This window comes from Dermochelys coriacea, chromosome 1 (genome assembly GCF_009764565.3).
Source record: "Dermochelys coriacea isolate rDerCor1 chromosome 1, rDerCor1.pri.v4, whole genome shotgun sequence".
Taxonomy (NCBI): domain Eukaryota; kingdom Metazoa; phylum Chordata; order Testudines; family Dermochelyidae; genus Dermochelys; species Dermochelys coriacea.
This window is the reverse complement of record NC_050068.2, coordinates 21,285,264-21,345,172: the sequence shown is the minus strand read 5'-3', so window position 1 is coordinate 21,345,172 and position 59,909 is coordinate 21,285,264. Positions and strand designations below refer to the sequence as shown.

General features: G+C 41.4%; 2 protein-coding genes across 6 annotated transcripts; both read right to left on the bottom strand.

The window, feature by feature from the left end:
* Positions 1-1,318: 1,318 nt before the first annotated feature.
* HIKESHI (heat shock protein nuclear import factor hikeshi) lies at positions 1,319-27,980 on the bottom strand. Of its 4 annotated transcripts, none has more exons than XR_006277570.1 (5): positions 27,821-27,980; positions 26,201-26,438; positions 15,863-16,014; positions 4,735-5,533; positions 1,319-3,724 (listed from the first exon to the last, which is right to left on the bottom strand). XR_006277570.1 is itself a non-coding variant. In XM_038378634.2 (5 exons), the coding sequence occupies exons 1-5, from the start codon at positions 27,848-27,850 to the stop codon at positions 1,477-1,479; spliced, it is 594 nt and encodes a 197-aa protein (XP_038234562.1). In that variant the 5' UTR covers positions 27,851-27,980; the 3' UTR covers positions 1,319-1,476. The 4 variants fall into 4 exon arrangements, 3 of the variants coding, with proteins under 3 accessions (XP_038234562.1, XP_038234580.1, XP_043360065.1); XM_038378634.2 differs by having other exon boundaries at positions 1,319-1,531; positions 5,415-5,533; XM_038378652.2 differs by having other exon boundaries at positions 1,319-1,531; positions 5,415-5,533; positions 27,829-27,970.
* Positions 27,981-33,018: 5,038 nt separating this feature from the next.
* Positions 33,019-59,473, bottom strand: EED (embryonic ectoderm development). Of its 2 annotated transcripts, XM_038386555.2 has the most exons (13): positions 59,214-59,473; positions 52,494-52,646; positions 45,592-45,684; positions 44,559-44,624; positions 43,676-43,801; positions 43,474-43,555; positions 41,453-41,544; positions 37,401-37,534; positions 36,107-36,212; positions 34,804-34,962; positions 34,271-34,344; positions 33,888-34,031; positions 33,019-33,350 (listed from the first exon to the last, which is right to left on the bottom strand). In XM_038386555.2, the coding sequence occupies exons 1-13, from the start codon at positions 59,331-59,333 to the stop codon at positions 33,224-33,226; spliced, it is 1,476 nt and encodes a 491-aa protein (XP_038242483.1). In that variant the 5' UTR covers positions 59,334-59,473; the 3' UTR covers positions 33,019-33,223. The 2 variants fall into 2 exon arrangements, with proteins under 2 accessions (XP_038242483.1, XP_038242485.1); XM_038386557.2 differs by lacking the exon at positions 33,888-34,031 and having other exon boundaries at positions 59,214-59,367.
* Positions 59,474-59,909: the final 436 nt, after the last annotated feature.

The following is a 59,909-nucleotide window of genomic DNA, read 5'->3' as shown; positions in this document are numbered from 1 at the left end:
ATCAAACTGGATCACTTGAGACTGAATTCAATCCATAGTTTAAAATGAAAGCAAACTGGTTAACAAAATAAGAATTTAGGGGTGAGGAGCTAGATAATTTGAGAGCAATGTATAATGCAGCTATAACACTCCCATATTTCTGTGTATATGTATGTATAAAGAAGAGCTGTTTAGTAAAAGGGAGAGATTCCTCTTTTCAAACACTTTTAGGATCAGAGAATATTGTTCGTAGTGTACGGAATGGTACTGAGACATTAAGCATGAAACAGATGTTAAAATTCCCTCAAACAAAAGGCTATGAAAAGGCACGGATTTAGTTCAAATCCCTGAGGCTGGGAATACACAAGGGAAGGAAAAATTTACCAAAAACAATAGGAGGTGCCTTTGTTTTTCTTTGGAATAGAATCACAGCGAAGTACAAAGGAGACTAGAATGTCAAACAGATGTTAACTGGTTGTCAGGGCAGTTTCATGTAGAGCAAGGCCAACACAAGACTGTTACAGACTGCATCTGATAAGCTTATTTAACCAAGCCTAAGAGAGAACCAAGACCCTTTAAACTACTGTTGTAAGATAGTGCTGCGACCCCACTATCTATTAAATACTAGTGAAAAAGAAACTTTGAATACTAAGAAGTATTAGACTTTTTCCCTCCTCCATAGCAGATCATGCATCATAAACAAAAAGTAAACCCGTCAGGCTAAGAAAGAACCCACCAAGAGCCTCCACTATAAATAGCCTCTGCTGCCCAAAGCTTCCTCCCTCTTTCACTCCACTAACATGTCCTTTGCTTGGCATTACAGAATATTAATTTGGGCCCCTGAATTGGCCTGTGATGGCCATTTTAAAAGACAGATTAAAGTAGAGTGAAGAAAATGAGGCCCAAAGGCTTGCCCCTCCCATCCACTCACAAGTGGAAGGAAGCGCATACCCCTTGGGATCGAGCCCTGCAAGGACGAGGGAAAATGAAGTTATGCCAGTTTACACCAGCTGGGGATCCAGCCCTTAGACTGTTATGCTGAGTGAAATATAAGAAGTGATTACTTGTTACATCTAGTTCCAAGATATTAGTAATGTAAAAATGTGATTTAGCCTGATAGCATTTCGTAAGAAGACGACGAATAGGGTTCAATTTGGTTTCTTTACCATTAAACAAAAAGCTGTAAATACGTCATAAAAATTTGTACAAATATGGTGTACAGCCATTTTAAAATGGGACATAATTACAAATGGATACAATTGCACTTATAAAGATGTAGATACAACATTGACTTCTTGATGTTTAATATTTTTTAGCTAGAAAAAACAAAGATGAGCAGTTGTTTTCAGGTTTTTAATTTTAAATAAGTTCCAATGGTACTATAAAATCCATGTAGTCTGCTTAGATTTTGATTACTCCACCAACTTTCTTTAGTGATTTACTGTATCTTTAAGACATGACTATAGTCAGAGTGCACTTCAAAGACCTGATTAAAGTTTATGTTTTCCAAAAGAAAGGATTCTGAGCCAGTCGTCTCTGGAAGTTCTCATACCTAGAAGAGACAAACGTTTGTACCAATTAAAATGGCTTCCCAATGATGCAACTCAAGAATTATAGCTTCAATTTTCCAAACCATTACTGAAGAACTAGCCCAGATCACAGATTAAGTCATCTGTACAGAGGCAAGATTTAAGTATTACCCCCACACACAGCATGGAAAACTGTTTAAATATATCTTTCCTCTGCATGGTCTTCTCAAACCCTGTTTTCCCAGTCATGATTCAGGCACTTTGATACTGAGATGTATATTCCATTAGGTCATTATCTTTATGGTGTAGCTGATTAAAATTTAACAAAACCAAAACATTTCATGGATTACACACTAAAAAACATTATTCAGGTTGCAAAGTCAAGCATTCAAAAGTCAGAAAATGCCAGTTTAAGGTTGCCCATATACTCTTAATTCTGTCCCCTTTGATTCCATCTTGTGAAATAAATGAGGCTCTTGATCTTGTGGAAAATATCGTATCTGATTATGTAATCGAAGACTAATGTACGTGTGTCATGTTTCCTTATAATTCATAGGAAGAGCACCAGATAAGTAGTTTGCCATTTTTTCTATGTATGCTGAAATGACAGTAGTTTAAACCCCAACATTTATGTTTTAAGAATATAAGTACGTGTCACAAAAATCCAGTGCTGAATTTAAAGAAATAAAAATAATGGGTTTTTAGATGCTAACATTCCCTACAGTGTGCTAATGCTTAGTGAAATTAACTATTCACAGACCATCCTACTTCCTCTATTGCTGCCATCTTGGACAAAGAGCATAAGTGAAGAAAACAATGAATTTTTATAATCAAAGTTAATAATCTAAGAGGTTCCAAAAACAGGACAGAATATATGAGACTTATGAGACCTTTTCAATAAATATACTACAGGCTTTGATCCTGCAGAAGCCAAAAACAAGCTTCAAAATCCTCACTTCTACACAAGCTGTCCACATTTCACAGATCACATGGATGAAATAGTCAATGGCCACAGGAAAGAAATACTGTCATCTCTGGAAAGACCTGATACAACTTCAAATGAGAGCAGAGTGTGAAGCTCTTCAAACTCTTGCTCCAGCTGGGTCAAATTACTGGTACCCTATATGGCTGTAATCAGATTACTAGATCAATTAAAAATTTTGTCAGCTAAGGAGATTGCTTAATCCTATCTTGTTTTAGCCCACTTCAATTTTTCTATTTCTAATTTTTTTTTTTTTTTTTTTTTTTAATGTATTGGTATAGCCTGTGCAGACCTCCAGAGTGCCTGTCTGGGCCTCACCGTTCACCCTGATACTAAGCGATGGGTGCGTCCCTGCCTCCGTGGATTTTCAACAGATTCAATGAGGCATTTATGTAGTGAACATAACTTATTTAACCAAAGGCCAAAAGGACACTTAAGCAAGTCTTCATGCCAGAATCCCAGCAGGGTCACAGAGTGTAGCTCCCCAGTGAAACGGACCTCCTGCCGCTCTCTGGAAAGGTCCTTTTGCTGGAACTGGGCATCCCTAGCGGTTTTGCCACTCAACTGTCACAGGGAAGCTGGCCCTTTTCAAAATTGTATCAGGACTTGACCAGACACTATCCTGACTATTTGTTCAACTCCTTTCCCCTACCCTTTGTTTTTCTTTCAGGGATCTTGCCTTCTTTTACATTTGTACAGTGTCTAGAACATTCTCAGTGCTATCAGAATCAAAGGATAAGAATGAATCAGCTATGTTCAGGGTAAATCTTACGATTTCAAAATTCCAAGTCCAAAGGAGAACCACTAACTACAGTAGAACGTCAGAATTACAAAAACTTCGGGAATGGAGATTGTTCATAACTCTAAAATGTTCGTAACTCTGAACAAAACATTATGGTTGTTTTTTCAAAAGTTTACAACTGAACATTGACTTAATACAGCTTTGAAACTTTACTGTGTGGAAGAAAAATGCTGCTTTTAACCATCTTAATTTAAATGAAAGAGTTTCCTTACCTTGTCAAATCATCATCTTTTTTTAAAAAACTTTCCTTTTTTTTTTTTTTTAGTGGTTTATGTTTAAACAGTACTCTACTGCATTTGCTTTTCTTTTTCTTTTTGGGGGGGGCGGAGGGGAGGGAGAAGGGGTTCCTGCGGCTGCCTGATTGCATACTTCCAGTTCCAAATTAGGTGTCTGGTTGACCAGTCAGTTCATCAAACTCTGGTGTTTGTAACTCTGAGGTGCTAAACAACAGAACGCCACTAGCCAACACCTTCAGCCCCCAACTAAAACCTCTCCAACGCATCATCAAGGATCTAAAACCTATCCTGAAGGACGAGCCATCACTCTCTCAGATCTTGGGAGACAGACCAGTCCTTGCTTACAGACAGCCCCCCAATCTGAAGCAAATACTCACCAGCAACCACACACCACACAACAGAACCACTAACCCAGGAACCTATCCTTGCAACAAAGCCCGTTGCCAACTCTGTCCACATATCTATTCAGGGGATACCATCATAGGGCCTAATCACATCAGCCACACTATCAGAGGCTCGTTCACCTGCGCATCTACCAATGTGATATATGCCATCATGTGCCAGCAATGCCCCTCTGCCATGTACATTGGCCAAACTGGACAGTCTCTACGTAAAAGAATGAATGGACACAAATCAGACGTCAAGAATTATAACATTCAAAAACCAGTTGGAGAACACTTCAATCTCTCTGGTCACTCGATCACAGATCTTAGAGTGGCTATACTTCAACAAAAAAACTTCAGAAACAGACTCCAACGAGAGACTGCTGAATTGGAATTAATTTGCAAACTGGATACAATTAACTTAGGCTTGAATAGAGACTGGGAATGGATGAGTCATTACACAAAGTAAAACTATTTCCCCATGGTATTTCTCCCTCCCATCTGATATTCTTGTTAACTGCTGGAATTAGCCTACCTTGCTTGTCACCATGAAAGGTTTTCCTCCTTTCCCCCCCCCTGCTGCTGGTGATGGCTTATTTTAAGTGATCACTCTCCTTACAGTGTGTATGATAAACCCATTGTTTCATGTTCTCTGTGTGTGTGTATATAAATCTCTCCTCTGTTTTTTCCACCAAATGCATCCGATGAAGTGAGCTGTAGCTCACGAAAGCTTATGCTCTAATAAATTTGTTAGTCTCTAAGGTGCCACCGGTACTCCTTTTCTTTTTGCGAATACAGACTAACACGGCTGCTACTCTGAAACCTGAGGTGCTACTGTATATTAAAAGTCCGTCCCCCCACATTTCCCAATCTACACTGGCTAGGAACTGTTACCCAAACCAGTCTGAGGCATAATTTTTAACTAATTAGGCTGAACTCATTTAACATACTTTGCCCTGCCCACACTAGATGGTCAAACCATGTTCAGAGAGTATGAATCATTTTTAAGTAGTGTTTTAAAACTTGGTCTAGGTCAACATCCTTTGAATACATGTTCCCTGGGCTAAGAGGTGATGACTTTGTGGGGAAAGGACTAGGAGTGTTCATACAATGTTGTTAACTAAGTGCTCCTGAGAACTTAACAGACATGGATTGTAGACCAAGAGACGGCAGTGTGTTCTGCTTTCCCATGGTCAGTACCATTACAAGGAGCAAAGGCAGCTTCCGGAATCAGCCACATACTGCAAGTAGGGGTTAAACTGCCTAGTACCAAACGAGTGAGATAGGTACAGCATTTTAATGATCCAAGTTTAGTATTTAAAAAGAGGCTATGTAGAACAGAATACAAGAAGCTATTATAGTGTAGCAAAGTCAACAGGAGAACTTTTAGTTAAGTATTTTCAAAGTAAGATTTCTGTATGGCATGAAAGTTAATTCAGTGCTATGAAACCCACAATTTTGGTGCCTAGAAATAAGCTTATTGCTCGAGATGATTTCCTTTACCATTTCAGAACCACATTTGCAGGGATGAAAGCTTCAGAGGGATTCGGTGTCATCTGGGCCTGCGTGACAGCAAACGATGAGGCAAAGTTATAGAAGCTATCCAGCATCTTCTGAGTGAACTGAAATACCAAAAAGCACACATTGTAAATCAAATCCATATTTAGAAATTTGATCATGCTTTTCATATCTAAAGCACTGTTCAAATGATTAGCTAATCCTCAAGCCTCATGTTGGGTGGATTAAATCTTTCTTTTATAGATGGGGGAAAGGAAGGCAGAGAGGTTAAGTAAAAAGAAAGTCTGTGTTAGAGAGGATTAGATCTCAAGTTCCTAGCTTCCAGTCCTGCCCTCAGACACCACCTCTCTAAAGAGATTCTATCAGAAACTTGAAAATATTTTGATTTTTATTCAGTTATTGTTTCTTTTCAAAAGATTAGTTTCCTGGAGCAAGTTCTGAAGGAAAGCCTTAAACGACTTCAAGATAAACAAAAATAAAATTTGTAAAGTCTTATGGGACTAATGGATGATGTAGTGTTAAGACTTGGGCCTTGTCCTACAAACTAGACTAGCAAGTTAGTGGCAGCCTACCAATAGCACCTGCTGTTGATGATTTTGCCTACAAGCACTTCATTTTTTGTATTTGCTCACCTCGTGATAATTCCATGTAAGAAGAGGTTACTTACCTGTAACCGGAGGTTCTTCAAGATGCGTGGTCCTTATATGTATTTCATCATGGGTTATGTATGTTCACCATGCGCCTGGAATTGGAGAATTTGAAAGTAGCATCTGTTGGTCTGAGCATGCACCCTGGCTCACCTTATGCTTCTGACCAAGGCAAAAAAGGGTGAGGTGGTCCAACTGCCACATCACTTCCTTCTCCACCACAAAATCAGATAAGATCCAAAGTAGAGGGGAAAGAGAAGGGGTAATGGAAAACATATAGGGACCACAAATCTCAAAGAATCTCCAGTTACATGTAAGTAACCTCCTCTTCGTTGAGAGATGGTCCCTATGGTATTCCACTGTGGGTGACTGACAAGCAATACCTAAGTAAGAGGAGCTGCAAGGATGAGGATGGTAGGGTCGAATGGAGAACTGCCATACCAAATGAGGCATCAGTGGCCAAATCTTGGACCAGAATGCAACATCTTGCAAACATGTGGATGGAGCTCCATGTGGCCGCTTTACAGATCTCTAAGAGGGGTATGTCCTGAAGAGATGCTACAGTCGTGGCTTGATCTCTCATGGAGCGGGGAGGTTTGAGAGCTGATATCTGTTTGCATTCTACTCTATCCATTTGGAAAAACTCTGGATGAAGATGGCATAACCTCTGACTCTCTCCACTACAGCGACAAACAGCCTCAAAGACTTTCTGAATGGTTTTGTTCTCTGCAGGTAAAAGGCCGTGAAACATCTAAGGAGTGGAGCCTATGCTCTTTTTTAATGTGTGTGTGTGGTTTCAGGAATGGATTGGTGAAGGTGAAATTCCAAAACCACTTTGGGGATAAATTTGGGATGTAGGTATAAAGAAACTTTATCTTTGTGAAATACAGTGTATGGAGAGTCTGCCGTCATTGCGCCAAGTTCACTAACCCTTCCTGCCAATGGGTACAAGAAAGACTACCATCATGGAGAGGAGGGACATTAAGCAAGTCACTAAGGATTCAAAGGGGCGGGGGGCCTGTTTCAGAACTTAAAGAACAAGATTCAAGTCCCACAGGGTATTATCTTTTGAGAAGGTGGGAAAGTTCTTATTGGGACTTTCCAGAATCGAATGGTTAGCAGGTGTGCAAAAATAGAGTAGCCCTCCACAGGGGGATGGAATGCACAGATAGCTGCCAAGGGGACTCACAGGAAACTGAGGAATAGGTTTGATAACGTCAAAGATAGGATATAGTCTAGGACGAGCGGGATACCCGTAGCTTCTGGTAGAATGCTTTTCTGCTGTGTCCAGGATGAGAAGCATTTCCATTTAGATTGGTAACGTTTCCTAGGTGAGTCCTTTCTGCTATTAGAATGGATGTCTTGCACGGCTTAGAAGCACACCCATTCTAGGGCCGACAAATATCTAAAATACCACGCCCTGAGTGAAGTGGTAGTGGATTGGGATGCCCGATCCTGCCATTGCACTGGGTTAGGAGCTAAGGGAAGATTGGGAAGGTAATTAGAGGATGAGATGACAGGCATAGGAGTCTTTGGGGAATCAAAACTGTCTGGGCCAGAAAGGTGCTATCAAGATGACTGTCACTCTATCCTGTCTGATCTTGGATAACACTCGTGACAGAAGCAGTAGTGGAGGGAAGGCATAGTTGAACTGTTATGACTAGGGAAAAAGGAGAGGGTCGCCCTGGGAGCAGTAAGCTAGGACTCCCCTGGAGCAATATGTGGCACACTTGTTGTTGGCCTGGAAAGTGAACAGATCCCTGGTTGGGGTTCCCCATCATGTGAAAATGTCATGAAGCTCTCACTTGTGGTCAATCGTGAAGCGTCTGCAAGCATATTCTGCGTCCCCAGAAGGTAGGCTGCAAATAGGGTGATCTGATTGCTGATGCACCAGTTCCAGAGATTGACTGGTTCTGCACTCAGAGAGGCAGATCTCACTCCCCCTTGTATGTTGATGTAGAAAACCATCATAGTGTTTTGGTGAGAGTTGATGAAAGGAAGAAGGAACTCGCATGCCTTCAATAGCACTTGTAATTTCAGGACATTGATGTGCATTCTGGACTCTTGAAATGTCTATGTTCCCTGTGCCAGGTGGTTGCCCACGTGGGCTCCCCAACTTAGTAGGGACGCATCTGTAATAATGGCCTTGTCCAGGAAGGAGGGGAGAAAAGGGACCCCTAAGCATACCAAGGAGGAACACGGTACCTTCGTGGGAACTTTCAGTGTGAGGTTCATAGAATGGCAGCTTGGGGAGTAAACTGACTGTAGCCATGCCTGAAGGCAACAAAGGTTTTGTCTTACGAATCGAGTGACATATGTGGGGGGGGATGCCAAAGCCACCACTTCATCCAGCGATGGTGATGGCAGTCTGTCTGGTTCAGATGGAACTGCCAGAACCAGAGTGTAATACCCTGCCTCCTCTATTGGATCTGGGGAAAAATTTGAGGTTCTCTCGTAGGGGAGGCAAGTGATGACACACTAGTGGATCGTATAGATCCCAAAGGGGGCTACAATATGGCCAGTAGGTGAGGTAGACAGATGGTGGCATTGGGTACCAGTGACACTGAGTCAGGTGAGGTGGTGGTTGGTCCTAGGGTCATGTGGGCCTTGTGGGGAACGGCAGTACAGGAAAAGTGGTTCCTCCAATGGTTCCAAGTTTCCCGAGAAAGAAAGAGTTGACTCTGGTTCTGATGGTGGTACCATCGGTGCTGATTGAGAGGTATACGTTTTGTATAAGTGGGAATGATAAAATCCATCCCACCGACAGGTCTCTCAGAGGTGATATAAGCTCCCTAAAAATGGGGAATCCCAATGGAAGGGGGGATTCTGGATCCGGGACAGCAAAAACATCCTATGGTGCAACCATGGATCCAGATCTCCTCAGTGTAAGATGGATTCCTATTGTCTGGGCCATTGGTGGTGGCGACGATGATGGTATCCGGACATAAGACATCCTCATGAGCCAGGCTGGTGGGTTTGCTTCTAGGCAGATCTGATATCTTTGGAATGGATTTAGATGAAGATTTAGTCCCATGCTTCCTAATCTCCCAACTAGGCCACGCTGTGGGGTCAGATCCTCCAGCACCGAAGTCACACTTTGCAGCAGGAGGTGCATTCCTTGCAGATTCAGGCCCGGCTACTGGGTGGGTTGGGGGTAGGATGTCCTCAGCCTGGGTCAGATTGAGGCCTCATGGTCAATTCCATGAAGTACTTACAGAGGCAAAGTGCCTGTCCTTCTCAGGTATGGCTGGTGAAAGACTGACAAATACTGTACTGAGCCGCAGTGTGGGCCTCTCCGAGACAGTAGAGGCAGCATTGATGGTCATCGCTGTCTGAGAAGGATCGTGGGCAGAAGGTGCAGAGTTTGAAGCCTGGAGTACTGGGCATAAGTCTAGCACTCAAGTGGGATACAGGAAAGGGCTGAGGACTCTAAAGATTCTGACTCTGACCATGCAGTGGTGAGTAGGGACTAAGGAGGTGATCAGTCTGCTTTGCCCTTTATCACCTCAGTCAGAAGCACGAGGCAAGCCAGGGTGCATGCGCGGACCAAAGGACACTACCTTCAAATTCTCCAACTACAGGCACACAGGGTGTATGTGTAATCCACAGTGGAATACAATAGGGACTATCTCTTGAAGAACAATTCAAGTTCAATGCAAGATAATTCAACTTAATTTTAGTTTGATATAAATGAAGATTAAATATAAAATGGAATAACCACCTCTTAAAAACTATGTTTCCAATCACTTTTTTCCTTTTCTTTTTTTTTTTTAAAATACAGGCCAGTAGCAACTGTTCCTTTTGCAAACTTGTCCTTAACTAGTACAGGCAGCCCTCGACTTTGCGACGTTCGACTTACAACGTTTCTGAATTGACACTCTGATTCGACTTATGACAATTGGTTTTGACTTTACGATGCTCGATCCCGCAATGGAATGTATTGCAGTTCTGAGTTACGACATTTAGACTTACGACGCAATTTTCAGGAACCAATTGTGTCGTAAGTCCAAGGACTGCCTGTAATGCATCCTAGTCTCTAGTGTTGGAGCAACCTTATTCCTGAGAAACAGTATGAGCCTTTGCCAGCTGATGAGTCTAGCTGTGCCAGCAGAGCCACCTAGTGGAGATATAGTGGGAGATGACAGGAGTTCTGACAGCATAGGTAAAACACCTCCAACATTAACTAAGCCAACAGAAGTACTCTGCCGTCAACATAGTTGGATCTGAATGGAAATCGGGGGGAGGAGATAAAGCATTGCTTGTTGGCTAGAGGGTGTGATTTTTTTTCCCCCGCCATACTTCTAGCCGACATGCACTCTCAGCAAATTTGCGGATGATACTAAACTGGGAGGAGTGGTAGATACGCTGGAGGGGAGGGATAGGATACAGAAGGACCTAGACAAATTGGAGGATTGGGCCAAAAGAAATCTAATGAGGTTCAATAAGGATAAATGCAGGGTCCTGCACTTAGGATGGAAGAATCCAATGCACCGCTACAGACTAGGGACCGAATGGCTCGGCAGCAGTTCTGCGGAAAAGGACCTAGGGGTGACAGTGGACGAGAAGCTGGATATGAGTCAGCAGTGTGCCCTTGTTGCCAAGAAGGCCAATGGCATTTTGGGTTGTATAAGTAGGGGCATAGCGAGCAGATCGAGGGACGTGATCGTTCCCCTCTATTCGATACTGGTGAGGCCTCATCTGGAGTACTGTGTCCAGTTTTGGGCCCCACACTACAGGAAGGATGTGGATAAATTGGAAAGAGTACAACGAAGGGCAACAAAAATGATTAGGGGTCTAGAGCACATGACTTATGAGGAGAGGCTGAGGGAGCTGGGATTGTTTAGTCTGCAGAAGAGAAGAATGAGGGGGGATTTGATAGCTGCTTTCAACTACCTGAAAGGGGGTTTCAAAGAGGATGGCTCTAGACTGTTCTCAATGGTAGCAGATGACAGAACGAGGAGTAATGGTCTCAAGTTGCAATGGGGGAGGTTTAGATTGGATATTAGGAAAAACTTTTTCACTAAGAGGGTGGTGAAACACTGGAATGCGTTACCTAGGGAGGTGGTAGAATCTCCTTCCTTAGAGGTTTTTAAGGTCAGTCTTGACAAAGCCCTGGCTGGGATGATTTAACTGGGACTTGGTCCTGCTTTGAGCAGGGGGTTGGACTAGATGACCTTCTGGGGTCCCTTCCAACCCTGATATTCTATGATTCTATGTTGGCAAAACTTCATAGCGCAGACTAAGTCTGAAGCACACTTTTAATAACAATATATTAATTACAGGTTTCAGAGTAGCAGCCGTGTTAGTCTGTATTCGCAAAAAGAATTTTTTTTCTTTTTGCGAATATATTAATTGAACTTGGAATATACTTGTAAAAAGTAACTTGCAAATATCAAATGCCTCTCCCTTAACTGTAACTACCAACAAAAGACATTAGCTGCTTTGTCAATTATCCCACAAGGTACATTATCTTAGTGGTGTAACAAACAGTAATGGAAGATTTGAGGCTTCAGAGAAATATTGTTCAGAAACCATCCCGTTTTTCTCCTCTCCCACCCCATGCATGCTTAGTATATTTACATAAAAACTGCATTTATTTAGGTGTGCTAGTTATGCCTGTTGAGTACTCCTCACTTGAAAGGCACTCTGAAGTCCATCACACCGACACAGTTAGTTGTGATGACATACTGCATTATAGCTCTATTTGGAGGAAGCAGCAGCAGACATGCCAAACCCACCAAAAAAAAAAAAAAAAAAAGAAATTGGGCTTGTTTTGGCTTAATTGGCTTTTGAGTTGCTCGTTGGCTAGTTTATGGCTTGTAGGTTTTTTTTTTTTTTAAAATCAGCTCCCGGGAAGTGGGGGGGAGGGGAAGGGATGGAGGGTGAGATAGTCAGGGGTGCACAGCGGGCCCACCACAGTCCCAGACTGCACGCCGGGGGGATCTAGTCACATATTGCGTTGGGGTTCTTGGGGACTGGCTTGTTTTGAAGTGGGATTAAGCTTGATTTTTATCTTATTGTGAAAGTCGGGGTGCTTATTTACATGAAAGTTGGCAACTGTGAGCAGCAGTGAACAGTGTGATTAACTCTGCTGATAAGTTAGGTTTCTCAAAGTGCTCCATTACAGCTCTTTAGGAGTAATTGATCCTATCACACTACAACCATTAATCATCAGCAGTGAAGTTGATCATAAATGCCTGAAAAGTTTCTGCAGAACTGAAGCAACAATTTATTGTCCGGATCAGGAAGCCAAAGCAGGGTCTGTCCCAAGCAGCTGCGACTGGCATAATTTCCCATGGTTCTGCACACTCCTCCCCTTTCTCTGTTCAACTGCCCAGGTGAACATCAAAATCCCATTTACCTCTCCCTCTGTCTGAGATGAGCCTGGGGAAGTGGGACATTGCTTAAGTCTAGGCACAAAATATGGCAGTCCTCAGTGTGCAGGGCAGTTTCCCTCGAGAAGAGAGGGGCTTTCAAAGGTACCTTTTCAATGAATGGACAGGAGACTGGAAGGAGAAAATGAGCCAGGGGTACTGCTCAGAGGTGCTGGAGCAGGAAGAAAGGGTGATCGTGGCAAAGGGAATATGTATCCAGTTGAGCATGGAGTGTATCAGGGTCCCTGCACCAGCAGAAAAGCTGTGCATCAACATATCACAACAGCAAGAAGCAGGAGGATCCAGCTAGCTAAGGCAGCAGCACAAGCCTGCTGATGGAGATATCACAATATCTGCTTCAAGCCCAGTCCAACTGCTTTGGCCATATCCATTGTTCCCCAAGCAAGAGCCCTGAGCTTCAATGTGCAGCATAGTCTTGGATCAAGAGTAAGTTTCTTCAGAGTATGTTGGTGAAAGATTTGGAGCTGCTCTGTAATAATTTATAAATAATCTTTGTTATTGGAATATTTATTATATGACTACATTGGTTTAGACCAACAAGAGTGTCTGGAAAAACAGGCAGGAAAGAAAATGGGTCAAGATAAGCCATTCCTCAGCAAACACTTGAGCTGATAAAGGACAATGTCAGAATCACTGGCTCATTATCCTGCAGTACCTACAGGATTGGTTTTAAACAGGAGAGTCAAACCTTGGGAACACAGAAGAACAAACAAACAAAAAAAAACCACACACCCCACACGTATAGCAGGGTTTAAAAAGGGACTCTTTTCTCACAAGAGAAGCAGTAGGTGTTCAGGAAAACCAGACTGAGACTTGATTTACACTGAAACCTACTATCGGCATAGCTACTTTAGTCAGGAGTGTGAAAAAAATACTCCCCTGAACGTAGTTATGCCAGCAAAACTCCCATGCAAATGTGGTGATGTCAACGGAAGAGTGACTCTGTCAACACAGCGTATTGTTTGCGGAGGTGGTGTGCCTATAATGACGCAAAAATTCCTTCTGTTGGTGTAGGCTATACCAGGGGGCTATGGCAGCATAGTCTTTCTAGTGAGAAACAGCCTGGGACCCACTGGGGGTGCCTGAAGATCTAAGATCTACCTAAGTTATGTCAGGGGACAGTAAGGGAAGGTCTACACTTAAAATGCTGCATCAGTGCAATTTCAAGAATGTAGCTGCGCCATTGTAGTGCTTAAGTGAAGACACTCCTATGCTGAGATGGGAGAGCTTCTCCCATTGGCATAGTTAATCCATCTCCTTGAAAGATGGTAGCTATGTCGATGGCAGAACCTCTCCCATCAACACAGCACTGTCTACACAGGGGGATTAGGTCGGTATAACTATGTCACTCAGTGGTGTGGTTTTTCACACCCCTGAACCATGTAGTTTTACCGATATAGGTCCTGTAGTGTAGACCTGCCCTAAGACTCTAGACACACATTCATGTAGACTGTTAAAATCTTTTTTCCCCCTCTAGTGCTTTGTGCCTATTACTAAACAAAATAAAACAAAAAAAAAATGTCTGATCACTGTACACAACTGGTCACAGACTCCCAAGGGAAGAACCGCAGGTGCCCAAACTCAGTCAGTTCTGTAGGGTAAGCATAGTTGACACACAGTACTGTAACTCAGTGCCTGGTGTAAAAGTGGGGAAATTGCAAAGTTTTGCCCTGAAATTGGTAAAGGCACGAGGCCTAAAGCAAGTGAAATTGGAGACACCAGGAAGGGGACAGAGGTGCAGCTAACCCTGTTACTCTGTGACAGAAGACTTACCTTCCTATTTGACCTAGTATTCCACCCCAATTGTTTCCCATCCCCCAAGTCTAAAGTTCCCACAACAGTTAGGAGCCCAGAGTCCTACTTTAGCTATCTTCTTCATGCACCAAAGCCTCAGTTTCAGCTCCTGTGATGGAAAGGCTTAAAATATTCTTTTAAAGAAATTTTACTTGAATTATAAATCATGTACATAGAACTACTTGACTGAAGAGGGAAATATATCAGCATTTTACACAAGTGTAAGTATGCAGACTATGGCAATGGCCAAAAAAAAAAAAAAACAAACAAACAAAAAAAAATCCACCACACAATTTCTGTATTTTCCTAAGGGAAAAAATCTCATCTGAAGTATTCTGCTGAATGAATAGACTACCGGATCATGGTTAGCTTGATACCATACAATTGGGCGTTGTAGTTTTGGAACTACTGTACTTGTGCCAATTTTTCACACCTGCTTTAACAGAGAGCTTGATTCTTAACTGGCCCTTATGCTATTGGACTAGATTGATAACTGGTATATTTCTGATATGGGAAATGCAAGGAAGAGCGACTCCACTGCAGACGCCAGAATTTGGCCTGACCATTAGAAAGAAATATGTTTCTTTCCCTGATGCGTCTGTGTTGACTGAAACTGCCTGTCAGTTTTACAAGATCAGTGTTAAATTGTAGAAGCACATCCAGAGACAAAGAGATTGTTCTAAAAATAACAAGATAACAGCTGTCCTTTATGGCTGGTACAACTTTTGTTTTCCTGAACTCTGGAATAAGAGGTGTGAACCCCCCACTCTTGCATGCTTATCTTGTTTGTTTCCTTTTAGATACAATAAGTGGGATGAATAGACTTATTGAAGTCTACCATGTCCCACTGATTTTAGAATGATTATGTTAAAGGATGGGTAGGTGATTAAAATGCAGATGTGACAGGATATATGCTGGAGTGTGATTGTATGTATCTATGATTGAATGAGGAATGAAAAATTAAAGGTTGAGGTGCCAGTCTTAAAATAAGATAGTCTGGCTGAAGAAAGCAGTGAACGAGATAGCCCGATAACCCTGAGGGCATACTTGCCCCAAGGACGGGGGGGGGGCCAAAGAGCCGAGAAACAAGATAACATACTGTCATTTCATCATTGCTGTGCCATCTGCATGATTTACTATCGCCTCAAACATGAGAACAGTGATTGATCACTTCAAACATGAGAAGATCATAATGAGGCAAACCCTATAAACTTGTATGAGGATAAATCCCTATAAGAACAAACCCTGAAGACTGAGGACTTTGGGTCTGATTCTGCAAACCAACCTCCAGGAGCAACAGATGCGCATCTGACAAGGCCTGTTCCACCCTCGTGTCCAGGTCACCTGGCCAGTGACTTGACACAAGCAACTCCTAGGCTGGTAACTATAACAACTCTGCAGAACTTGTGTGTGTATGTGTGTGAGAGTGAATGAGATGTTATAGCTATAACTGACTGCTTACTCTGATTCTTTCTGTATTCACAATAAATGTGGCATTTTGCCTTATCCCCTTTAATAAGATCCTGCTGGTTTTTATTTTATTGGTATAACAACGCTAATGAGCAAAAGACTGCTAGAAACAATGTTTTTAAATTACCTGAGTGAATGAGTCTACTGATGATACAGCAGCACTTGCTACAGGAGTCTGCTGGGCCAAATGTTCAAGCAATTCCACTGAGATCCCAATCTGGGCTACAGATGGTGTCTGAGGGATGTTCATTGCTCCAAAGGGGTGTTGGCTGCCTTTCCCTGAAAGAAATAGCACAAGCAGCAGAAATGTCAAACTTGGCATCAGTACAACTATTATATTAAGTTGAAGTAACCAAGATTTCTTGTGTGAGGTTTCTTGTTACTTGCCAAGTAGAGATCTGTCTACATACAGAATTATGAAAAAAATGTGTACAGTTCATATACTAAGTGTGTGAAAAAATGCAATGGATAATTTTAAAATATAAAAATATCTTTAATCTTGCTAATAACTAGGAAGAGAGACAATCCTAACAGAACCTTACAGGGAAGGAGTTTTGTAAGAAAGAGTTAATCAGTTTTTAAAATCCCCTAAGAAGTAAACTAACCTCCCCATTGAACCAGTTGGGTTGTATATTTGTATTCAAGATTCAGAAGCATTTGAACCTCTTGCTATTACTGACTTTTCCAGTACAACAGGGAGTATGATCATTTTTTTAAAAAGCTCAGGAGTATGATTTTATAGTACTACTTTATCCTTTAATATCCACAGAAATGTTTACAGAAAAACTCAGAACCAACAAGTACTGAGGCACAGTCCTTTGGTTCATTCATTCAAAGTAAAAATATGACAATATTTATGCTTTGGATCACACAACCATTATGCAGCATTTATTTTTAGCAGCCCCCATCATGGCCTCTGGATGCTGAATGAATTTTTAAATGAACGTAAATAAACCACCACTTTGAACAGCACCTAGTAGCAAATAAAAAGTAAGTGAATGCTTGTGAGGGTTGGTATAATGCTCCAGTGGTTCACACTGCACTAAGCAAGTAGGCAGCTGTTTCTGAGGTTTGAGTGATCTTCAAGGCTATCCCATGTAGCATGCACTGCAGTAATCCAATCTCAGCATTATAAAGCCACCAATGACTGTAACAAGGTCCACATCAGAAAGAAATGGTTGCAAAATAAAGAGGACCTGTTGGTCACAAAAGCCATTGGAGAATACATTAACATTCCGACTGAAAAGCCCTACTAAATAGCAAACCTTTTGTGCAAGCATCATTCCAGACCTCCAGCATCACTTCTGACTCTTCTAAACTGAGCTTTAATCAGCTCTAAACCCAAGTCTCAGGGGCTCACCAAAAATAAACACAATCATCTAGATTCACTGAAATCTGTCACTCCCTCCTCTTCAATGTGTATGGGAAGAGACAGAGAATGCCTGTAATGCCAATAGATGTGAATGAGACACACAGCTGCACATAAGTTCTCGTGAATGTTGTAAAAAAAAAAACATCCTCCCAATAAAGAAGCAACTGCTCAGTACCACCCTCTGGATCATCTTAGCAGAGAAGAGCAGAGCCATTCAAGAGCTATGCCATAGTCCACATGCCAATAAGTGGTATCACAAGCTGCTGACTGGGCTAAATGAAAACTACACCACCACGTGACCTGGCTCAATTGCTAAAATCTCAGTCAGTGAGACTAGCATAAGTCTCTGCCCTACCCCAGCTCAAAGGAATCAAGGAAATCTGAAGATTCCAGAAGACAATTAATTCTTCAGCAAAGGCCTAAATCAGGGGTTGGCAATCTTTCAGAAGTGGTTGCCGAGTCTTCATTTATTCACTCTAATTTAAGGTTTCATGTGCCAGTAATACATTTTAACGTTTTTAGAAGGTCTCTTTCTATAATTCTTTAATATATAACTAAACTATTGTTGTATGTAAAGTAAATAAGGTTTTTAAAATGTTTAAGAAGCTTCATTTAAAAATTAAATTAATATGCAGAGCCCTCCTGACTGGTGGCCAGAACCCGGGCAGCGTGAGTGCCACTGAAAATCAGCTTGCGTGCCACCTTTGGCATGCATACCATAGGTTGCCTACCCCTGGCCTAAATCATTAGTATGTAGAAAGCAGGTACCCTGTCCTTCCTAGCATGGTTTATGTAGAAACTCAATTAAGAGTCTGTTAACTTTCCACGTAGCACTGCAATCTGCAATGAAGTAAGTGTAGCAGTTACATTATCTGCCACCTTTACAGTATATTAGATCTAGATTTGTTTTGCCAAATAGTAGCTACTGAGCTCAAGAAGAGATGGTCCGACTCACAAAAGATCTTAGTTTAACCCAATCCAAACATCCCACGTAAAAGTGTCTCCGCACCAAAGAAGGCAGATACCAGAGCCCTCTTACTACCTCCTGGTGGTCTAACCCACCCATATGCTGTTGCCCTCCTCTTCCCCAGTTGCCTCAAGTATCACCTCCTCAACAGATCTGTTTGACACATACACGCACACCTTCAGAGCTCAGACATTGTTAGTGCTGAACACGGCACAGAACAGATACTCAAGATTTGCCCACTTGTGAAGATAAAATAAAGTTATCCTCTTCTGCATGTGGATTATATTCGGTCATCACAAGCCCTATAAAATAATACATGTGTTTTGAGTGCCTAACTCTTCTATACACAACATATAAATCAAATTTCAAGGAACATGCAGTATTTCAAAATACTTCTCAAGATACAGACTACTAAATATTTTTGCATTCACAATTTTGCCTTTGGAAGCAATGCTGCAAAAGAACCCAGCATTTCAGAAAAAAAAAAGCAAGCAGGGATAGTCTCTTCATACTGATCTCCCACTTCTCTCCCTTTAACCAACTATTAGCCATAGTACTCAGCCATTTCAGAGCGCCTTCAGGCTTTGTAATTAGTTTGGGTTTATTCTCTAGCCATTTCCTTTAATCAAACACAGACATGGTTTTACACCACAAGTTTTGAGATGGGGAGACTAAAGATTGATGTAAACCATCACAGCACCGGATAGCAAAAAGCTAGAGGAAGCAAAATGGTGACTTACACCTCTAAATATTACTCCCCACTTGTCATCTCATGTCTACAATCAGACTGTTGGCTCTTTGCTGCCGAGAGCATGTTTTTCCTCTTGCACACCAAAGTGCCTAGCACATTTAGGCACAATAAAAAAAAAATAAATAAAAGCAAGCTTCCCCACTTCATGAGGGAAGCATCTTTACACTCTCTTTCCTGGTGAGAGTCAAATGTAATTGGTCTAAGTTAGTCACTGCTTAAAGGGAGATTTGGAAGCTGCCACACAAAGTGAGCAGACAGCTACAAGCAGTTGCACTTGCCATGGTGTTACCAAGTGCTTCTGCTCTCAAGATCCGGTGGCTGGCTACAACTGCTGTGAGGGGTAGCATCTTCCATCAGTGCCATTTTGTTCTCATTTAAGTTCACTGCTTTTGGTCTTCACCTTTTCCTTATGGCATTCCTACCCAATTAAAAAAGGCCACCAAAACAGCATGGCAAAGACAATCTTGATGGCTTGCTAGACAAGTTCCTGTCCTCTGGACCCACGCCTAGCAGGAAAGGAAACATTCAGACCTCAGCATTTCTGTGCCAAGAAGTTCTAGATGATGATATATCATTGGAACCCAGTATGAGTATCCAGAAGAATCATTTCAAAGATTCTGAACTCAGTTAGGGACGTAGTCGAAATTGATCTGGTCCCAGTTTTGATACTGGAGAATAAGCAAATCCTAAAAAGGGACCACAGTATCAAGAGGAAAAAGTCAAATGCTGCAATGAGCTTGAAAGGAGAGGACACCATCTGAAGATTTAAGTGATAAGACCCAGCATCAGTTCAATTAGGCATGACAAGGATATTTAAGTGCCTAATGCAAAGCTAAGGGCACTTAACTCTACTGCATGCTTATTGTACCAGAAAGAACTGGTACCCAGAGCCTTTGTTACTAAAAGCACTTATAAACAATAGCTTAGATCAGAAAAAGAGTAATATTTGCATCTCTTACTAAAAAGATCAGCTCCCTGTGAATTTCTATCCTATCTGCTCACTTTTCCCATAAATGTACATTTATTTTCTTTTTACTGCTGTTTGTGTTGCAGAGGCAATAAAGCTTTGGGAATGTGAGGAAGTTTCTAGTCTGACAGTTAAATCACTCCCCGCTGCAGAATCCTTACTACTGGTGAAGATGCAGGATCCAAAAAGAGCAACAGATTGACTGTCAAATCCCTGGATGAGTTTACAGGGTTGGTAGCAACCAAAACTTATCTGAACTGAGTTGATGAAACACAAAGAACCCCTAAAATGACATTGTTTTTACTTTGTTCAGAGTATACCACCATTTTCTCTAACTTTTGAGATCCAATGCATATGCTACACCAGCAGTGGTCAGAGCAGCATGTTTGATCTTTCACCGCCTTTATTTGGCTTTAAGAAAGGGATGTGGAGCAGTGGATGACCCCGCTTTACTTCCGAGATCCAGAGAAGCCTGCTCTTTCAGCCCAACTACCCCCCTGCTCCAGACTAAATAGCTGCCAGAAGCTCACTCCCATATCCACTGGTTACGTTGATATACATACATTTAGTACTGCAAATGGACTGCAAAAATATGGAACATTCCTTTCATGATATTGAAAAGGACTAAGAACCAATCTGTATGTTTACAGAGAGATCAAAAGGAAAAAAAATATAAATGTATCATTAAACAGAGACACCTTTGGATTCCTTATTAAAAATTCTGATCTACTCAGGTTACCTGAAATTCCTGTAGGGAGAAGCCAGAAATATTCCCGATTAGCGTCTTTTGGTAACATGGGGACAAAAATTGATCACAGCAATCTTGGAAAAGCAGGTGACTCATTACCATGGTTACTGCATTCATGTTTTTCCAGACATTGCTAGAGCCACTTAGGCCTATAGAAGATAGATAATTTCTTTATTGAGGGACTTCTGATTTGAAGCTAGATATGGTTGCCTTGTTTCCAGCCAAATTGAAGAGAAAAAGATTTAGATTTTACCATTATTATTATGCTCATCAGCATTCATGTTAACTAAACCTCAAAAAAAGAAGTCTAGGTTATTAAGAGCTATTACACCTATATAACTAAGTTCTTCTCTTTTTTTAAGTTCTTCTAATTGACAAAGATACTTTCTGTACTTAAATCTACAAGTAACTTATTTTGATATTGTGCTTGTGGTCTAGACATCACAATTACTTGGTAGCAAGAGAGTAGTTAAAGGTTCTGTCAGGACTTCCTATTCTAACATCATACTCTTATACCTTACTGAAGTGTCTTTCCTGTCATGATTGGCTTCAATCAAAGTGACTTTTTTTTTTTTAAAGAAATAAAAATTCTTTCACCTGCTTGAATTGTAAAAACAGATACTTTCCACATTAATGACAGGTTTCAGAGTAGCAGCCGTGTTAGTCTGTATTCGCAAAAAGAAAAGGAGTACTTGTGGCACCTTAGAGACTAAAATTTATTCGAGCATAAGCTTTCGTGAGCTACATCCGATGCATCCGATGAAGTGAGCTGTAGCTCACGAAAGCTTATGCTCTAATAAATTTGTTAGTCTCTAAGGTGCCATAAGTACTCCTTTTCTTTTTCCACATTAAGACATTTAACTCATCAATAATACAAACTGCTGTACAAAGATTCTCAAATTTTCATGCAACTAGTTTAGAGTAGTCCCAATGATAATAGGTTTTCCGGGAAGTTTAGAAATTAGACCATTAAACAACGGAAAAAAATAATGTCATTTTGAATGTACTCAGTAAACATCTAAGATTCTAACCAGACATTAAAATGTACACTTTCACTGCATGGCCTGAAAGGGATGCTGCTGGACCAATCTGCAAGAGAAAGATTGTAAGTGTCTCATTGAAACACAATTGCAACATCCAAGAGGTTCAAATTAGAGGTCCATTCCTGCAATCTTTTACTCAGACAAGCCTCCCATTGGTTTAATTGGGAACTGTAACCAACTACAGTTGGGACTGCAGGATCAAGTACTGATTTCCTCACTTCCTACTGCTGTCCTCATTACTTTCTTTGATGTGCTGTTACCCTTTTGATCCACCTTTACAAAAATGGTATTTCTGATAAATGTCATCCTGCCCTCACCTCAGTGAGGTGTGAACTTTAAAGCCTAATTGGAAGGAAAATACTCACATGCATAGGCAGTTTTGCTCTTTCTCCTTGGAAACGAAAGAGAAATCTTTATCAATGCAATTTTAGTGTATATACAGAGTCAAAAAACCACATAGTGAAGTTCCCATAATAGCAACACAATTGCACACAGTATATTAATGTATGCATTTAATAGTCCAACTAGTCTTTAAAATTATGTGCAACTTGTGCCACTAGCAGAAGGTTTTTCTTCTTCTTTGGTGGTTCAGGTTCTATAGTTTCCGCATCAGAGTGTTGCTCTTTTAAGACTTCTGAAAGCATGCTCCATGCCTCGTCCCTCTCAGATTTTGGAATGCACTTCAGATTCTTAAACCTTGGGTTAAGTGCAGTAGCTATCTTTAACAATCTCACATTGGTACCTTCTTTGCATTTTGTCAAATCTGCAGTGAAAGTGTTCTTAAAATGAACAACATGTGCAGGACCCTCACCAAGACTGCTATAATATGAAATATATGGCAGAATGCAGGTAAAACAGATCAGGGGATACACTTCTCCCGCAAGGAATTCAGTCACAAATTTAATTAATAAGTTGTTTTTTTTAAACAAGCATAATCATCATGGAAGCATGTCCTCTGGAATGGTGGCCGAAGCATGAAGAACGTTTAGCATATCTGGCACATAAATACCTTGCAATGCTGGCTACAAAAGTGCCATGCAAATGCCTGTTCTTACTTTCTGGTGACATTGTAAATAAGAAGAGGGCAGCATTATCTCTTGTAAATGTATACAAACTTGTTTGTCTTAGCGATTGGCTGAACAAGAAGTAGGATTGAGTGGATTTATAGGCTCTGAAATTTTACATGGTTTTGTTTTTCTTTCGTGACAAAGAGATTGCATTACAGTACTTGGATGAGGTGAACTGAAAAATACTATTTCTTTTATTATTTTTACAGTGCAAATATTTATAATAAAAATATACACTGGTATTCTGTGTTGTAATTGAAATCAAATGTATACGAAGATGTACAAAAACATACAAAATATTTAAACAATAGAATACCAATTGAAATTAATAGTGCGATTAAAATTGCGATTAATCTAGATTAATTTTTTTTTAATCGAGATGAATTTTTTTGAGTTAATCGCATGAGTTAACTGCAATTAATCATCAGCCCTAAAAAAATATTTTGTGATCTGTTCAAGAGCATCTGGCGGTCTGGATTTGTCCTGCAGTCCACCTATTGACTATCCATGCTATAGAGCATTCATGAGGCTACACTTTAGTCATGGGTATTTTTAGTGAAGTCTGGACAGGTTACGGGCAATAAACAAAAAGTCATGGCCTGTGACCTGTCCATGACTTTTACTATGAATACCCATTTTTAAGTCTCTGCTCCTGGGCCCCGCTGCTCTGGGAAGCCCCTGTTGGAGGAGTGGGGGCTTACTGCCCACGGTGGCCCCCTGCTCCGAAACCCCCAGGGATGGCCTCAGGGCCAGCCGCACCAGCTGCTGTTGCTCAGCAGCTCCCAGGACCAGCCACACCGGCCACCCCCAGGACCACTGCTGCTTGGGTGGTTCCCAGGACAGCCCCCAGGGGCTGCTCCTCCAGCAAACAGTACAGACGGCCCCTGAGGGGCCGCTGCTGGGGCGCTCCCCACGACCAGCCACACCAGCTGCTGCTGGGGCACTCCCCGGGGCCAGCTGCTCGGGCAGCCCTGGGGTCAGCTGCACCATCCGCTGCAGTTGCGGAAGTCACAGAATCCGTGACTTCCGGGACAGAATTGCAGCCTTATGCATTAAAGACTAGAGTGCACATGGAAAAAGCTATTTAATTAGAACAGTCCACCTAATTGTACATCCCACTGAAGTAAATTCTACTATGAGCACTGAAGTGCTAACTAAGAATGCTCAAAAATCTGGAAAGTATTTTCCAAAGCTGATGTTTCCAGGAATAAAATATACACAGTACATACATCATCTAGATTCCAAGAGGCTAGTTTTATGAAGCTACTACATATAGCTACTAGAAGCAAGAGTCATTGACAAAAAAAAATTAATCTTTGAGTGTGAATATAAATATTCTCTGGCATTTCTACCTAAGTGCCTAACAAATGCTACTAACTAACATATAGGGTAGTTCTCTTTTACACTAAATATGTATACAAGTACATCTACCTATAACCTACTGAAAATGTGCAAATTCGTATATTCCAAGACCAGAAGGGACCATTATGATCTAGTCTGACCTCCTGCATAACAGGCCACAGAACTTCTCCAAAATAATTCCTAGAGCAGATATTTTAGAACATCCAATCTTGATTTAAAAGTTGCCAATGATGGAGAATCCACCATAACCCTTGAGAAGTTTCCCAGGCATCTGACTGTTGGGTCTTGTCCACATGCTCAGGGACTGACTGCCATATTTGGGGTTGGAAAGGAATTTTCATTTGGGTCATATTGGCAGAGACCTGGGGGTGGGGTCACCTTCCTCTGCAACATGGGGCACAGGTCACTTGCAGGTTTAAACTAGTGTAAATGGTAGAGTCTCTGTAACTTGAAGCTTTTAAATCATGATTTGAGGACTTCAGTAACTCAGCCAGGTCACAGGTCTATTACATGGGTAGGCGAGGTTCTGTGGCCGGCAATGTGCAAGAGGCCATAGTAGATAATCATGATGGTCCCTTCTTGCCTCAAAGTCTACAAGTCTATGTTTTTCCAATGATTAATTTCCCTCAGTGTTACAAATTTACACCTTATTTCCAGTCTGAATTTGTCTAGCTTCAATCTCCAGCCATTGGATCATATTTACCTTTCTCTGCTAGATTGAAGAGCCCCTTACCAAGTATTTGTTCGCCACGCAGGTACTTCTAGACTGTAATCAAGTCACCCACTTAACCTTCTATTCATCAAGCTAAACAGATTGAGCTCCTTAAGTCTCTCACTATAAGGCAGGTTTTCGAATCCTTTAATCATTCTGGTGGTTCTTCTCTGAACTTTCTCTAATTTATCAACATCCTTCTTGAATTATTAATAGCAGAACTGGACGTAGTATTCCAGCAGCAGTCAAACCAGTGCCAAATATAGAGGTATAGCAACCTCTTTACTCCTATTCAAGATTCCCATTTATGCATCCCAGGATCACATTAGCCCATTTGGCCACAAAATCACATCAGGAGCTTGTGTTCAGCTGATTATCCACCTCCACCCCCAAATCTTTTTCAGAGTGTTTACTCCCCAGGATGGTCCCCTATCCTTTAAGTACGAGTTACATGCTTTGCTCCTGGATTAATACATTTGCATTTAGCTGGATTAAAACAGTTTTCTTAAACTCATTTTACTAAGCGATCTAGAGCTCTCTGTATCAGCAGCCTGTCCTCTTCATTATTTACCACTCGCCCAATTTTTGGATCATCTGTAAACTTTCTCAGTAACTATTTTGGTTTTCTCACAGGTCATTGATAAATGTCTAATAGTGTAAGGATTGCTTCTTGAAATACACCTACCTGCTCAATGATTCCCTATTTACATTTTGAAACCTATCAAGTAGCTAGTTTTAATCCATTTAACGTGTGCCATGTTAATTTTCTACACTTCTAGTTTTCAAAGTCTCCATGTGAAAACTGCCTGCAAACTCTGAAGGGTGAGAAACATTGCCACAAGCATTCATTTACAAACAGATACTACAACTGCCAGTTTCGATGAACTGTTTAGAATATAAGTGCTTGGTCTACCAAGAGCCACTTGAAAAGACACAGACATTTGGCTTTTCAAGTAGCATTCTAGTGTATAGCATGTCACATGATGGTTTATGAATAAGAATGTAAGAATGGGCATATTAGTTCAGACCAATGGTCCATCTAGCCCAGTATCCTGTATTCCAACAGTGGACAGTGTCAGATCCTTCAAAGAGAAAGAACAGGGCAATTATTGAATGATCCATCCCCTGTTGACTAGTTCAGTCTGGCAGTCAGATGTTTAGGGACACTCATAGGGCTACATTCTTGACCATCTTGACTAACAGCTAGTGATGGACCGATCCTCCATGAATTTATTTAATTATCTGGTTGAACCCAGTTATAATTTTGGCCTTCACAACATCCTCTGGCAACGAGTTCTACAAGTTGACTGTGCATTGTGTGGAGTAGTAACAGGGTTTCTAAGTGCTACATAATACAAATAAAAAAAATAACACAATACGTTCCAATATCTTATTACATTTATTCATTAGCAACTAAAGATCCACTTCATTGTCTAATTGCTTTGTTGTTTAACTGCTATATTTCACTGCTCTTACCAGATTTTAAACCAGAAATTTTGAAGATGGCACTTGGCTTCTCATTGGTGACAAACCCCAGGAGTTGCCACACTGCCATCCCACTCTGGTCAGGAAAGCAGAAGTAGACAGATCCTCCCATGCCCTCTGGAAATGGGATAGTTCCCAACATAAAGACCACCACATGGTTGATGTTTTCATAGTCAGGCAAGTCAAATACAAACTTATCCTGGGCCACCTGTTGTGCCACTGCTTGCACCTAAAATATAAAACCAAGTTTTAGTTTAGAAATCTTAATTTTGACAACCTGTGAGCCCTCTTTTCAGAAATCCATCTAGTTTTTGAAAGAAGGGAAAGTAAGGTACATGCCAATTTTAGTTTATAAACTGAGAGAGCGGCAAACACAACCACATGGGAACTGTGTAATATGCTGCTAACAAGGAATCAATCACATCTAGGGCTGTAGATTTCAGAGTAGCAGCCGTGTTAGTCTGTATTCGCAAAAAGAAAAGGAGTACTTGTGGCACCTTAGAGACTAACAAATTTATTAGAGCATAAGCTTTCGTGAGCTACAGCTCACATCTAGGGCTGTAGTATCAGAGTACCTTAGCTCCCCATAGGATAGTGGTACAATATGGTACAGAAGAAGCCACCAAATCTATAAAGTAGTGGCTGTCGACCACATGGCTAGCAAAACCCTAATCACGGAAACCTCTTTAAGCAAGAAACAAGATATGATTTTATATATTTAGTTCAGGGATGGCTAAAGGTGCGGCCACAGAGCCTCCCTTGTCTTTATTAGAGAGCCCTTGTACATGACACATCAGTGCATGCATCTTGATATAGGTAGCGCCTACTCAGAACAAGTCACAAAACAAAACGCTTGGACCTATCTATCGCCTCCCATATGCCCAAAATCTGTATTACCAAACATGGCTGCAGTCTGCTGCAACTTGGGGAAATCTACTGGCAAGGTGACATTACCCACCCATTAGCCAATAAAATGTGGGTGCCACCCTGTACGGGGGGAAGGAGGGCACAGTGGGATGGGGTCTGCACAGAACTTGAACATCTGGAAAGGGAGGAAGACACAATGACACGTCATTTATACAGGAGCTGCTCCCAAAAAGCAACAATGAGAGAGAAAAATCAGAGCCACCCCAGCTTGGAACCTGCCCTCCACAGTATGGCCCTTCCCAAACTTCCTCACAACCAACGCTATCACCAGGCATAGCCCCACACCCCAAGAGACACACCCCCTCCCTAAGCTGAGCCCCACTCTCTCCTCAGGATCCTCCCCCCCCCCCCCCACACACACACACACTCACTCCCTCCATAGGCTAAACCCCCCGCTCCTCCAGATCCTCCCCCAGAAATACCCTCCCCAGGCTGAGCTCCCAGCCTTCCCCAGGCACTAAACCCCCCGCCCCTACCGAGCTCGCCCCCCCAACCCCACCGGCTGGAGCCTCCTCCCTCGGGCGTCCTCCAGGCCAGGCTACCCCTGAATTCCCATTACGAAGCCCCCGACACAGCCTCTCGGGCCGTCTCCCAAAGGCCCCTCCCCCACCCTAGTCTCTCCAGAGGCTCCACCCAGCCCGCCAAGGCCCAGCGCCGCCGGCCGAGCCCCGGGGAACCGCTCACCAGCCTACCCGCCACCAAACAGCCGAACATGGCGGCAGCCGCGGAGCCCTAGAGCCGCAGAAGCTTCGCGAAACAGCCGACCACTCCGCAGCCTACATAATGCCTGGTGTCCCCCCCCGGAAGCAGCCCCTGCCTGTGACCCCTACTTACGCAACTACTTCCGGGGGAGGGGCGGGGCTCCGCCTACGCTCGTCATGAGGCCTACACGTCCCAGTAGGCGCCGCGCTACCGGAGATGCATGCCGGGACCTGTAGCCCCAGGCTGCGCCGCGGGTGGGTAGGGAAGTGCATTCTGGGACATGTAGTCTGTCACCGAACACCGCCTCGCTGAGAGCGATGGAGCAATGCATGCTGGGATGTTTGTCAGGCTGGGCCCCACTGGGTTATAAATTAGAGCGTGCTAAGGACCCTGATTGTATAGGGGTGGCCATCTCTCTATCAGAGGGGGTAGGGCCTGCTGCATTCTGGACCTGTATCTAGCTGCCAAGAAGGTCCTTCACGGAAGATTTTAGGTAGCCCAGATCTAAGGGTTTCTCTGCCGCCGATGACTGGTATCCTGACATACAACATACCTCAGTGCCTGTGCTGGGCTGTGATCATGGTGGTAGCTTGCAAGGACGCAAGTTCGCATTGCATCTGTGCAGCAGGGTGATACAACAGGTGCTGGGCGCCTTGTACGGCCCTTAACGTGTTGCAGAAGCCATTCAATTTGAACAGGTGTGGCTGACAAGAGCCACAGGGCATAACAAGAACCACCATAGAAAATAAGAGGAACAGTTTACAGTTTTGTTCAAATACACATGCAAACTACAGCATGTGAAGCACAGTTCTCCAGCCGTTTATCTTCATCTCTTGCAATTCCTTCAACATGCTCTCTCCTGGCACCTAAAACGAATATGTGTGAAGGTGCAAGGAGCAGCTATGAATAAGTCATAACATGACTTTGCTTATTTTCTCCACTTGAGGATGTGAGCTAAGTGTCTCTCAAGTGGGGCTAGACCCATCATCCCTTAAAGAGCCAATAACCTTATAACAGGGATAGTATTCCCATTTTACAAAAAGAAAAGGAGTACTTGTGGCACCTTAGAGACTAACAAATTTATTAGAGCATAAGCTTTCGTAAGCTACAGCTCACTTCATCACCAAATGCATCCGATGAAGTGAGCTGTAGCTTACGAAAGCTTATGCTCTAATAAATTTGTTAGTCTCTAAGGTGCCACAAGTACTCCTTTTCTTTTTGCGAATACAGACTAACACGGCTGCTACTCTGAAACCTATTCCCATTTTACAGAATCATAAAGACGACTAGAAGGGACCACAGCAATGCTCTAAACTGACCTCCTGTATAACACAAGCCACAGGACTTTGCTGAATTAATTCCCGTTTGAACTAAAACATCTTTCAGAAAGGTTTCAGAGTAGCAGCGGTGTTAGTCTGTATCCGCAAAAAGAAAAGGAGGACCTGTGGCACCTTAGAGACTAACAAAATTTGTTAGTCTCTAAGGTGCCACAAATACTCCTTTTTATCTTTTAGAAAAACAGCCACTCTTGATTTAAAAATTGCCAGAGATGGAGAATCCACCATGACTCTTCATAAATTGTTCCAATGGTTAATTACTCCTCACAGTTAAAAATTTGCAATTCCAGAATTTCTCTAGCTTCAACTTCCAGCCCTTTAATCGTGTTCTACATTTGTCTGCTAGATTGAACAGCTCATTATCAATTTTTTTTTGCTCACTCTGGTAATTATAGAAAAGTCAAATCACCCCATAACCTTCACTTTATTATCCTAAGAGAGGAGCAGAAGCAGAGATATTAAGATCAAAATTGTCCACTAAATTTAGGGTGCTTTCCAATTTTTCCATATCCTTCTTGTAGTGCGGGGCCCAAAACGGGACACAGTACTCCAGATGAGGCCTCACCAGTGTCAAATAGAGGGTAACAATCACGTCCCTCAATCTTCCAGCAATTCCCCTATTTTTACAGCCCAAAATGCCATTGGCCTTCTTGGCAAAAAGGGCACACCAGTGACTCATATCCAGCTTCTCGTCCACTGCAACCCCTAGGTCCTTTTCTGCAGAACTGCTGCCTAGACATTCGGTCCCTAGTTTGTAGCGGTGCATGGGATTCTTCAGTCCTAAGCTCAGGACTCTGCACTTGTCCTTGTTGAACCTCATCCGATTTCTTTTGGCCCAATCCTCTAATTTGTCTAGGTCCCTCTGTATCCTATCCCTACCCTCCAGCGTATCTACCACTCCTCCCAGTTTAGTGTCATCTGCAAACTTGCTGAGGGTGCAATCCACGCCATCCTCCAGATCATTAATGAAGATATTGAACAAAACCGGCCCCAGGACCGACCCTTGGGGCACTCCATTTGATGCGGGCTGCCAACTAGACACGGAGCCATTGATCACTACCCGTTGAGCCCGACAACCTAGCCAGCTTTCTATCCACCTTATAGTCCAGTCATCCAGCCCATACTTCTTTAACTTGCTGGCAAGAATACTGTGGGAGACGGTGTCAAAAACTTTGCTAAAGTCAAGGAACATGACATCGACTGCTTTCCCCTAATCCACAGAGCCAATTATCTCATCATAGAAGGCAATTAGATTAGTCAGGCATGACTTGCCCTTGGTGAATCCATGCTGACTGTTCCTGATCACTCTTCTCTCCTCTTAAGTGCTTCAGAATTGATTCCTTGAGGACCTGCTCCATGATTTTTCCAGGGACTGAGGTGAGGCCAACTGGCCCGTAGTTTCCAGGATCCTCCTCCTTTCCTTTTTTAAAGATGGGCACTACATTCCTCTCGTCTGAGCTCCTATGGCACCCGCCCAGTTCTTCTATGCAAGCAGCTAGGGTTGCCACCAGAAAGAAAACAGAAATAGCTAAACAGGCCAGTTCTATCATGTCCCATTTCCGTCTTAGCTTTGAGAGTTTCCTAAATGCCTGAAGAACCTAGAAGGAAAGAGGAGACTTGGGGGGTCCAAAGGCATTAAGCTGTAAAGCATCTGCAAAAGTTCAATGATTAAGCTCCAAATGTGAATGTCTTTATAACTGGGGATTTGCCCGAGTGTGCAGCCAAGGGTTCGTTCCACTGCAGTGGTAGTAAGGTTGAGGATAGGGCCACCTTTGCTGTTTCAGGGTTTTTGTCAAGAGTTTCCTGGCTTGTGCCACCGTTCTGTGACTTTTCACTGCATTAACCATAACAAATCTCACGGTGACAGTAACACATATAAAGCAGAGAAGATGAAGAATTATTTTCTCAGATCTGGCTAATCCCTTCGAGCTCACTTTGAGCTGAAACGCATGGTGCAAGAGGGATAAACCGACTAGTTTGCTGGGCATGTCAAATTACAAAATACAGTACTAAACAGTGAGATGGTCTAGAACAGGGGTTCTCAAACTTCATTGCACTGTGACCCCCTTCTGACAACAAAAATTACATGAGCCCAGCAGGGGAGATGGAAGCCTGAGCCCACAGAAACAGGGGGGCCAAAGCCCAAGCTCCACCACCCCAGGTGGGTGAGCCAGCCAAAGCTGAAGCCCAAGGGGTTCAGCCCTGGCTGGGGGGCCTGTAACCTGAGTCCAGCCACCCAGGACTGAAAATCTTGGGCTTCAGCACTGGGCAGTGGGGCTTGGAATTTGGCCCCGGACCCCAGCAAGTCTAACGCCAGCCCTGGCAAACTAATTAAAATAGGGTCCCAACCCACATTTTGAGAACCGCTGGTCTAGAATCCAGGCAACTTCAGTAGAGATGCTCAGGCACACTTACACGGGAAATATAGTTTCTCCAATTCCAGTGATGTTTTATGTCCAAACAAGCAGTATTTTTTTTTTTTTTTTTTAAAACTCAGCATCTCACATACTGAACACTTATGAGCTGCCTTTCAGCTTTAGATCTATTCTTCTTGGGAGCCTGCAGATATTAGAAGGCATCGCTAAGCAAATTCTAACATGAGTGTTGGTCATATTACTCACTAACTGGACAGGTGATCCTGTGAAAGTGAAACATTTACAATCTCCCAGAATTGGTTAAGAAATAGCTGAAGTGGCTTTTTCTGACAGAAAGAGCCAGACACGCCTCAAATTGGTGCTGTGGAGGACAAACTTTGAGCTAGCTCTACAGACCTCCCCCCCCAAAAAAGCACGTGCCTGATGCATTATTAGGGATGGTGTATTTGTTTCTATATTACCATAGTACATTCTTCCTGGGTTGTGCATGTTTAGAATCAAAAGAGGACAAGAGAAAAGAATGGAGATAAATTGGTTCTGGACAGCAAATTCTGATATATATATTTATTTAAAATAGATGACTATTTTGCATTGTCTTAGGTCACTTGCATACTACTGGATTTGGAACTATACAGTGACAAAAAACACCACACAAATGTCGTTAACAGTAATATCTTGTGCAAGTTTATCTCCTCATTCTGGGTTAACTGTATACATTTTAAGTTCTAATAAAAATATTAAGAACAACAACAAGAGTCATTGTATAGTTTATTTGCTCTTACAACTAAACCTTTGACGAGACACCATAGAAGACCCAAAATTTAGGTTGTATTTGGGAAAAGGAATATTTTATAAAACCTGAATACCCCTTTTTTAAAAAAGGGTCAGTAACAATGGCTAGGATTAAAGTATTCCCCTACACCAGTCAAAATCTGGACATTACAGCACTGAGCTAGTAAATAAGAATCAGGAAGCCAAGGTGGCTTGTCTTGTTTTTCCACTATCCAACATTAAAATGCAAAAAGTAAACAAACATAGTATTTTGCCATTTATGTTAATGGGTGAAAAGCACATTTGGGTTTTAAAATTCCTTCAGTTTTAATAATAATCTACAGTGAAAGTAACACAGGGAAAGAAACAGGCGCAAAGTATTTTTAGCACAGCCACATCTCTCTTACATTATACTTTAAGGAACATGTTATACAGATGAATGTAATTTAAATTATAGTGAACCCTAAGAAATATTTCTGTAGCAACATTACACTCTTTTTTTATTATAAAACACACTTTAAAAAAAGAAAAAGAAAAAAACACATGCAAGACTGCAATCTCATGTATACTCAATTCCTACCTCAACGCTAACATGCATATGATATGTACCCGCTATACACAATGTAAAACAACATTACAGGTCACAGTTAAATTGTGAAATTGATTTCGGGTAAATAATTGAAGTAGACAATGCATAAAGCTTTACAAAAATATTTTTTATTAATGAAAGCAGCAGAGTCTGAGCAAAACAACAGTACAAAGAATGTAAACATTATTAAGTTCAGCTCCAGCCAACTGAACAGTGGAAAAAACTATTCTAAATGCAACTACAGTAGAAGCTAGTTAACAGGTTAAACTGTAAACCAACAATGTATTTTCTACTTTTAATTTAAAAAAGTAACTTATCGTTGTCGATCCCAGCGCCAGATACTGGCATCATCACAAACAGCTATAAGGATACTGCTATCCCTGCTAAAACTGGTTTGTCGAATGGCAGCAGCACATTTAGGATGGGTAAGTGTCGTACATCTACAAATAAAGAAATGATTTAGTTGCAATGTTAAGTCTGCATTTGCTATTACACTTGTGAGTAAGGGCTTGCTGGATCAGAACTTTAACATGTTATCTGACTGACGCCAGTGGAAGCCCACTCACAAAGGAAAGGTTGGCAAGGCTGGGCCCTTAGTGTATTCTGTACTCCTTATTTAGCTGTTGGAACCCAGAGAAAATTAATTCTCTCTCACTGCAATTTCTTCCTCCACCCAAGATGAATTTTCATTAAGCTCTACTGAAAGTGGATCATCTTAGGTAGGTTATTGTAATAAACCTAAATATTAATTTTTACTTAGGAATACAGTATTGTAATTGGGTGATGAAAGATAGCAAGATTTCCAGGAAGGCCTCAGATACGATTCTTCAATAGGTCACCTGGCCAGGAACAGGTGGTCAACTGAAAAGTCACATTACAAGCCCCTCCAAATTATGCACGTAGCTAACCTATGTAACTGTATTTCTACTATTACCCTAGTCCTTTCCCCTCCCCCTTCCATTGTGTGCCACACCCACCTGGAAAGTCTCCTCTCAATTACTTTGTAAACTTTTCTCCTAATTACTCTGTAAGCTCTTCGAGGCACGGACTTTCTTTTACTGTATCTACGTACAGTGCCCAGCACAATGCGGCCCCAACCAGACTGGGGCCTCTGGGCGCTACTGTAATAAATACAAATAATGATGTTAACTTTACAGGATCAATATGCTTATTCACGTAAAAGTTAGAATTGAAGGTGCGGCTAACACCACTCAAGGGTTTGTGTTATGGGTAAAGTAAGAAGGAAAGTGCCCTACCACCATTCAAGAGTATGAGTTGTGTAAAGAAGGAAAGTGCCCCAACTCCATGTCTCAGTATCACAAAGGAATCTAGGGGAGTTTAGAAATTTCTATATACTCACTTAGCCTTATGAGGATCTTCTATTTCCAAATCCCAAACATAAAGTTTGCCAACTTGATTGCCCAATGCAAGCATCTTTGAAATGAGAGAATATAGACACTTTAAAATATGGTATCAAAGAACAGAAGCCAGACTTCATAAAGCCTCTAAGACTGACAACATACACACACACACATGCACACACAGATAGCACTTCACAATACTCAAATCACTATAAAACCAATGATCCGCATTACACCCATGTGTAATATGTATTTGCCTCAGTTTCCTCATCAGTAAAATGGAGATAAAAGATGGAGTAATTTTCCCTCCAATACCACTAATGGAGAGTCAGGATTAAAATCTAGTGTTCATGACTACCAATATTAAGCTCCTTGCTCCAGACCATGTTGCCTCCCATCACATCAGCTCATGTGAGCGGAAAACTTTTTCTCATATACCGTTAAGGCATCTAAATATGTAACTGGGGAAGAGTTAGTTTCTGAAACTGGGATCTTCTTCAAATACAGCAAAAAGTTCAAAACTCACTCTTACCTTTTGCCAGAAGTCCATTGAAAACCTCATATACCAGATATCGCACTGACTATAATCAAATCGTCCTAGTATAGTCACATTTGACTCACTGGGCTTGATTTTATCTATATCATCCTCCATTTTGCCAGGTTTCCAGCACACAATAGCATTTTCACAAGACTACGGGAAGAGTAAGAAGAATCACTTACTTGAGGGGGGAAAAAACAAAACAAAAAAACCCATAACCACCACCCATGCTTTTTTCAAACTATAATTTTATCCAAACTTCTCCTTGTACAACTACCCTCGAATACATAAAGAAAAAAAATCAAAGATGTCACTTGGAATCTTAGGGCTCGTCTACACTGCCACTTTACAGCACTGCAACTTCCTTGCTCAGGGGTGTAAAAAAACACCCCCAAGTGCTGCAAGTTTCAGCACTGTAACATGCCAGTATAGACAGTGCACCAGCACTGGGAGCCAGGCCCCCAATGCTAGGAGCTATGCCCCTCATGGAGGTGGGTTTTTTAGAGCGCTGCTGTGCTGTGACTACACAAGCCACTTTAAAGTGCTGCCGCAGCAGCGTTTTCACATTGCCAGCGAAGACATGCCCTTAGCTGTCTATCCACAGATCTTGTACTATGCAGTCCAAACACAGCCAGCTCACCCCAAGCTACTTGCCAATGACCTTTAATTGCCAAAGGAGTGCGAGTGAAGTGCACTTGGACAATTCAAACACAAAAGAGGGATTTAGTTCTATCTCTATGCTAATTTGAAGAATTTTAGTAATGTTCCAAACATGTTTCTTGCTAGAAATGAGCTAAGTTGTTTTCAAGTCTCAGAGTAAACAGGGTCTTAGCCAACATTTGCAGAGCAAACATTACCAATGTTGCAACACAAATCAAAGTCATTCCATGATGTAGACTTTCCAATTTAAGTGCACCTATTTCATTTCTCCTTTTTTGTTGCAAGAGCTATATGAACTCCCAGAAGTATACAGTCTTGCTTTTTTCCCTAGTGAACATACCACCCGAATCCTAGCTTTTCAGTTATCATATACTTTTACTAGAGCTTTGATTGCTAGAAGAATTTATATAGATTTTTAATACAAGATGCTTATATACCCAAACCCAATTAGTTAAACTCACAATCTACCTAGAAAAAAATCACCTTGCATGGCACAATAAGTTAATTTTCCAGCCAATAAATCAAAGCAGCAGAAAGACACCCCATTCTACACCACTCTCACCCAAAAACTATTGTTTAAGGCCCTGAATGTAAGCAAATAATCTTGAACAATATGGCTAAACAGTAGACACTTTACCTTGGAAAGTATTAGATCTCCTAACCATCGTACACAGTCAACATAGTTCCTATGTATATCTCTGGTGGAAAAGTCAGGAAAGTGAATTTTCTGAGAAATAAAAGGCCTGTGGAGAAAAACCAATGAGTCATAGCAAGAAGGGCAAAGAGAGGACTTAAAAAAACTATTTAAAACACTAAAATGATAATTTATAATTGTCAGTAGAATCTTTTTCTACTGTGTCTAATAATTTGCAGCGTACATTTCAGAAACTTATCTGTAAGGTAAATACTACAAGACTATCTTCAGTGAATTAGTTGAGGTCCCAACATATGTGTGGGGAGGGGATAGAGGAGAGGAAAGACTGGAGGCACTGGAAAGACAACATGTCAGCCTCTGAAGAAATTCAGCAATCCCTGTGTCAAACACTTCAAGTCGGGTTAAAACAGAAACAACTTCTGGGATTCCTTCAGCCCCCAACACTCTTCAAGCAAAATCTAAAATGTTTTGACAACGTATGTGTAAGAATACTCTAAGGATCTTGTTTTGTGTGAAGTGCCATTTAAGATTCGGTAACATTAAGAAGTAGGCACACTTCTAGTATTAGTCCCATTGTAAAATGTGTTTAGTATGTTTTAGATCCTTCACATTTTATTTCATAAATTGGAGGCTACTCAACATTAGGATTGGTACAAACAGGTAATTACATGAGTTGGTTTCCCTTAATATTAAGGACAAATTTTGGTAGTAGTGTGACTGAAAGGTAACTGTCTTTTCAAATCAACATATTTCTTAGAGATTGGATCACAGGAGGATTGAAAATTTCAAGTGTAATTCCAACTGTGTAAGCATTTTTGCCTTATATCCCCCAAATAAATTATGATTACAATAACTTGTATTATTTTCACATTTAGAATTTAAGGAACTATTTACTACAGTCTAGTCAATTATTCTGATGTGTATTTGTTACTCTAATATAAACCTTTGAGGGGTCAGGAAAGGCTGCTGATATGTATTTATATATATGCTTCAGAAATTAGAACTGGATTAAAATACCAATTCCAAAAACCATCTAATTGCGCATAAATGGAAGAAGTCAGACTATTTCAATAAGTGTTTGGACTTGTAAATAAACAGAACACTGTTGCCACCACGTATCAGTAAGAGAAGACTTCTTCAAGAGCAATTTAGGGATCAGCACCTCCTAAGTCAACGGAAAATCTCCCTCATTACACTGGGAGCTGATATGTGCCCTTGGTGAGAAGATTCATATTTAGTAGATATATCAAAAAATAAAGATAAAGATTGTGTTTACCTGTTGGTTTTATTTGGATTGTACTCATAAGACTCCTTAATGGCATTCATCATTCTCTTTGAATTGATTCTCCAGAGCTTCAGAGAGTGATCCATACCACAGGACATTATTTTCTCACCAAGAAGGTCATAATCCTACACAAAAAGAGTCAGCTTTAAGCCCTCAATATTAAGTTTCAGCATACTAACTCAAGGATTTATTTTCTTCATTTACATTAGATGAATATATGTTCAAGTCATATTTTCAGTCTAGAGAGCAAGCTAAATAAGCGTATTTCAAGATAGAAAAGTATTAAATATAACTTAAGCCTGCTTCCTGTAAAAGGTATCGTATCTTGGCACACCTATTTTACTCTCTTGAATGCAAAAAACAAGAGAACATTCAATGAAGCTGAAAGACAACAAATTGAAAACTCGTATTTTCCCCCAACATAGAACTTGTGGAACTCTCTGCCACAGAATTTAATTGAGGCAAAGACTACAGTAGAATTTAGAAAAGGATTGGACACAAATGAGGGCCATCCACCATTACAATATACAGAACAAAAACAATTTTAAGAGGATATAAACCCTTATACTTCAGAGCATAAACCACCAAGTGGCTGGGGATAAAAAAATGTTTTTCTATGGGAAGGTTATTCCTTAATTGTCCACTATATGGTTTCTTGCATCTTCTTCTGAAGTATCTGGTACTGGCCAATATCAGAAACATTACTGGGCTAGAAGAACCACTGATCTAATTTGGTATGGCAATACCGATGTTTCTATGGGAAGAAAGAAACAATCATTTGGCTTTGGTCTAGCACAAATATTCTATCTAGTATTTGTTATATTCAAATTTTATTGGTATGTCTGTACATAAACAGAGCCATAGGTAAGCAAGCATAACAAGCACAAGTCACTGTTTCCCTTATTAATATAACCCTTTTCCTTCCTTATCCATTCGTCTCCATTCATATTTTTTGTTGCTTTCCTTTGTGTTATGCATACAATTTGATTAAAATATACGAGGCCTGGACAGTACTGAAAGCTCATCTTAGGTGTAAACCATGTTGAATATGAAATCTGTATCAAGTCCTTAATTACTAAAGAAATAGTACTGAATTAATTGTATATTATTGTAGGCCAAAACAGGAATTATGGGACGTGTGACTGTATTCTCTTGTGGATGAAAGTACCAGGTTTTTTGTTCTACTCATGCATAAGTGAGTTTTAAGGAAGTCTTTCAACACCAAGTCACCTTTGAAAGATGTTTTATAGACAGACAAGTAAACTCCACAGTTATGTGATGCTTGGATTATGCAAGGTTTGTTGGGTTTCCCAAATAAAAGTTTGTACAGGTGTCCAAGAAACATTTCTGTAATCAAAGATTATTTGTATACATCAAAAGTAGAAGACAGAAATACGTATAAAGGTTTTGGTGGCATGAAGCAATAACTGCATCTCTTGAGAGGTGAATCTAAAGGAGAGTGCGTACAGTAAATCATCCTAAACAAGTGTCAGAAAAAGAGAGACACCCCCCCGAGGGATTATTTAAATTGCTTTGATTTAAAGCAATGGATTTTAATCTCATTTTGCATTTGTACTTTTTAGTGATTTTCATAGATTCATAGATTCTAAGGTCAGAAGGGACCATTATGATCATCTAGTCCGACCTCCTGCACAACGCAGGCCACAGAATCTCACCCACCCACTCCTGCGAAAAACTTCACCTATGTCTGAGCTACTGAAGTCCTCAAATCATGGTTCAAAGACTTCAAGGAGCAAAGAATCCTCCAGCAAGTGACCCGTGCCCCATGCTACAGAGGAAGGCGAAAAACCTCCAGGGCCCTTCCAATCTGCCCTGGAGGAAAATTCCTTCCCGACCCCAAATATGGTGATCGGCTAAATCCTGAGCATATGGCAAGATTCACCAGCCAGATACCCAGGAAAAAGAAAAGGAGTACTTGTGGCACCTTAGAGACTAACAAATTTATTAGAGCATAAGCTTTCGTGAGCTACAGCTCACTTCATCGGATGCATTATAAATGCATCCGATGAAGTGAGCTGTAGCTCACGAAAGCTTATGCTCTAATAAATTTGTTAGTCTCTAAGGTGCCACAAGTACTCCTTTTCTTTTTGCGAATACAGACTAACACGGCTGCTACTCTGAAACCTGTGATTATACCCAGGAAAGAATTTTCTGTAGTAACTCAGATCCCACCCCATCTAACATCCCATCACAAGCCACTGAGCCTATTTACCATGAATATTTAAAGATCAAGGTTGATCATAAAGAAAGGTTGATTTTCATTGCTTTATAACTATTAAAACATGTTGATTCACAATTAAATGTAGCCTTTACACTAAACTTGGTGCTTTTTATTGACCAGAAAGATATGGTGTATCTACACACATTTATTTAAAGGTATTATATTTCTTAACTAAATAAATATTAAGAAATGATGAACAATGCAGTTCTTATTTAGTAGAAGATGATTAAGTTTTACTTGTGAATTGTTCACGCTCCATTTGGATGGATGTTAAAATTCAAATTAAATGCACAAAAGAACATTTCAAAATGATTTCTATTAGTTAAATAAAACTACCTTAAATGTGCTGGTTACACAAGAAAGTTTTTCAGAACAAAACATGTTTTGCATTTAAAGCTCACTGTTTTATTAAAGGTTTCAGAGTAGCAGCCGTGTTAGTCTGTATTCGCAAAAAGAAAAGGAGTACTTGTGGCACCTTAGAGACTAAAATTTGTTTGAGCATAAGCTTTCGTGAGCTGTAGCTCACTTGATGAAGTGAGCTGTAGCTCACGAAATCTTATGCTCAAATAAATTTTAGTCTCTAAGGTGCCACAAGTACTCCTTTTCTTTTTGTTTTATTAAAGCAAAAGAAGTTAGTGAATTGAAGTGATTGTCATTGAACTGGACTAGCTGAACAAACTGACATGAAGAAAACATTCTCTCTAAACCCGAAGAAGCTACTGTTGTCAAAAGCTGGTATAGCACTTCAACAAATTCTGGTTCTAGGTGCTTAGCCAGTGACTTCCACCAGTTCAGCACTATGACTTTCTTTAAAACGGCAGCCGCAAACATGTATTGCTTTATATTAATTCTTTTTTAATAGGTTATAGTAAATTTAGGTCTAAACACACATTATAATAATTTCAAATTTTAAATAGGCTTACTTTTAAAAATAAACCTGTTTATATAAAAATAAATTTTTTAATCAATTTTATACACTTAAAATATAAGATGGTTGGAAGTCTATTCTATATATTTACAGAAAAATTGTAAATATTTTAGAGATTTAAAATATTTAATTGGTACCATAACTTTTGTTTTTCTTTCAACTTCGGCCTACTTAAGATATTTGTATCGTGCCTACCACCAGAAGTCAAAAGGAATCACTCACATGTGTAAAATTAAGCACAGGTAGGATAAGGGCCTTAGACTGCAAGCTCTTCAGGGTAGGGAGTGTGTGTCTATTCCATGAAAAGCTATGCAATCTTTCGCACTTTAAGCTATATGTTACAAATGCAAAAACTGAAGGATAAAGCTATTTTAAACTTTGGTTGCTTGATCCAACCGCCTACTAAAACTAAACCTTTTAAGTATTAGTGTAGCTATTGACCAGTTTCTCTTACCCTATGATGAATTATCTCAGCTGAGGTCAACTGGGATACTTACAGTTCCTAGAGGCATTCATTAGAACAAGGTGTTCCTAGTGAAGGGCTTTGAACAGTTCCTTCCCATTTTCACCCAACACCACTCTTTAATCCCACAGAGTCCTAGTTTATTTACCTCCAGGACACGTTGCAAAATATCCAATTTCACTAGAGAGTTTGAGTGACGCAGGTGTCAGGTTTTATGGGCTGGTAAGTATTTTAGTGCTGATGTTGTGTAATCTTAGAATTATATTAGCCTAAATGTGTTTTTAAAAGTGTTCAATTCATGTACTTTGGGTTTGCTGGGCACAATATTTAAGCCTAAATATGATTCAAAGAGAGATACTGGGATTTCCGTACATAAGACTGAAGGCATTGCCCTATAGTTTTCCACTTACTGCACTTAAGACCTCATCCCTGTGCCCTTCTACTCCTCCAAATATTGCAACCAGCGTGTCTGTTTGGATGTTCCACAGTCTCAGTGCATGATCTAGAATAAAAACACAGAAGCTGACAGGTTAACCTTAATCATCCATTTGTACCTCAATAAAGTTATGTAGCCACCACTTTCAAGAACAGGAATCCCACGGTAGCATTTATAATGCATTAAAAGTATGTTCTTCCATTACTACAAGAAAAAATTGTTTTCAGTTGAAAACAGTATCATTTTAACACCATTCTAGGTATGGTTCAGAAAGTTTTCATTCTAATGATGAACTCCTACCTAGCCTATTTTCAGGCCTTAAATCATTTCCTGGGGACAGGGGAAGGAAAAATACATTTCAGCCAAAAGTTAATGTCTCATTCATTTTCAGCTCAATGATGATTTTATGTTTTGAAGAGTGTGCTAAAAATCCCTTCAGTCATTTGAGTTACCAAGTATGAAGGGAAAAAAGGATGCTTTTCACTCTTTAAAGCATTCAGCTATTTTGTGCTCTGATAAGCCAAAAAAAAGTTTTTAATACACTGTGGACTAAGGGTAGGAATGGGCCATAAATTACATACACGCAACTTCCATGAAGTCAGTGGGAATCGTCTAGCTGTTTCATAAAACAGAATCTGGTGCCAATTTTCAATGAAGAGCCACTGACATTTAAAAACATCAAGTTTAGAAAGAACTAAAAGGAGATGTTATGGTTCCACTAAAGTACAGTACACTATAAGACGGATGTGTCAGACTACTTGCATTTTGCTTCCCCTTCCTCCCCCCATTCTCTCCTCATCTATATTGGAAGTGGGCAAGCAGTTCTTGGCCATCCACCACTACTACTGTCAAAGCATTGTCTGGGAGGCAAAATTTGATCCAGCAATCATACAATAGTGCAACTCCATGATTTTCACTTCTTTAAAGTTCCAAACTATTTAATTACAAATAAAATAAACTCAAAAAATTATGGTTCACACAGCTACACCATACTATACACAAAGCTGCAAGAATCACTTTCAGTTTCTCAACTCTCATTCTTGTGAAGTCTCATCCACGACACTGCACTATTGTAGGATGTTCTGCCTTTGGAACAGAGTAAGTTTTTAACTCTAGCACTTCCAAAACTTCACTCTTGTGAACACACAGTCTTGCTTTAAGTTAGTCAAGTTTAAGAGGTTATGATTGGTAGGATAGTCTAATCGAGACAATACGAACCAGTTCTCCTTTCACTTCCTCTTAATTTATACTCATATAAGTGACAGGAGAATCAGGCTAAGAATTTTTTTCCATACTGAAAGTAGTGTGCACCATGTAACCAACACCAGTAGGTGGCAGGACAACTCAGCATATAAAAACCAATTTAAATGATAATCACAAAGCTCCATCAATGCCCAATGGTTTGCACAACTGTCACAGTTAAACATGGATGTTTTCTTTCTACCTACAGAGACATTGTTTTCAGTCCCTAGGCACCAATGGATGCAGTTACATCTAATACAGGCCGTGGGTTTCATCAGACACACAAATCCAAATTAACAGAATTAATTTGTTCTAGAGTTTCAATGCTTCAAGTTGGTTTCAGGATATGAGAGAGAGAAGGTGGGTGTGGTAATATCTTTTTATTGGGTCAACTTCTGTTGATGGAAGCAACAAGCTTTCAGGCTTCACAGAGCTCTTCTTCAGGTCTAGTAAAGAGCTGACACACTGGTTATCTCTTCCAGACCTGAAGAAGAGCTTTGTGAAGCTCGAAAGCTTGTTGCTTCCATCAACAGAAGTTGACCCAATAAAAAGATATTACCTCACCCACCTTGTCCACCTCAATTCTTAAAGTGTCATACATTAATCTTTGTGTTCTGATGGGGTTTAGCTAGTCTCATTCACACCCAAGACCTCTTACATGGTATTTAAAAAAAAAAAAAAAAAAAAAAAAAAAAAAAAAAGAATCTAAGTAGATGGTTCCTAAACAAAAAATAAGCAGCTAAACTGTTGTACCTTTGCTTACAGACAAAAGGAGATTTGGATCTCTTGGATGAAATTTCAGTTCATTGATTGCATTTCCATGTCCCACGTAGTGCTAGAACAGATTTCAAAGATAAAATTATTTCCCATCCCTTAAATTGAGATAGTTAGACTAGATACATTGTAAATTATTTTAAAAAGCTGCAATCTGCAGTTTGAAGCCGTGACCACTCACCTTTATGCACTGCATTGTAATGGGATTAATTATCCTAATAATACCCCTTGACCCAGCCACAGCCAGAAGCGGGTGACTTGTATTGCTATCATAGGTCCAAGCACAAGTATAAAAGTTCTCATCTGCCTAATAGGTGCCAGGTTAAGGACTACAGAAGCAGCTGTAGAGAATAAGGTATTCAGACGTTTAGAAGCACAGTTGCTGTTCTGTAAAAGAGCTCACTAGTGTATGACCAGAGATAAGAAGATTAATATTTATTCTGATTTCTAAGCCCTCTCCAACTCCATTCCTTCCCCTGTGCATGTTTCTCTCCTTGCTGCTCTTTTTGCTACCTCATACTGCACCATACACCTGAAATGCTCTCTGATCTATCAGCTCTTTCTTCTTCTTCAAAAGGACTCAAGTGGCAGGACTAAATGACTAAAATGAAGGTGAGAAAATAATTTATTAGCCATATAATTGGTCTAACCTCAGGACTGGAGCCAGGAATTCCCATTTCCAATCCTAGCCCAAGCAGTAAAATAGGAATGCTACGTATTACATAGCGGTGCTAGAAAACTGTAGAAGCTACAAACATGAAACATGTTATACAAATATTAGTGCTGGGAGACATAAGATTATGTTGAATCATTTTAACAATATTTTATATAACATGTTTCATGATTCTGCATTTGTAATATTAGAAAAGTAAAGCTAAAATTTGTGGGATACAGGCAGGAGTTTGGATCTGAAGTGAAGAATGTTCCTTATTATTAACAGGTGTTTACAGTATTTTATCACAGACAATAATTCAATTGTTACACATCAAGAGGGAGTAAACAAACGTTTCTCATGTTAGTCCTACTAAAATACCATTTTATGACAAGCTGCTTTAGAAGGATACATCAGCATCCACGTAAGACTGCAACAAACGTATTTCTCCTTGGGAATGACACTCATATAACGTAACCTGGGGAGAAAAAAGGTTTAATGGATTATTAATTTCATGCAATATTGCATGTGATTTTCACAATTATCTGTGCAAACTGAAGGGTGTCTTGTTCTACACAAGTCCCATCTATTATCTGTTCCTTAGTTGAATGTGGAAGTGGTTCGATGCAAAAGCATTCATGTGTCTTATCAGACTAATGACTTATTTAAACATTCCTCATGGTGAAACTTCCTAGGGATGAAAGCTGCTGACAGGCTATACCATACCCTGAAACTAATACAATTAGTTCTAACCTAACTTGTTACTTCTATTCGATATTGACAAACCATTCTATTCTCTGGTTTAATTTCTTTGCACAGAACTATGGCACTTGTTACCTATTTCTCTACATTAGTTAGTGCTTGTCATAACTGCCGCACTGACAACCCTGGAAAAATGAAATTCTCTTATTTACTCATAAAACAGATACTGCATTCTCTGAATGCTCTCTGTTAACTATTTCTTAAGGCTGCTGTTACGTGAACATCTGTTCACCAAGAATTCATCAACCCATCTCACATAGGCCACTAATCTTTACTTAGCAACAGTACTTGGCATATTGACACCAATAAGGATGCTTCTTTTATTCTGTTGTATATCACTTAGCCCTTTAAACAGGTTACAGCTGAGAACCAACACTTTACCTGAAAAGAATTTTAGTGTCTCCCTTTCATAGATCTTCCAACCTCTACACAACTGAAGGAATTTTAGTAAAATAGAGGCCTTATTCTCAAACCGCTGAAGCGTGCCATCACATTTCAAACTACTGGATTCACCCATCTTAAAATTACAGGCATTTACAGCCTTGAAAAATGGAATACAAAACACCACCACAGTATTTTAAAATATTGAACACTGGTAATTGGAGGGAGAAGAAAATGGCATACAGATACAGAAGCATGTGTAGGTGCAACATGATTAGACAGAAACTGAGCATATTACTCACTCTGTTGCTGCCTACAGTGGCAAACACTAATGGATCTCCTTCCTTACTGTGCCAGTTAAACTGGACTCCAAACAATGGCTGACTGTGGTCCTCCTGTAAAGAAAAAATAACATCAAGGAAACATGTGAGAGAATGAAGACCAGACATTATTTCTCAGAAACTCATGATTTGTGGCAAAAGGAGCCTATTTTTGTACAACCTCTTCCCATATAAAAGGTTACTACATTTATAGCCGTTTACATATTCTGACCCAATATACTCACTCTTAAAAAAAGAGTAGCACAGCACATTAACTTGTTCATCTTCAGGGGAGGTAAAAACATGTTCCTCTGCTCCAAGCTTTAAAGGCAAAGTGAAAAAAACACCACCTCTTATGTACTGGTTCTATTTGCAGTTTGGTCTACTTGCTTGTTTTGTGATCCTGGGCAAGGCAACCTCTAGTTGGGATGCAGTTATATCAGTATAAAAGGGCCTTATCAGCATACCTTATTCCTTATGGGGATAGAAAAAAGCAATACTGGAATAACTGTGTCCACACTGGCGGGCGGGCGCGTTAACTATACTTGTCTAGTTAAAGTGGTAAGGTGGTACAAATCTCTAGAGCAGTGGTTCCCAAGCTGGAGTTCGTGAAATGTATCAGGGGGTTCTCAAAAAAAATTCTGTAATGACGGGCAGCCGTCCCTATGCACCCCAACCCCCCGTCGGGGCCAGCAGCCCAAGCCTAGTGACCAAGACTTCCTGGCAGAACAAGTTTAAGCTTTGTTGTAGTCACGCGTTTTTTGCCTGGACTGCTCAAGACCTGAACGCTTGTGGGAGGAACTATTTGAGCTTGCTTCTTAAATATCTTCATGCTGTTTCACGTCTGGTACTCCTTGATGAAACATGTAGAGAGGCTTAATTGAAGTGATATAAGCCTTAGATGTGAAATCTTGGAAGAGTGTCACCATTTTCATAATGTAATAAAATAATGTAATGATAAATCGTAATGTAATAGTAGTGTGTAATAAGCGTGTCATAAAGAAAACAAGATCACTGCTTCTATCATTTATGCTTTATTTATGTAAGGGAGAAAATCCCTGGAAATATTCATTTTTAGGAGGGGGTTCACAAGATTTGATATTTTCATGAAAGGGGTTCATGGGTTGTTAAAAGTTTGGGAACCACTGATCTAGAGTAATGTCTTAGGGCATGTCTACACTTGCCATTTAAAATGCAAAATGTCCCTTTTTTTGCACAAAATCCATGAGAGCATCTACACTTGTTAATTACTTTTTGCAGTGAAACTCAGAAGTTTCACCGCAAAAAGAAAGGTACACAGTTCTTACTGCTGTTCTTTTTGCCGCGATGTGAAAGTGAAGACACATTTCTTCCCACGTAAACACCTTTTGGCCTCTGAAGGATATCCCACAGTGCCAAAAGTGACCACTCTGGCCAGCATCTCTGCTGCTCTGATGCCAGGTAAACAGACATCAGCCCCTCCCTCTGTAAAGCCCCGGGAAGTTTGAAACTCCATTTCTGAGTGCTCATTTGGCCTGGTGACTATGGCTGCTCCACATAGCAAATGATCCCAATTGGAGCAATTGGACCTGATCAGTATTTGGGGAGAGGAGGCTGTGCAGTGCCAGCTGCGTTCCAACCATAGGAATTTCAATACCTACGAGAAGATTGCAAGCAGCTTGCAGGAGAAGGGACATAACAGGGACACACTGCAGTGCAGAGTGACAGTGAAGGAGCTGAGGAACGCCTACCACAAGGTGAGGGAGGCAAACCATCAGTCTGGTGCTGCGTCCCGAAGCTGCCGTTTTTACAGTGAGTTGGATGCAATCCTCTGACCCCACCTCCATTGCAAAGAGCCCAGTGGATACTTCTTTATGTCTGGAGGCAGTGGAAAGTGGACCTAGCCAGGAGGAGGTGGTCATAGATGAGGAGGCGGCAGCTGAGGAAGCTGTGGAGCCTGTTGTTGCCTGCACTCAGGACCCCTTCTCCGCTCTGGAGGTGTCTAGCCAGTGTGAGCGGCCACTGGATGCTGAGGGAGAGGCAGGAGAGCAGAGCTCTGGTAAGTTGCTTTGCTTTGAGAACGCATAAAGCAGGTTGAGGGCACAGAAAAGTACTAAGGTGGCTGTGTTTGTGTGCTGGGTGCCCTCCCTTCATGCTTGCCCTTTTCAGAATGGGTGTATGGAATAAATCCTCTAACCCTGCGTTCCCTCACCATTGCTGGGCTCTCATGCACCATGGGTGCTTGACTTTTCTCACCAAGACAGTGATTTCTTACCAGTGGTGTATTGCAACATACACAGTGATTCCTATATGTATGTTTCACAGTAATGTGTTGCTTTTGTCTCCCAGAAATGACTGTGGAAGACCCATCCCACGCGGTAGCAGACTGTCTACGACACATAAGAAGGCAGCCAAGATGAACTAAGGCAGATATGTTTCGTGAGGGGCTTCTGCACTCCCAAGCGGAAACGCATGATAAAAATAAATGGAGAGAAACCATGACAAAATGGAAAGAGGGAGAGAACTGAGATCGAAAAGAGAATAACGCTTTCCATAGGGAAGCCACGGAGAGACTAATCAACATTCTGGAGCATCAGACAGATCTGTTGCATTCTCTCATTACACTGCAGAGTGACCCGAGTCGTGCTCGCCCCCCATTGCGGCAAGTGCAGAATTCTTTTCCATGCACTCCCCAAACTCCCACTGCACATTCTTATAGGCTCGCTGCAAATTTTTCCATTCCTCAACAATCCATACTCCTCCCCCCCCCGACAGCTTATCAAATGACTGTTGGAGTTGTACACAGCTGTAAGGTATATGAGCCCCCCACCCTGTTCATCACCAATATTGAGGATGGATATATGTGCATGTGGTGTTCTCTCTCTTTTTAAAATAAAAGCACAAAATTTTCAAAAAGAAGCAAGCTTTATTTGTGTTCACATTTCCGTACACGTCATCACAGCTACAAGTCAACTAGCACTTCATCTTCACTGAAATTACAGACAGAACTGCCATGTAGCACAACACATGCTGTTAACACTTCCTTTCCCAAGCACAGCAGCAAAGTTAATGATTTTCATTTTCAAACTTTTCCCTCAAGGCATCCCGGATCCTAACTGCCACATGTTGTGCCCCTTTAATAGCCCTTTTATCCGGCTAAAACTCAGCAGCCAGGCGTTCAGCCTCCACGCTCCACATACGAGTAAACCTTTCCCCCTTCCCCTCACAAATGTTATGTAAAGTACAGCACGCCGCAATAACCATGGGAATATTTTCCCTGCTTATTTCCAGTCTACTGTACAAACATCTCCAGCATGCTTTCAAACGGCCAAAGGCACAGTCGACAGCCATTCTGCACCTACTCAGCCTGTTGTTGAAACATTCCTTACTGACATCTAGGTTTCCAGGGTATGGCTTCATGAGCCATGGCATCAATGGGTAAGCTGGATCTCCCAGGATCACAATCCATTTCCACTTCCCCGACAGTGATCAGCTGGTCTGGAAAGAAAGTCCCTGCTTGCAGCTCTCTCTACAGGCCAGTGTTTTTAAAGATACATGCGTCGTGCTCCTTCCAGACCATCCAGCATTAATATCAGTGAAACGCCCATGGTGATCCACTAGCGCCTACAAAACCATGGAGAAGATATAACCATGAAGATGTATGTAATTGGTGCCAAGGTGGGCTGGGGCAACAATAGGAATGTACATTCCATCTATCACCCCAACAGTTAGGGAAGCCCATTTCTGCAAAGCCATCCAAAATGTCACGCACATTACCAAGAGTCACGGTCTTGCGCAGTAGGATGCAATGAATGGCCTTGCACATTTGAGTTACCACAGCACCAATGGTCGATCTCCCCACTCCAAACTGGTTCACAACCGACCAGTAGCTGTCTCAGACTTCTCTACAGTGAGTGCAGCTCTTAGTCTAGTACCCTTGTGATGCAGGTCTGGGGAAAGCTCAGCACACAGTTCTACGAAGGTGGCTTTCCACATCCAAAAGTTTTGAAGCCACTGGTCATCATCCCAGACAAGCATAATGATACCACTGTGAGCTACTTTCTCTACCCCCAAAAAACGCTGTTCCACAGTGTTTAGCTCCTCAGTTAACGCCAAAAGCAATCCAATGTTATTTATTTCCATTTCAGGCAGCTCATCAGGCATCTCTGACTGCAGTTCTCTTTGCAAGTTTAAGAGCAGCTACACTGCCAAGCACGGCGTGCAAGTGACAGCTATCAGAGTAGTGGACAGCAGTGCTTGTAGATGTGGCGGGGAAAGCAGCCAGACAGACAGGAGTGTTAAAAAATGCCACGAAAGAAACAAGAAAGTAATAGGGCTGCTGGGACATGAAGCAGTGCATCACGGGGCACTGAGCAGGGACCCAGAATGCCTTCTGTTCGACCCCCCCTTCCCACAAGACCGATAGTCAAAATGGAGAGAGGTACACTGTGGGATAGCTGCCCTACAGCGCTGCTCTCATCCCCAATGGAAGTGCTGCTAATGTAAACACTCACTGATGCCGGAGGAATTAAATGAGTACACAAACCTGCGCTTTTACTTTCATGAGTTCCCTATCACCACTGAAACTTACAGCGCAAAAAACTGCAAGTGTAGACATACCCTTAGTTAAACCATGCCACAAATGTCTTCAGTACTAACCTAGGTCACAATATGCCTATGAAGTTAGCACTTATAAAGTGGATTAAAATCTTCAACTGAAAGGTACTATAGAAGTGAGAAAAACAAAGTTTAATATTACTAAGATAGGCCTGTAATTATACATGTATCTTCTTTCTTGTGACAAACATAAGGGTGCTCTTTAATAATTAACACTACATTTTGGCCTGTCACTGCCATGGTGTTAAGAGACCATCTGGAATAGCCCAGGCCGGCAAGAGATGTGTCATGATGGTTGTCTAATGATCTTCAAATGGAAGGTATTAAGAGACAATACCAGAACAAAAAGAAAAGGAGTACTTGTGGCACCTTAGAGACTAACAAATTTATTTGAGCATAAGCTTTCATAAGCTACAGCTCACTTCATCGGATGCACCGGAACAATTAGCACTGACAACTCTAGTCCAGCCCCTGAACTGGTTTGACCAGCGTAGAAGAAGGGGGGAGGCCAAAGGCCACCAATACTTGAAATAGCTTCCTGGAGAACAAAGAAAGCTGACACTGTTTAGTTGTTTGCAGCTTTGTTGTAGCAGTGTTGGTCCCTGGGTGAGGCAATATCTTTTACTGACCTAACTTCTGTTGGTGAAAGAGATAAGTTTTCATGCTACACACAGCTCTTCTTCAGGTCCTGAAGAGGTTTTGTAGTTCAAAAGCTTGTCCTTTTCACCAACAGAAGATGGTTCAATAAAAGAGCTAATGGACACACTCTTCTTTTTTTGGGGGGGGCAGGGAGGGAAGACAGGGAAACGGAGAAACAGCCCAAGATCTCCATAGGAACTCACCTCTGAAGTCGTTAATCTGGCCTAGGTCACATTGTGTGCCACATAATACATTATGTATTATGGGATACAGCATAAAAATTGGTTGTTTTAAAATCAGTTTTTTCTTTCTAAATCTTTGCTGCTATAGAAAATATTTTCTTTTTAAGAAGGCTACTGGTCAATATCACCAGTCACAGATTACCATGGAGAGAAAATAGGTGTCCAAATCTCAGCATGGTGAGAAATGGATGGTACACACAGGGCAGTTTGGCCTTGGTCCTACTGAAAGAGTGGGAGAATTGTGAAATACCATTCTGAAGCAGGTAACAGCTAAAGGCACAAGACCGGAGGACTCTGGTCATTCAGACACCAGGAACAGGACAGAGGATGCAGTTAGTCCCGTAATCATGACAGTATAGTTAAACAAACAGTTTTTTAAAAAATTATACCTATCTGTCCAAATCTGAGTTTGAGTTGAGGAAAAGCAGAAATGTATCTGCAATGATATTAATTCTTAAAAGTAAAATCATACAATGCTCAGCTGACGTCTTGGAAGGTAAATAAAGACAGTATTTTGTTTTAAAAGGCAATGTGTCAAAACAGCTCAAACAACTTCCATCAAGAAACTACTGTTTTCTCAGAAAAACCTACTGCCCCATAGGCTATCATCCCAGCATACACACTTATTTACTGCTTAACCTTTATGTCTATACATATTCAGTTACTGATTTGAGCTCTCAAAATAGTTACCCCCAAAAAAGACATTTTACTTAATTTTTAAGGGACTTTGACAACTAATTTGTAAAAAATATTACATAAATATACACAAAAACAGGAAATAAAGGTTTGCTTTATTTGGAAAGCTACACTTTTGTTTTCTTGGCATTTAAACTACACCCAAGTGAGCTCCTACACAAGTGTTTAAAAAATATTTTTAGAGTGGTTTTTCAGACTCAGTCATAACAGTGTTTAAAATTTACAGCAGTGAGTAATAGACACACTTCATGGTTTCCTTGAGGGTAAATGTGTAAAAACAGTAAAAGTAATGGAAAGCAAGTCTAGGAAGGTAGAAATATCCTGCTCCACACATCTCTACAGGATAACGTGAAATTCCATTCTTTTAAGTTGTTTTGGTGATTTTTCACTTTTAAGTGTAGTCTCGTTACACTTTTGTATAGGTCAAAGATGGGTAAAATACATTTCATACCACATGGCATAAGCCGTTTCCCAAGGAATCATGAATGACATCTCCACTCCATACACACCATTTAATTATGGTTATTTCTGTGGTGTTCATCACTATAGTATCTGCCCAATATTGTATAATTAGCTTGGAAGGACAGAGAAAGAAGACACCTTCTTCTGAAGCATGAGCAAAGGTGAGATATCAGACTGGATAGTGTTTCTAAATCAAAGTGGTCACCACAACTAGTGTCTAATTTCCAATCTCATCTATTTGAACCTTACCTTCAGACTATTTACACATTTAAAGGAGTATTTGCACTTCTTGGATTTCCATTTTCCTTTTCCCCAGCTTTTTCTTCCTGGTGCATTGGGAGTGTTTGTTGGGGTGTCAGGGCGTTCAGTGTTAGTACCACTTTCTATACTAACAGCATCATCCTGAAAATATACGAAATGGGTAGATATCAGTACCTAACTTAAGAAACCCAAATAATGGAAAACTAGCTGTTTTTACATTCCCCTCCCTCCACCCATAGGAATACTCTCTGCACATGGACTTTTAAAAAAATGTTAAAAAGAATGTTATAGATTTTCCAAATAAAAACAGCATTCCTCTGCAGAGATATTGAAAGGTCAGACAGCTGTGTCCAGGGTGGTAGTAAAGTCATTTTTTTTCAGGAAATACTAGGTTACTTGTCATTTTTCTAAAGACAAAAACTTTAATTTTTTTTATTCGGGTATGTCAAAAACAGACAGACAGCTGTCTTGCAGACAGCTGCAAGACTCCAGAACGACTCCAGAAGCAGGGGGACATTTTCATTGCTTAGCCTCCTACTCTTACCAACAAATTTGCTATCTGTAATGATACTAAATGACACTCACTTTCTCATTTCATCACATGAAATTTGGTTAGATAAGAAATAGAAACTAAACCTTTTCAAGGCAGGGAAATGGTCTTAAAAAAAGGGATGGTCATTATCTACCTCACAGGCATTTTACAGGAATAAACAATGCTTGTAAAGACCACTGAGGTATTTATAATGAAAAGAATATTTGAGTGCAGAGAATTAGTATAAATTTACATTCCTGACAGGAGTTGCTTTCCTAGGAGTGCTGTCTTCTGTATGGTGTCAATAAATATCCAGGAATAAAGGTGAACACAAAACAGTAACACATCAAGCTACTTCAGAGGTATTGTGGGGCTAAACGGAAACAAAAGGACAGTAATGGCCTGATTTTCCAAAGGTACTGACCAACTACAGCTCCCACTGAAGAGCTGCAGCAACTCAGTACCTCTGAAAGTCAGGTAATAAATGAATCACTTAAGTCAGAGGGAATCATCCCCTCTGGGTTCCCCCCATAGAATGGGGCACAGTTTCAGGGTAACTGCACCTTTACTTCCCTGACTCCTGGTCTTCTCAAAGAATACCCACTTAGACTAGAGGCCTGAGACCTTCATCTCTCTCTGCACAGGGGACCTTTGAATGGGAGTTTATCGAACTGTAGCAGTGTTGGGGCCCCCCTTGAATCAAAGATCAGGTCCATTTGATGAGATGGTAAGAAGTCTCCCTCCTCTGCCCCACCCATATTACGTTAAACTCAACTTTTTATACCAGAAGCCCTTTCTTTGGTTCCTTGGATTTCTGATACCCATTTGAACCAGTATATACAAACCAACCCATACCCCTCTGGACTGTTTACAATCCCTGGGACTGCAGTAATCACCCGCCACCATTTTTACTTCCTGGAGGAGTTATGGAACCGCCCCTGCCCCTTCTCCCCCATGGTGCTGAATACAGTCCCTGGCCCAGCAGATATACAGAACATAAACAAATTCAATATGGTACCCAAAAATACTGCCTGTGCTTGCTATCTCTGTCACTGAAGGACAGTTTCCCAGGGGAAGGCTGACTGCCCTCACAGGCTCTGAGCCACATGAAGTTTGTGGTCTTTAATTCCATCTTTCTTCTTACCACCACTAAACTTAAGGAAATTCTAGTTTCAGTGGATTTGTCAAAAAACAGGCCTTGTCTGCACTAGGAGGATTTTGTCAGTATGGTGTGGATGTAGTAATATCAGGATAAAAATGCTTATTCCAGTATAGTTTATGCAATATTACATGATCACAATCAACCTGGCAGAGCTATGTCAGTACAATTTTTAAGTGTAGGTCCCCCCAGAAGCCTCTTTTGTGGTTCTTAGATAAAGTGGTCTCCTCTCTCCTCCATTGTGAGCCTATTCTTCAATAAGCCAGAGAGCCCAAGTCCTCAGGTTATTCCTTATCTTCAAGATGACACTACAGCAGTCTGCTAAACTAACCACTAAAAGTATGTGTTGCATGCAATACAAAGACCAAAAACAACACACACTTGCTAGTTCCCTGGAATGGCCAACTGAAAAAAACCCACATTCTAACAGGAGGCTTTTTCCATCTTCCCCATTTATACCTCACAGACAAGTATTAAAACTAACAGACTTTATGGGCTGTAAAGCATACATTTTACAGATACTACGAAATGATGTTTTCTTGTAATATACAATAATCCTGAAATAACATCTGAAAGCAATGAGGCAAAACTGACACAGGTGCATTCAGAGCCAATGTACAGTAGCAAGCAAAGATAGTATATCTGAGTTAAGACAAAAAGAAAAGGAGTACTTGTGGCACCTTAGAGACTAACAAATTTATTTGAGCATAAGCTTTCGTGAGTTACAGCTCACTTCATCGGATACATTCAATGAAGTGAGCTGTAGCTCACGAAAGCTTAGGCTCAAATAACTTTGTTAGTCTCTAAGGTGCAACAAGTACTCCTTTTCTTTTTTGCGAATACAGACTAACATGGCTGCTACTCTGAAACCTGAGTTAAGACAATGTAGATAGTCTTATGTGCAGCTTTCACTAGTATTCTCATTGGATTTATGTAGTATACATGGTTCTTTACAAACACAGAAGACAAAGTCCCTACACACACACACACACACACACACACACACACACACACACAGAGTTTACACTACAAAGACCAAATCCCACGATCTTTACTCGGGCAAGACTCCCTGTGAAGTAGTTAGATACAGTACCATCTTCACTTGCTGTAGTACACAGGCTCTCAGCACACCTTTACATGTCAGTTTTGTCTGCCTGCTTTTTGATGCTAGAAAGCACTCTGCAACCATACAGATTTTATCTGGAATCAGTGGGAGTTGACTTAACAGGTACAGCAAGATTTGACTCTATAAATAAAAAAAAAATAAAACATTTTGGTCATACTAATAACGTGTGAGCACATGGGCTTAGAGAAAGCATCACTAACTGAATAAAGTGGGTTTCGGACAGAAAGGGAGAAAGCTGTGGCCATATCTATGCTATAACAACATAGTTACAGCCTATGTTGCTGTAACTCCATCGATAAGTCGCAGTCTACAGTGACAAAAGGGGGTTTTCCATTGCTTTAGGGACTCCACCTCAAGTGATTCTTCCATTGATCTTATAGACAGCACAGCTACAGTACAAAGAAGGGCAATAAAAATTATTAGGGGTAGAGAACAGCTTCCATTTAAGGAGAGATTAAACAGACTGGGAGTTTTCAGCTTGGAAAATAGACGACTAAGGGGGGATATGATACAGGTCTATAAAACCTTGACTGGGGTGAAGAAAGTGAATAAGGAAATGTTATTTACTCCTTCACATAACACAAGAACTAGGGGGTCACCCAATGAAATTAATAGTCAGCAGGTTTAAAACAAACAAAAGGAAGTTCTTCTTCACACATCGCACAGTTGACCTGTGGAACTCCTCGCCAGGGGATGTTGTGAAGGCCAGAATTATAACAGGGTTAAAAAAAGAACTAGATAAGTTCCTGGACGATAGGTCCATCAATGGCTATTAGCCAGGATGGGCAGGGATGCAACACCATGTTCTGAGTGTCCCAAGGCGCTGTTTGCCAGAAGTTGGGAGTGAACAACAGGGGATGGATCACTTGATGATTGCCTGTTCTGTTCATTCCCTTTGAAACACCTTGCTCTGGCCACTATTGGAAGACGGAATACTGAGCTAGATGGACCATTGGTCTGACCCAGTATGGCCGTTCTTACGTGCAGTGCCAGAAGTGTGGATTTTTCATACCTTTGAGTGCCAGAGCTCTATCAACCTAAGGCTTTGTCTACATTAGCACTTTTGCTAAAAAGGGCCACCGTGGACAGCACTGCGTCAGCAGGAGACGCTCTCCCCCTGACATAACTACTGCTGCTCATGTGGGGTGGGTTAAATATGCCATCAGGAGAGCTCTCTCCTGCCAGCATAGAGCAGCTACACAGAAGACCTTACAGCGGTACAGCTGTAGTGACACAGTTGTGCTGCTCTAAGGTCCGTAGTGTAGACATAGCCTAAGTTTTAAATGTAAACTGGAGCTGGCCGACACTACAGATAAGTCGACTTTCCTACGCCACTCAGGGGTGTGAAAAATTAACTCCCCTGAAACACAATTAAGCCAACCTAATGTGCGGTGTCTACAACACTGGGTCAATGGAAGAATTCTTCCGTCCACGTAGCTACTGCCTCACAAGGAAGTGGATTTATTACAGCAATGGAAAACCCCCTTCTGTCACTTTAGTAAGTGTCTACACTACTACTGTGCTACACTCAGCTGCAGTATTTCGAGTACAGACATACCTAAGCCTATTTAGGCTGTATCTACACTGCCACTTTCAGCGCTAAAACTTTAGTTGTTCAGGGGTGGAAAAAACACACCCCTGAGCGACAAAAGTTTTAGCGCTGAAAAGCCCCAGTATGGACAGTGCTTTATCACCTCTTGTTAGGGGTGGAGTTTTTTTTAGAGCCAGGAGAACTCTCCTCCAGCAATAAAGCATGTCTACGCTGCCCACCTCACAATGCTGCTGCAGCAGCAGACGGTGTAGACATACCCTTAAAGAGCTGGTTTGGAAGCAGAATGAAAGGTAGGCAAAGGGAGGAAAAAAGAAAGGGAGAGAGGACTGGGTGGAGCACTGGAGACAGGAAGAATGTGAAGACAAAAGCAGCAGCAGAGCTGTTCAGACCCCTGAAGGTGAAGATAAGGTGCTTGAAATCTGAGTGGATGAAAAGAGGAAGTAGTGAAGTTTGTGGGGGATGGGGGACTGATGCAGTTATTCTCTTCATCTGCTTAGGTTTCGATCTCTTTATCTTTACCTTCAGGGGTCTGAATAGCTCTGCTCCTCCTTGTTTCCACATTCTTGTTGCCTCCCATGCTCCACCCAATCCTCTCTCCCAACTGCTCCCTCTGTCTTTTTTCCTCCCACAAAATTTTGCGTTCCCTTACTTTGCTTCTACCTCTTGGAATGGATTCCCCTCCCTTTCTGCTCCAAGCCCTCTTTCATTTAAGTCTTTTGCTGCTACTTCCTCCAAGCCCATCTGCCCACATATTCTTAGTTTGACTTATTGTTTTAACTGCTGTTTTGACATAGCAGGAGCCTGTGTGTAGACAGAAAGAGGAGTAAATCAGAAGTGACCAACTAGGGTTACACAAAGGACTTTTTAGTATTGTATCCTATCATTTCAGAACTTAAATACATGAATATGTCCACAGATTATAATGGTTGGTACTTAAATCACTGTATAAATATTGTATATGCATTACAACAAACAGAGACTTCACCTTTATAGGAGACTGTCACTAAGCCTCCATCCTGCAATGCATTACACATAGGTGCAGAAATCTAACACCACAGCTCATTGCAGAATTGGGACCTCAGAATTTAATTTTAACAGTAAAGAAAAGCCTTGCAAACTGTATTGTGTGAATGAATGACCAGAATGTAACTTATGGTACCAAAGCAAAAGAAAAAAAATTATATCCAGTTAGGTATGAATCTCATTGGCTTGTATAATTCTATCATTTTAAACAGTTCTGTTGCAGCCAATCATTTGCTTTTGTTTTGGTCTTATATTAGGATGGTCTTTAGAAGCACATATTTGGTGATAATTTTTTGCCACAAAAGGGGAGTTTTCTAACACTGTAATAACCTTAATTTAAAAACATTCTCAAGTAGTCTTCTTTCACCACAAGCCTACGTGTACGCAGGAATATTGCAAAACATATTGTTCCACAGTACAAGATTTAAAAACAGACAGCGCACACACACATACAGTGTTTTATTTTTTCACTTTAAGATGTCTTACTAGAAACTGATCATCATTTATATAGTGTAAATTGTTACAAATCTCTACCTCTACCCCTCCCACACTTCACCTCAGAGGTCCCTGCCTATCTCCCAGCCCCACCCTACTTAAATTATTTAGGAATGCAGTATATCCTGAGCCCCCTCAGACCTAAAATACCCTCTCCCTATTTTAGAGTGCAAGGAACATCAGACAGAAATTGCCCCATCACTGTTTTGAGGTGAAGGACCTTCTCCTTCCCCCAACACCAGAGCAGATATGGCCTAAAACACAAACACCCCAGAACCTCCCCACTGCTGGAGGGTCCCGCACCTCCCCACGCCCACATATTATGGTGGGACCCTTCCGTTAAGGGAAACTTCCCAAGCTACTGGAGGAGATTTCCCAGTTAAGGGGGTACTCTCAGCCCAGCCTGCTGTAAGGGGTACGTGTATCCCCCTTGGGAGGGGGAAGGCTCCAAAATACAGGCTATTTGGGGGGATTCCCCAGGATTCCGCAGCCCCACTTGCTGGGAGGACTATGGGGGATCCCCTTGGGATATGAAGGCCCCAGGATGGGGAGGGGCACTGGGGCAATTTCCAGTAACGGGGTGACCCCAGCCATACCTGCTGGCAGAAGTGTGGGGATCCCCCTTGGGGAGGGGAAGGACCCAGGGTCAGGGGCTTCCCCGTGCTAAGGGTGGGGAACCCCCCCCCAGCAACGGGCTGCCCCCAGCCCCTCCCATCTCCAGCGCCCCCTGCTCCAGGGTGTGCCCAGGACAGGCCCCCAACCCCGGCTCCCCTGGGGGCCCCGCCGGCACAAGGGGCCCCCGCTCCCCGCGCCCGACTCACGTTCTCGTCCCCGGAGAGGTCCCCGGGGTTGCTGTTCTCGTCGCTGCTCAGCTTCTGCTTCTTGGCCGGCATCTCGCTGCCCGCTCCCGCCGTCGCCGGCGGCTCAGCCCGCTCAGACATCTTCCCCGCCCCCCGCCACGGAGCCGTAAAGCGCGCCCGGGCCAGGGCCGACGCACCACCGTAACGAGTCCTCCTCGCGCCGCAAAGCAGATTGACAGTCTGGTGGCCGGAGCTGCCACACTGCTGAAAAATCCCGTCTGGCCCCAGGCTCCCCGCAGCTGCTAGAGCTGGCTGGGAGAAGGAGGGGGCGGGAGAGAGAGGTGGGTACTGGAGGCAGGCTCAGATGACCTCAGGGGTCTTTTTTCGTCTCATATCTTCCATTGATTTCAATGGACGGCAGGAGCCTAAATACCTCTTAGGGTTTGGCGTTAGTGGCAAAGCTTTTTTTTTTAGAGTAGCAGCCGTGTTAGTCTGTATTCGCAAAAAGAAAAGGAGGACTTGTGGCACCTTAGAGACTAACAAATTTATTAGAGCATAAGTTTTTGTGAGCTACAGCTCACTTCATCGGATGCATTTGGTGGAAAATACAGTGGGGAGATTGATATACACACACAGAGAACATGAAACAATGGGTTTATCATACACACTGTAAGGAGAGTGATCACTTAAGATGAGCCATCACCAGCAGGAAGGGGG

Excerpts from the sequence above, each read along its gene's own strand:
- HIKESHI (XM_038378634.2), bottom strand. The coding sequence starts at position 27,850 with ATGTTCGGCTGTTTGGTGGCGGGTAGGCTG. Across the intron at positions 16,015-26,200 it reads AATTTCTGGTTTAAAATCTG|GGAAAGGCAGCCAACACCCC; the intron begins GTAAGAGCAGTG and ends TATTTCTTTCAG. Across the intron at positions 5,534-15,862 it reads CAGTAGACTCATTCACTCAG|TTCACTCAGAAGATGCTGGA; the intron begins GTAATTTAAAAA and ends TTGGTATTTCAG.
- EED (XM_038386555.2), bottom strand. The coding sequence starts at position 59,333 with ATGTCTGAGCGGGCTGAGCCGCCGGCGACGGCGGGAGCGGGCAGCGAG. Across the intron at positions 52,647-59,213 it reads ACCTCTCCGGGGACGAGAAC|GATGATGCTGTTAGTATAGA; the intron begins GTGAGTCGGGCG and ends GTATATTTTCAG. Across the intron at positions 43,556-43,675 it reads TTACAATGCAGTGCATAAAG|CACTACGTGGGACATGGAAA; the intron begins GTGAGTGGTCAC and ends AATCTGTTCTAG.